Genomic DNA, 60948 nt, shown 5'->3' with positions numbered 1-60948 from the left:
ATTTAAATTTCTGGGAGTTATATTTGATTCACGATTAACATGGGCAGACCATATCAGGAAAGTTGCGGAGAAATGTAAAAAAGTAATAAACGTGATGAGATGTTTGACTGGTAGGGAATGGGGAGCAAGTTGTTCAGCATTAAAGAGAATGTATGTGGCTTTAGTAAGATCTGTGTTGGATTATAGAAGTGTAGCATATGGATCAGCAGCTAGGTCTCTTATAAGGAAACTGGATGTGATTCAGGCTCAGGTGTTGAGAGTGTGCAGTGGGGCTTTTAAAACATCACCAGTATCAGCCCTGCAGGTAGAAATGGGAACAATGCCTTTGGAATTAAGAAGGATGCAATTGATGGCAAACTACTGCGTTAATTTGCAGGGACACAATGATTCCCACCCTGCTAAAGGAGTGTTGCAGGAGTCCTGGGAAAATGGGAGGTTTCAGAGGGAAAACATTAGTCGGGTAGGGAATGATATTGCTAGATCATGTGGAGTGTTTGATCTAAGGATAAGTCCTTCAGTAGTTTATCTGGTTGTAGCTCCATGGAAGCTGGTATGGCCTGACGTAGACCGGCATTTGTTAGAGGTAAAAAGGAAAGGAAAGTATAAAACTGATTTGGTAAGTGCATTTAACTGTTATGTGATGGAAATGTATAGTGATTATACTCAGGTCTATACAGATGGTGCTAAGGAACCTGAGACAGGAGTGACAGGGTTTGGGGTGGCAATACCAGCAAAAGCAATTGCAATCAGCAGAAGAACATCTGATAAGTTAGCGGTGTGTACAGTGGAGATGATGGCAGTGTTGGTTGTGTTGCGTTGGGTGGAGAAAACTAAACTAGTCAAAGCGTTGATATGCTCAGATTCAACTTCAGTACTAGCAAGTTTAAGGTCTTCTCACTCAAACAGCTGGCAAGATGTACTTCATGAAGTCCTTCAGTCAGTCACAAGAGTTGCAAATCAGGGAGGTCAGGTTAAATTTCTATGGGTTCCAGCTCATGTAGGGGTGAAGGGCAATGAAAGGGTGGATGAGTTGGCAAAGAGGGCAATAAAGAAAGAAAATATAGAAATGCACATTAGTATTAGTAAAGCAGAGGTTAAGTGTGTAATCTGGGAAAAAAAATAACCAAATGTGGCAAGAAAGATGGGACAGGAAGGGGAAAGGGAGGCATTTATATCAAATACAAAAAAGTGTTGCAGGTACTAGGGTAGGAAGTAGATACAGAATAGAGGAAATTGTGTGGACTAGGTTAAGGCTGGGGCACTGTGCACTAAACCAAACACTGAAATTGATAGGGAAACGCCAGACAGGACCGTGTGAGGAATGTCAGGAAGAGGAGTCAGTAGAGCATGTAGTTCTGAGTTGCAGGAAGTATGGGATACAGAGAGAGATGATGAGAATTAATCTAAGGGAACTGGGGGTGCAGGAATTCACATTAAAAGGGTTGCTGGGCATGGGTGAGAGAACACAGGTCAGGGTATTTTTAGCTTTCTTAAGGGGTACAGGGGTTTTTTATAGGATATGATGGATAGACAGAAATAGGGTACTAGGATGGGGAGGATAAAGTGTAGGTTAGGTTATGTGTATGTGTCCGATTGGATGAAGGGATTTAGAATGTGAGTCCATCGCATACTCCGGAGCAGAAAGTGACGGTAATGCACCATTAAGCTGGGTGGCAACCGCTGTAAAACAAGAGGGGGAGGGGGAGAGGGGGAGGGGAAGAGGGAGAGGGAGAGGGAGAGGGAGAGGAAGAGGAAGAGGGAGAGGGAGAGGGAGAGGGAGAGGGAGAGGGAGAGGGATACCTCCCTGGCCGCATCGAAAGGCCCGAGAATGCGCATGCGCCGGTACCCATGCTCTGGGGCCGGGTACAGATCATGGGGCTGAGAGAGAGGGGGAGGACCAGGACCGCCGTGGGGTGCAGCACCAGTGTTGCTGGAAATCACAGTAATTGTCCTTCGGTCGCGTTTCAGACGCCGGTGAATTAGAACCCGCCCGGAACCCGCTCTTACCTTTGTCCGGTCGTTTTCGGCCTCCGGGCTACTCAGCGCATGCGCGATACTCGGGATTGGTGGCGCCGACCACGCATGCGCAATGATTTATCGGGCGAGAATCTGCAGATACAGAAACCCAAAGCAACACAGACAAGATGCTGGAGGAACTCAGGGGGGCAGGCGGTGACTATGGAGCGGAGTGAACAGTCGGCGTTTCAGACCGAGACCCTTCTTCAGGACTGGAAAGGAAGGGACGGAGTCAGATTGTGGGGCGACATGAGGTGATAGGTGAAAACGGGAAAGGCGGAGGCGTAAAGTCAAGAGCGGTGAAGTCGGTGAAAGAGATATAGGGCTGGAGAATAATAATAATAATAATAATAATAATAATAATAATAATAATAATAATAATAATAATAATAAATACTTTATTGATCCCAAGTGGGAAATTCTTTCGTTACAGCAGCAATATTTAAAATCGCACTTAGCAGTGTGAAGACTTTACTAAAAATAGAGAATAATAACATACACAATACTACTGTACCAATGTGCAATAATAATGTATGAAACAATATTGCAGAGACTATTGAACTATGATCTGTCGCAGAAAGATGTATTGAATTGACTTTATTTTTTACATCCTTCCCATACATGTGGAGTAAAACTGTTTACGTTATGCCTCCGTCTAAATGTGCAATGTGCAATCGTAGTATTTCATAGTAATTTATAATAAACAGAACAGTCAAGGTAACATAGAAATGCACTCAAATCAGCGTGAGTTAAGCAGTCTGATTCCTGGTGGAAGAAGCTGTCCCGGAGCCTGTTGGTCCTGGCTTTTCTGCTGCGGTAGCGTTGCCCCGATGGTAGCAGCTGGAATATATTGTGATTACCTTGACTCAGGTGCCCCATGATCCTGCGGCCCCTTTTTACACACCTGTCTCTGAAAATTTCCTGAATCATGGGAAGTTCACAACTGCGCTGGGCTGTCCGCACCACTCTCTGCAGAATCCTTCGATTAAGGGAGGTAAAGTTCCCATACCAGGCAGTGATGCAGCCAGTCAGGATGCTCTCAATTATGCTCCTGTAGAAAGATCTTTGGATTTGGGGGCCCATACCAAACTTCCTCAACCGTCTGAGGTGGAAGAGGCGCTGTTGTGCCTTTTTCACCGCACAGCTTGTGTGTACAGACCACGCGAGGTCCTCAGTGATGAAGATCCCGAGGAACTTAAAGCTGTTTACTCTCTCAACCCCAGATCCATTGTTGTCAATAGGGGTTAGCCCGTCTCCATTCCTCCTGTAATCCACAACCAGCTCCCTTGATTTTTCGACATTGAGGGAGAGGTTGTTATCTTGACACCATTGTTTCAGAGAGATGACTTCTTCATTGCAGGCCACCTCATTATTGTTTGAGATTGGGCCAATCAATGTGGTGCTGTCGGCAAATTTAATGAAGAGATTGGAGCTGTGGGTGGCCGGTTAGCAGATGGACTGTTGTATGTGGTTATTACATCTGATAGGAAAGAGCTTCTGTAACGATCCTTGTGACAGCGGTGCTCAGTGAGTCTGTTTGAAAGGGTGCTCCGCTGCCTGTGCAGTCGCTCATGGAGAGGATGTGCCCGATTGTCCGTAATGGGTGTCCGTTTGTTTAGTGACACCACTCCTCTCCACCACTCACTCCAAAGAGCCCCGGTTGTGGCCAAGGATGGTTCCAACCTTTCTGATGAGTTTATTTTGCATCGATGCTGCTCCCCCAACGTAAAGCGGCAAAGAAAACTGCAGTTGCTACAACAGACTGGTAAAACATCTCCAGCATCCTGCCTGACACATTCAAGGATCTCGGCTTCCTTAGAAAATGGAGACCACTCATCCCCTTCTTGTAAACAGCCTTACTTCTGTTACTTGTGTTCTCAGCGCCCGGTTCCAGTGGATTTCACTGAGTGACATCGAAAATATTTCAGTCACGTTTCCGGCTGAGATGAGACACTACTTCATCCCCAAGGATCAACAACTGATATATCGGTGTTTCAATGGAAATATCTGGTCACTCCTTAAATATCCGGACAGAGGTGTGTTGTGTTTGAGAATTCCCGGACACAAATTGCTGTTTCTTTCCTGTAGAAAGATTTACAGAAGACATCAATGGATGAAGGACTGAATTTCGGGGACGGCATGGTCGTGTACTTTGGTAGAAGAAATAAAAGGGCAGACTGTTTTGTAACTGGAAAAAATAGTTAAAAACATTAAAAATTAAAGGGCCTTCTGAATCCTCGTGTAGGCTTCCCTGAAGGATAATTTGCAGGTTGAGTCGATGTTGAGGAAGTTCTCTGTGATGTTGACATTCACTTCGAGAGGAAAAGCAAGGATGCATTGGTGAGGCTTTACAAAGAGGCCTCACTTGGAGCATTGTGAGCAGTTTCCGGCCTCATATCTAAGAAAAGATGTGCTGACCTCGGAAGGGGCTCAAAGGAGCCACAGGAATTTGAACAGGACCCCACTAAGTCTGTTCACGGGACATTCGCCGTCTAGACTTCAACAGTCCTCTCTCCAATTCCAGCCTCACTCCTTCTGAACGTTGGACTCTCCACTCCCACTGCACTGATCCTGACCTCTCCATCAAACCCGCAGATAGGGGAGGTGCTGTAGTTGTCTGTCGGACTGACCCCTACCTTGCTGAGGCCTATCGCCAACTCTCAGACACCTCCTCTTAGTTATCCCTCGAACAGCACCCCAGTAAGGAACACCAGGACATGGTCTCCCACACCATCACCAACCATTTTGACTCTGGGGATCTCCAAGCACCACCACCAACCTCATACAGTAGTTGAGCCTACTGGGCCTGAACACCTCCCTCTACAACTGGATCCTAGCTTTCCTGACTGGGAGACCTCAGTCAGTCCGAATCGGGAGGCAGCACCTCCAACACCATCACACTGAGCCCCCAGTGTGCTGTGTGCTCAGTCCGCTGCTGTTCACTCTGCTGACCCACGACTGTGCTGCAACACACAGCTCGAACCACATCATCAAGTTCGCCGATGAAACGACCGTGGTGGGTCTCATCAGCAAGAACGACGAGTCAGCTTACAGAGAGGAAGTGCAGCGGCTAACGGACTGGTGCAGAGCCAACAACCTGTCTCTTAATGTGAACAAAACAAAAGAGATGGTTGTTGACTTCAGGAGGGCACGGAGTTACCACTCCCTGCTGAACATCGACGGCTCTTCGGTAGAGATCGTTAAGAGCACCAAATTTCTTTGTGTGCACCTGACCGAGAATCTCACCTGGTCTCTCAACACCAGCTCCATAGCAAAGAAAGCCCAGCAGCGTCTCTACGTTCTGCGGATGCTGAGGAAATTCCATCTCCCACCCCCCATCCTCATCACATTCTACAGGGGTTGTATTGAGAGCATCCTGAGCAGCTGCATCACTGCCTGGTTCGGAAATTGCACCATCTCGGATCGCAAGACCCTGCAGCGGATAGTGAGATCAGCTGAGAATATCATCTGTGTCTCTCTTCCCGCCATTACGGACATTTATACTACACACTGCATCCGCAAAGCAAATAGCATTATGAAGGACCCCACGCACCCCTCATACAAAGTCTTCTCCTTCCTGCCGTCTGGGAAAAGGCTCCGAAGCATTCGGGCTCTCACGACCAGACTATGTAACAGTTTCTTCCCCCAAGCTATCAGACTCCTCAATAGCCAGAGCCTGGACTGACACCTTGCCCTACTGTCCTGTTTATGATTTATTGTAATGCCTGCACTGTTTCTGTGCACTTTATACAGTCCTGGGTAGGTCTGTAGTCTAGTGTAGTTGTTTCTTTTTTCTCTCTGTGTTGTTTTTTTACATAGTTCAGTCCAGTTTTTGTGACATGACACAGTAACACCATGGTCCTGAAAAACGTCGTCTCATTTTTACTATGTCCTGTACACAGCGGTTATGGTTGAAATGACAATAAAAGTGACTTGACTTGACTTGACAATACTTCCCGGACCCCGAAGCACCTGTTTCTGCCTCCTCCGCAAAATCCTAAACACCCCGTGTCCAGGTAGATCCATTGTTCCAGCTTGTTCCTCCCCAATGAACACATAGCATACCCCGACTCTGTCTTAACCCCAATCCCCCACGGTTCAGTGTCTCCCTACCTACAGCGGCATGCGAAAGTTTGGGCACCCCGCTCAAAAATTGTTACTATGAATAGCTAAGCGAGTAAAAGATGACCTGATTTCCACTTTCCATTCCCATTCTGATATGTCAATCCATGGTCTCCTCCACTGTCATAATCACGCCACACTTACACTGGAGAAACAACGCCTTATATTCCGTTTGGACAGACTGCAACCTGGTGGCATGAACAACGATTTCTCAAAGTTCCGGTGATGTCCCTCATTTACCATTTCCCATTCCCTTGTTCCTCTCTCATGTTATCTCCTTGCCTCCCTCTGGTGCTCCACTCCCGATTTTTCTTCCAATGCCTTCACCAATCAACTTCACACCTCATCCCCCCTCCCGATTTCACCAATCACGCTGTTTCACTCCCCGCTCCTCCGACCTTTTAGATCTACTCTGAGATTTTTTTAAATCTCCAGTCCTGCCGAAGGGTTTCGACCCGAAAGGTCGACAGTTCTTTTTCTCCATAGATGCTGCCTGGCCTGCTGAGTACCTCCGCCATTTTGTGTGTGTTGCTCACAAAAATGATTCCGGGAATGAAACTCTTGTCACATCAGAGGCATTTGATGACTCTGGGCCTCCACTCACTGGAATTCCGAAGAATGAGGGGGAGCTCATTGAAAACCTATCAGGTGTTGAAATGTCTCGATGGAATCGATGTGGAGAGGATGTTTCCTGTGGTGACCCAGAGGACAGAGGCTCAGAATAGAGCGACGTCCTTTTAGAGAGGAGATGAGAGGAATTTCTTTACCAAGAGCGTCGCGAACTGTAGGATGTATGGCCTCTGGACTGACCGTAAACGTCAGACTAGGACGTAGCACAATTTCATTCTCTCATTGGTTTTACTCCCTGTTGTCGCTGTGCTGCGCGTGTGCGCGGTTGCACAGTATCTGAAACACTCCCACGCAGATCGCAGTCGGTGCGGCGCTGATGGAATTTTCTTTCGTTGGAAGTGCCGTGCAGTGTTCAGGCCATGCAGAAAGATTCCTGCCCAGATCAGTGGCCATGTTCCACAGTGCCACAAAGAGCCCGTGATATCACATGGCTAATCCGGGAGACTCTCCAATTACTCTGACCCACCCACTCCAGCTGACTGACGGTGGTGAACCCATCGATGTCCAAACTCTTGTCTCTCTGCTTCAATCACATGGACGGTACAAGAACCTCAGGACTCGCACCACCAGGTTCAGGGACAGCGGCTGCCTTCCCCAGGGACAGATCCCTTCCCCAGTGATCAGGATCGTGAACAACAGAGGATAATTACACTGCCTTGTCCATCCATTGAGATGCTCCCACAACCAATGATCGCACTTTAGCGAATTTATATCTTGTTATTTCATCTCCCGTTATTTATTGCTATTTATTTATATTTGCATTTGCACAGTTTGCTGTCTTCTGGTTGATATTTCACTGATGCTGTTATAGTCACCATTCTGTGGATTTTCTGAGTATTCTGGGAACACACGGAGACTGATATCTCCAGCTCACGAAAGCGTCATCAGACAAACTCTCAGCCAATCAGTGAACAGAATTGGGAGACGCATGTTCTCATTGGCGGGGGAGTGCAGGTGGGCGGGACGCTGAGTTCTGGGACACGTATGTTCTCATTGGCGGAGGATTGTATGTGGGCGGGACACTGAGCGCTGGGAGCAGCATGTTCTCATTGGCGGAGAAGTGTAGGTGGACGGGACGCTGAGCGCTGGGAGACACAAGTTCTCATTGGTCGGGGAGAGTAGGTGGGCGGGACACTGAGCTCCCGGAGCGGGCCGAACATGGAACCGGGAGCGAGTGGATCCGGGGAGAAGCGGCAGATCGCGAGTTGTATCTCGGGGAAAGGCTGCAACACCGGCCGGGGGTTTGAATCCTTCCGATATCTGAGGTGAAGAGACTGTGAGATGTTTCAGCTACACGGAGGGCACACGCTCTTTCCCCGGCGAGGATCGGGGCCTATTGTCTGGAGTTGTCTCCCAGACCTGTCCCTGACTGCTGGGAGACGGGAGCTGCCCCGCAGCGGCTGCCGATGGATCTCCGGAGCAATCCGAACGGCTGAAGGACAAAGGAGAACAAAGCGCAAAGGTAAACCCGTGCTTTAGAAAATAAGAAACAGGAGTAGTCGTGGCCATTCGGCCTTTGTGCGTGTTCTGTCCTTTCCTGCGATTACGCCCGATCTTTGAGATCAGCTCCACTTTCCTGCGACGTTCCCATAATCGCTGGGCCCCTAAATTTTTCTTTAAATTCATAAACCTAGTGGAGAAAATTCCAAAGATTCACCACACTCTGGGTGAGAAAAATTCCCCTCATCCTGATGAGCTGGCCTCGGATTTTGAGTCTGTGACCCCTGGTTCCACACCCCAGCCAGGGGAAACATCACTCCTGCCCCGTCCCTGTCAGTACCCTGTGAGACTGTGTCTGTCTCAGTCTGACCACCTCTTATTTCTCTCATTTTGAGACGGGCCCAGTCAGTGTAATCTCTCTGAGGACACCAGCACAACCCCAGAATCAATCTGGGAATCCTCTTCATTCCTTTTATCCCACAGACTGACTCTGAGAGTGGAGCAGACCTGTGTACTCTCTCACCAGGACCCCGGATAACTTCAGAGGAGTTCGTCATTCTTGTATTAGACCCCATAGGACCATTTTGCCGATCACGTCTGCTCCGTCATTTCATCATGGCTGATCCATTTTACCTCTCTTTCGCAGTCTCCTGCCTCAACCCCTCCACACCGCCCCATATCCCTTCATGCCCTGACTGATCACAAGTCTTATCAACCTCTGTCTTAAATATACATAATGACTTGGCCTCCGTAGCTGCCTGGGGCAACAATTTCCACAGATTCAGTCCTCTCTGCCACAGAAATTCCTCCTCATTTCGGTTCCAAAAGGACAACCCTCTATTCTGAGGCTACGTTCTCTGGTCTTAGACCCGCCCACCAGAGAAAACATCCTCTCCACATCCACTCTGTCAGGGTCTTTCAACATTCAATTAGGTTACCCGTCAGTCTTCTGAATTCCAGTGAAAACTGGCCCAGAGCCATCAGACGCTCTTCACATTACAAGCCGTTTAATCCTGGAATCATTTTCATGAGCCATTGAACCCTTTCCAGTTTCAGCACATCTTTCCAGGATAAGGGCCCAACACTGCTTCAATACTCCAGGTGAGGCCTCACCAATGCTTTATAAAGACTCAGCATTACATCCTCATCCTCTTCTAATGAATAGTGAGATCACATTTGCTTTCCCCACTCCTGCAAACTCACCCTGCACACGGACTCCCACTTCCCTTTGCATCTCAGTTTCTGCATTTTTCTCCATTTAGAAAATAACCAACCCTTTTATTTCTGAGACCAAAGAGCATGAGCGTACATTTCCCCACAGTGTGTTCCATCTGCCACTTCATTGCTCAGTCTCCGAAGCTGTCTAAGTCCTTATGTAGTCCCTCTGTTCCCTCAAACCCCGAATCCAATCCTTTGTATATGATATAATGTTTGATTTTTTAAATCTGACTTGCTGTGAGAATAACCTGTTTTGAGACCTTTGAAAACCAAATGGGAATCTGAACAAATGACAACTTTACATGGACAGATTCCCTGCACCCACTGTAAGCACGAAATGATGGCGACCAGTTCTGCTGTTGATCATGATAAATGGATGGTAGGTTGATTCTTTATCATTACCTATAATTCACGCATAACACAGCAACACCAACATTCCCAGTTAAATTATATTTTCATGCTTCTGTAAAAATGGTTAAACTATCTCAGTAACTTCCTTAATATATAGTGAACCAACCCATATTCCCAGGGTGATAAAAACCCAGGCACCCAAAACTAAAAACACTCTTCTTGTGAAGTTCCCCACAGTCCTCCAACACACCTTGAACAGATTAATCATTTCTTTCCCCTTATATTAATCCAGTATGTTAACATTAAATTGAAACTCCGCAATTTTAACCAGTAAAGCCGAAACAGACCTGACTGCACCACAACACAATCTCAAAGCCTGTGCTTGTATCACAACCAAACAAAATAAATTTGAAGATGAAGCTGATCTATAAACCACAACCATAATCAAGAACAATGAAATTGTTTAACAAATATTTTCATGTAACACCCCAGAATACACACAGGGATAACTGAGAATATTTAATGTTTCTTGATATTCATCAACTATTTTCTGCTAATCGAAATGGAAAGAACCTACTCGCATTTACTGTCTATATCCCCCATAATTTTGTAAACCTCTATCAAATCCCCCCTCATTCTTCTACGCTTCAAGGAATAAAGTCCTAACCTGTTCAATCTTTCCCTGTAACTCAACTCCTGAAGACCTGGCAACATCCTAGTAAATCTTCTCTGCACTCTTTCAATCTCTCCAACCTCTCCATGGATACCTCATGTCTGAACCTTCTGAACTGACCTCCAATGTGGGACCTTGTCAAAGACCTTACTAAGGTTCATGTAGACAACATCCAGAGCCTTTCCTTCATCTACTTTCTTGGTCACCTCCTCGAAAAACTCTACAACATTCATTAAACACGATCTACCACGCACAAAGTCATACTGACTATCCTTAATCAACCCTTGGCTGTCCAAATTCTTGTAAATCCGATCTCTCTTAACATCTTACAATAATTTACATACTACTGATGTCAGGCTCACTGGCCTGTAATTACCTAGTTTACTATTGGAGCCTTTTTTAAACAATGGAATAACAAGAGCTACCCTCCAATCCTCTGGCACTGCACCCGTGGCTGAGGACATTTTAAATATTTCTGTCAGGGCCCCTGCAATTTCTACTCTAGTCTCTCTCAAGGTCCGAGCAAGCACCTCCTCCTCTTTAATCTACAAATGTTCCATGACACTACTGCTTGTTTCCCTTTCTTCCATATACACTATGCCAGTTTCCTGAGTAAATACTGATGCAAAAAAGCTGTTTTAAGATCTCCCCCATCTCGTAAGGCTCCACACATAGACGACCACTTTGATCTTCTAGGAGACCAATTTTGTCCCTTACTATCCTTTTACTCTTAATATACTTGTAGAAACCCTTCAGGTTTTCCTTCACATTATCTGCCAAAGCCACCACATGTCTTCTTTTTTCCTTCCTGATTTCCTTCTTTAGTATTTTCTTACGTTTTCTATACACTTTAAGTAACTCATTTCCTCTTTGTTGCCTCTACCTGCTATACACTTCTCTCTTTTTCTTAACCAGATCGCCAATGTCCCTTGAAAACCAAGGTTCCCTATGCCTGTTAACTTTGTCTTTAATCCTGGCAGGAAAATGCAAACTCTGCACCCTCAAAATTTCACATTTGGAGGCCTTCCACTTACTGAACACTTCGTTGTCAGGAAAAAAAAACTTATCCCAATCCACTCTTCCTAGATCCTTTTTCATTTCCACAGAATTGGTCCTCAACTCGAGGACCTGACCCATCCTTATCCATAATTAACTTGAAACTGATGACATTATGGTCACTTGATCCAAAATGTTCACCTACACATACTTCTGTCACCTGACCTGTCTGGTTTCCTAATAAGAGATCAAGTATTGCATCCTCTCTCGTAGGTACCTCTATATGTTGATTTAGAAAACTTTCCTGAAAACATTTCACAAACTCCAAGCCATCCCCCCTGTAGTCCCAGTCAATATGTGGAAAGTTAAAATCCCCTACTATTACAACTTCCTGTTTCTTACATCGGTCTACTATCTTTATACAGATTTGCTCCTCCAATTCTCTCTGACTATTGGGCGGTCTATAATACACCTCTATTAGTGTGGTCACCTTTCCCGTTCCTCAGCTCCACCCATATGACCTCTGTAGACAAGCCCTCCGGTCTGTCCTGTCTACGCACAGCTGTGATATTTTCCCTGACTAGTAATGCCACTCCTCCCCCTTTCATCCCTCCCCCTCTATCACGTCTGAAACAACGAATATTTCTATCATGTATAAACCTCAGGTGGGAGGTTATCTTTTTGTATTAATGTATTAAAAATAAATTATAAATTCTACCAATGAGAATTACAAATTCTCTTACTAAAGGATTCATATTCAAAATAGTATCCAACAAATCAGATTCCTGCATATATGGAAACTTCGATAACTATTTTTGTAAAAAATGTCTAACCTGAAGATATTGCAGTAAGTGTGTATGAGAGAGAAAATATTTGCTAATTAACTCTTCAAAAGTCATCAATCGACCATCACAAAATAAATGATAATAAAAATAAATAAATCTGCAAAAAATACAGATCCCCTTAATCACTAAAGATTAAAACAGTTTGGGAGAGAGAACTTCATATGACCTTTGTTAATGAAGATGGTCAATTCTTCTTTAATATGTGCCAATCAGTGTTTAATTCAATTTAAAATTGTTCACTGTTACTATTTAACAAAGGAGAGACTATCCAAAATATTTCCTAACAGACAATTATTGCGATAGGTGTAAAACTGAAGTAGCCACTTTTTCACATATGTTCTGGTCATGTTCTTCATCAAAATCTTTGTGGAAATCTTTAGTTTCTACAATTTCTAAAGCTCTGAAAATTAATTTACAACCTAATGTACAAACCTTTGATTTCTGTCTATACATGCAGTCCTCGCATGAACTTTATCCTCCTCCACCTCACTATCTGCTCTAACACTCTGGTTCCCCTCCCTGTGCAAATCTTTTTTACCCCCCCCCCCCCCCCCCAGCAGCACTGGCAAATCTACCAGCAAGGAATGTTAGTCCCCCTCCAGTTCAGGGGCAAACCATCCCGTCGGAACAGGCCCCACCTTCCCGGGAACAAAGCCCAATTGTCCAGAAACATGAAGCCCTCCCTCCTGCACCATCTCCTTCGCCACGTATTTAGCTGCACTCTCCGCACATTTATATTTACAGGGACTTTACTCCTGACGCCGGTCCCGGGACCCGACCCGTTTACAGACCCGGAGCGGAACCGGAGCAGATTCTCAGCCACTGGTTGACATTCCCAGTCCGGAAGAAAGGATAAAGTTTCTCCGTGAACTTATTCCCAGTGAAGGTGTGTAGATGGGACTTGGTCTCCGCGTTGTAAAATGAAACTGTCCCGGACTCGTAACTGAGATAAACTCCCACCTTCGCGGGGATGGGACCGGCAGGGAGACGGGACTCGGGGGAGGGGAGATCATGGTACACGTCATAATCCCGATATAACACGTCATCAACCCGCCTGATGACCCAGAATCCGGTCTCCGGACTCAGACTGACCCGCCCCTTCCTCTCCCCAGACTCTGCGGCGACTCCCAGACACCAGCTCCGATTCCCTGTCACCTCCACCTCCCAGTAATGTCTCCCCGATGTGAATCCCTCCGATCCCAGCACACAAGACCAGTTTGTGAATATCTTCCGGGTGTAAAGGACATTCCTCTGGGTCCAAGTCCATCTCACACTCTTCCGATCCTCAGACACCTCGAGCCGCGGATTCGCCGTTTCCACATCCAGGGAGACAGAGACTGGGGGGAGAAGCAGAGAATTAGAGAGACTCGGACAGCGCGGCCCCGGGGATCGGGGGGAAACTCGCGCAGGGCGGCCCCAGGGATCGGGGGGGGGGGGGGGAGACTCAGGCGGCCGGGGCCCCAGGGATCGGGGGGGCAGACTCGGGCGGCGCGGCCCCGAGGATCAGGGTGGGGGGTAGACTCGGGCAGCGCGGCCTCGGGGTGGGGGGAGACTCGGGCACCGCGGCCCCGGGGATCGGGGGGGGGGAAGACGGGCAGCGCGGCCCCCGGGGATCGGGGGGAGACTCGGGCAGCGCGCCCCCCGGGGATCGGGGGGAGACTCGGGCAGCGCGGCCCCAGGGATCGGGGGGAGACTCGGGCAGGGCGGCCCCGGCGATCGGGGGGGCAGACTCGGGCAGCGCGTCCCCGGGGATCGGGGTGGGGGGAGACTCTGGCAGCGCGGCCCCGGGGATCGGGGGGAGGGGAAGACTCGGGCAGCGCGGCCCCGGGGATCGGGGGGGGGGGGAGACTCTGGCAGCGCGGCCCCGGGGATCGGGGGGGCAGACTCGGGCAGCGCGTCCCCGGGGATCGGGGTGGGGGGAGACTCTGGCAGCGCGGCCCCGGGGATCGGGGGGAGGGGAAGACTCGGGCAGCGCGGCCCCGGGGATCGGGGTCGGGGGAGACTCGGAGAGCGCGGCCCCGGGGATCGGGGGGAGCAAGCGCGGCCCCGGGGATCGGGGGGAGACTCGGGCAGCGCGGCCCCGGTGATCGGGTGGAGACTTGGGCAGCGCGGACCCGGGGATCGGGGCGGGGGGAGACTCGGGCAGCGCGGTCCCGGGGATCGGGGTGGGGGAAGACTCGGGCAGCGCGGCCCCGGGGATCGTGGGGGGGGGGGGTGGGGAAGACTCGGGCAGCGCGGCCGCGGGGATCGGGGGGAGACTCGGGCAGCGCGGCCCCGGGGATCGGGGGGAGACTCGGGCAGGGCGGCCCCGGGGATCGGTGGGGCAGACTCGGGCAGCGCGGCCCCGGGGATCGGGGGGAGACTCGGGCAGCGCGGCCCCGGGGATCGGGGGGAGACTCGGGCAGCGCGGCCCCGGGGATCGGGGGGAGACTCGGACAGCGCGGCCACGGGGATCGGGGGGGGGGGGGGAGACTCGGGCGGCTGGGGCCCCGGGGATCGGGGGGGGGGAGACTTGGGCAGCGCGGCCCCGGGGATCGGGGGGGGGGGAGACTCGGGCGGCCGGGGGCCCCGGGGATCGGGGGGGGGGGGGAGACTCGGGCAGGGCGGCCACGGGGATCGGGGGGGGGGGGGAGACTCGGACAGCGCGGACCCGGGGATCCGGGTGGGGGAAGACTCGGGCAGCGCGTCCCCGGGGATCGGGGTGGGGGGAGACTCGGGCAGCGCGTCCCCGGGGATCGGGGTGGGGGGAGACTCGTGGAGCGCGACCCCGGGGATCGGGGGGTTTTCCGCTGGACGGAGAGCAGAGAGACCCCTGACCCTTGACTCCTCAGACAGGAAAAACATCCTCCCTCACTCCTGCCTGTTGACCCCTGAAAGAATTTTGTGTTTCCATGAGATCTCCTCTCCTTCTCAGAAACTGGGAACAGAGAATATATAACAGTACAGCACAGGAACAGGCCTGTCATACAATGTTCACATTCATTTGTGAGTGTGAAGTGGGGCAGTGTGATGGTTTGAGACAGTAAAAGAGGTGATAATGGGAACCAGTAGGAGAGAGATGCATGGCAGATTGAACCAGGAGGGGGAGGGGTGAACTGTGTGTGTAGACGTAATGAGAAGCTGGAGGGGGCAAAGATGGCAGATGAGGATTACTTTGTCCCCTTTCCCACAACCCCATCCCCCGCAGCCCCTCATTAGGACAGGGGATGAATTTGCAGGAACCCTTAAGCAACACAGGTCCTGATGAAGTGTTTCAGTCTGAACCGTGGACTGTTTACTCTTTTGCATTGAAGCTTCCCGGCCTGCTGTTCCCCCAACAATTTGTGTGTGTTACTTTAATTTTCAAATAGGTTACAGAAAGAAAAAAATCCTTCCCCCTCCCCCGGACATCGCGATAGAAAAAAAAGAAAAAATAAATAAAGAAAGAAAGAATGCCTGGATATCGGAAGATCCCCACATGCTCCATGGAGTTCATAATAGCTTTAAAATGTATATTTATTTCTTTCCCCAGATAACCAATAATTTTATCTTCGGAGCACCTATTTAATCCTTTTTTTGTAAATAAGGGCGCCAAATTTTCAGAAATATTTCATATTTATCTCTTAAATTATAAGTAATTTTTTCAAGTGGAATGCAGCAAAAAATTCCATTCTTCCGACGATCTATAGTTAAGTATGAATCCGATTTCCAAGTAACTGCAATAGCCTTTTTGGCTACTGCAAATGCAATTTTTATGAATTTTTATCCCTTCAATATCGCCTAGTAAAAAAAATATTGGATTGTGTGGAAGTTGTATTCCAATAATTTGTTCCAGTAAAACTCTTAAATTTGTCCAAAAATGTTGAATTTTAGAACAAGACCAAGCAGAGTGTAAAAAATTACCAATTTCTTGATTACATCGAAAACATTGATCAGATAAATTTGAGTTTAATCTATTTATTTTTTGTGGTGTAATATATATTTGATGTAAAAAGTTATATTGTACTAATCTTAGTCGAACATTTATTGTATTTGTCATACTGTCAAGACATAATCTTGACCAACTTGTTTCATCAATTTTAATATTCAAATCAGTTTCCCATTTTTGTCTTGACTTATGAATTCCTTGTTTAATTGCCTGTTTTTGAATCAAATTATACATACCAGAAGTATGTTTTTAAATTTTTCCTTTATGAAATAAAGTTACTATTTCATTAGGTTTCAGCAATAACATTGTTTGACCCAGTTTACCTCTTAAATAAGTCCTTAATTGGAAATAACAGAAAAGAGTGTTATTTGATATTTTATATTTATTCTTTAATTGGTCAAATGACATTAATATACCTCCTTCAAAACAGTCTCCTATATATCTAATCCCTTTGTGAAACCAGTTATATAAAAGTTGATTATCCATTGTAAAAGGGATAAGTTTATTTTGAATTAAAGGTCTCTTTGCTAATAAAGATTTCTTTATCTCATCATCAACATTTATCTTATTCCATAAATCAATCAAATGTTTTAGTATAGGAGATTCTTTCTTTTCCCGTATCCATTTAGATTCCCATTTATATATAAAATCTTCTGGTATATTTTCTCCTATTTTGTCTAATTCTATTCTAATCCATGCTGGTTTATCTTCATCAAGAAAAGATGCAATAAATCTAAGTTGATTTGCTTTGTAATAATTCTTAAAATTTGGTAATTGTAACCCTCCTAGGTCAAATTTCCATGTCAATTTTTCCAACAATATTCTTGGCATCTTACCTTTCCAAAGGAATTTCCTCACACATTTATTTAACTCTTGAAAAAATTTCTGTGATAATTGTATTGGTAATGTTTGGAATAAATATTGTAATCTAGGGAATATATTCATTTTTGCAGCATTGGCTCTACCTACTAATGTTATTGGTAACATCATCCATTTATCAAGATCCTCTTGAATTTTTTTCAATAATGGCAAATAATTTAATTTATATAAATTATTTATATCATTATCAACTCTTATACCTAAATACTTTATACCATTTATTGGCCATCTAAATAGAGTTATTAATCAACATTGACTATAATCTCCTTTCGTAAGTGGTAGAATTTCACTTTTATCCCAATTTATTTTGTACCCTGATATTTTCCCATATTCTTCCAATCTAGAAGATAATTTATGCAACGAATGTAATGGGTTAGTTAGATAAATCAGAACATCATCAGCAAATAAGCTAATCTTATATTCCTCCAGATTAACTCTGAAACCCGCAATATCTGAGTCAGTTCTAATTAATTCATCTAATGGTTCTATCGCCAACACAAGTAAAGCAGGTGATAATGGACAACCTTGTCTAGTTGACCTTGTTAACTGAAATTATGTTGAAATTTGGCCATTTGTCACCACTTTAGCTTTGGGGTTAGTATTTAAGGTTTTAATCCATTTTATAAAAGATACTCCTAATCCATATTTTTCCAATACCTTAGATAAAAAATCCCATTCCAATCTATCAAATGCTTTTTCTGCATCTAAAGAAACTGCTACACTCATTTCTTCCCTCTCCTGTGCCAAATGAATTCTGCTAAGTAACCGAGTTACATTATCTGCCGATTGTCTATTTTTAATAAATCCTGTTTGGTCCATGTGTATTAATTTTGGTAAGTATTTAGATAATCTGTTAGATAAAATCTTTGCTATTATTTTATAATCCGTGTTCAACAAAGAAATAGGTCTATATGATGTTGGTTTTAAAAGATCTCTGTCTTTTTTTGGCACTACTATTAAAATAGCTGTCGAAAAAGATTCTGGAAGTTTATGTGTTCTTTCTGCTTGGTGTATTAGCTCCATAAAAGGAGGAATTAATAAATCTTTAAACTTTTTGTAAAATTCAGGCGGAAAACCATCTTCTCCTGGAGATTTATTACTCTGAAGTGATCCTAGAGCTTCTTCGACCTCTTTTAATGTAAAAGGCGCATCTAATCCCTTCTGTTCTTCCAAATTCAATTTTGGGAGAGTTATTTGTGATAAAAACCTTTCTATCTCAACAATATCATTTTGTGATTCTGATTGATACAATTCAGAATAAAAAAATTTAAAAGTTTATAAAGGTTTATAACTAATTTTATTTACACTCGTTCTAATTGCATTTATCGTTTTGGAAGCCTGGTCTGTTTTTAACTGACAAGCAAGAATCTTGTGTGATCTTTCACCTAGTTCATAATATCCCTGTTTAGTTCTCATAATTGCTTTTTTCTGTTCGGTATGTCTGAAGTGTATTATATTGTAGTTTCTTATTAACAAGTTGTCTTTGTTTTTCTTCTGTCATATATCTTTGAGATTCTTTTTCTAATTTTGTAATCTCTTTTTCCAATTGATCTATTTCTACCATATATTCCTTCTTAATTTTAGAAGTATAACTTATTATCTGGCCTCTCAAATATGCCTTCATTGCTTCCCATAATATAAATTTATCATCAACTGAATGTGAGTTTGTATCTAAAAAAAACTTGAATCTGTTTTTTCATAAAATCACAAAAATCTTGACGTTTTAATAATATTGAATTAAATCTCCATCTGTAAATCGATTCCTCCTTATCCATCATTATCATTGTCATTATCAAGAGGGAATGATCTGACAATATTCTTGCTTTATATTCCATATTTTTCACTCTGTCTTGAATATTCGCTGATATTAAGAAAAAATCTATCCTTGAATAAGTTTTATGTCTATTTGAATGAAATGAATAATCTCTTTCTTTCGGGTTAATTCTTCTCCATTTATCAATCAAATTTAAATCTTTCATCAATAATAACGTTAATTTTGCTACTTTTGGTTTTGTAACAACCTTTGTTGACCTATCTAAAACTGGGTCTGGACAAAAGTTAAATTCTCCACCTATTAATATTTTATCATGTGTGTCAGCCAAATTCAAAAAAGCCTCCTGTATAAATTTTACATCGTTTTCATTTGTTGCATAAATATTCATAAGTCCATAGTTCTGAAAAGATTTGACAATGTATAATTACATATCTTCCCGCAGAATCAATTAATACATTTTGTATTTTAATTGGTAAAGTTTTGTTGACCAAAATTGCAACTCCCCTCGCTTTTGAAGTAAATGAAGCTGCTATAACATTTCCAACCCAATCTCTCTTTAATTTCTGATGTTCTATCTCTGTTAAATGTGCTTCTTGTATAAAAGCTATATCTATTTTCATTTTCTTAATGTATGTTAAAATTCTTTTTCTTTTCACTAGTCCATTAAGCCCATTAACATTAAGACTTTAAAAAATCAGGAAATTAGTCATTATTTTTAACGTGGTTACTCCAGTCTATAATAATACATAATATTTCAACTCTCATAGTACCTTAGGGAATTATTTTAAAATTCTCCATGTTGCTATGTGTCTCCCCTCCGATCATCCAGGCACAGAAAGAATGATAAAAGAAAAATAAAACCCCTGCTAATTTTGTGAATAAAAAAAAACACAACATTACCCCCCTCTGTTGTGCGGGTCATGGCAAACGCCATGATTACACACGTGAATCCCATAGCGGTCGATCCGAAGTTCCCCCAGCTCCCCCGTAACATGAAAAAAGTATATATAAGAAAAAATAATATCACTACTCTCGATTGATATTTCTCAAATTTTAACCTGTATCATATAATTAAAAGTATATTTAAATATTCTTCTGTCCTTAATGTCCATCAACTCACTTCAGTGTCCCTTTCTTCATCTTTAATCTGTTTCACTTTTAAATCTTTACTGTGACTAGCGAATATTTGGCAGTTCTTGTGCAAACTCCTCTGCATCCCGATGATCAGTAAAAATCTTCTTTTTCCGTCATCCAAAAAAATTATCAGTGTTGCTGGGTGGCGCAATATAAATTTATAACCCTTTTCCCATAAAACATTTTTCGCTGGCTTAAATTTCTTCTTTCTCTTCAAAAGGTCATATCTTATATCAGGATAGAAAAGAACTTCTTTCCCTTCTATCATCAATGGCTCATTTTTCTTTCTGGCATATTGGGCAGCCGCCTTCAGGATCTTTTCTTTATCTTGATATCTTACGCATTTTATCAAGATTGGTCGTGGGTTTTGATCTTAAAGCTCTGTGGACCCTTTCGATTTCAATCAACTGGGTTCCCTCTTCCCCATTTTTCAAAAATTTTTATTGGATCCTCTCCCTGTATCCCTTCTTTTAAGACCAACAATTTTAATATTATTTCCTCGACTAAAATTTTCAAGCACGTCTATTTTTTCCAACAGTCGTTTTCTTTCTGATGTCCAGGCAAGAGTATTATCCTCCATTTTCTTCACTTTCTCAATAGTGTCTCCCGTTATTTCTTCCAGGTTTTTAACTTTCTTGTCCATTTTCTCCTGTTTTTTCACCATTTTATCAAACATAGCCTTCATATTTTTAATATCTTCTTGCATTATTTTTAACTTTTTAATTTCTTTTAATTCATGCATTATTTGCACCAAAGAAGGAACTCTTATGTGTCCAGAATATCTTCCACCTCCAATCTCTTCCTGTTGTTCTTCTTTTACCTGTTCATCTTCATCTGTATATTCCAGAGAATCCGAATCCTCCGCGGCTTTATTGTCACTTCCGCTTCCAATGGTAGCTGGGATTTGTAGTTCAATGTGCTCATGTTTGCGCATGCCCTTTCCGGCGCGCACGCGTAGTTCCTGTTGTTCCTTCTTGGAGACGATTGATGCTGCGGGCGATTTCTGTTCTGTATCGCCAGATTGAGATGCACTTGAGTCCGAGGCTTCTTCATGGTGGCCGGCTCAACTTGTACTATCTGCAAAGTATTAGTTTTCTTCTTTGTCTGTTTAGGAGGCGTATCTAAGGAAAATCCTGAGTAGTTTAGTTGTAGTTTTTAGGAAATATTTACTAACTTTTCTTCACTTAAACATTAATTTATTAGTTTTTTTACGGGAGAGCTGGATATCCGCGTCTCGATCCCACGTCATCACGTGACGTCCGTCCCCCCCCCCCCCCCCAAACAATTTGTGTGTGTTACTCCGCTTTAAATATACTCAATTATTTGGCCTCCACAGCTGCCTGTGGCAAATTCACTATCCTGTGGATAAAGGAATTCCTCCTCATCTCTGGCCTAAATGGACATCCCTACAGTCAGAGGCTGTGCTTACCGTTCTCGACCCACCCACATCCTCCCAACATCAACTCTGTCCAGACAGGTGTCAGCGAGATCTGGCGAGACCCTTCATCAGGACCTGTGTAGCAGATTTTCTCCTGTTTGATTTTTAAAGCAGAAGTTAATAAGTAAACATCTTGATTACTCAGATTCTCAAAAGTTATGGGGAGGAAGCGGGAGAATAGGGTTCAAAGGGATAATAAATCAGCCATTCTTCTACACTCCGGTGAGTACAGGTCCAGAACCATCAAACACTCCTCATATGTTAACTCTTTCATTCCCGGAATTATTCTTGTGAATCTTCTGGACCCCCTCCAATGCCAGTACATGTTTTCCGATAGAAGGGACCCAAAACTGCTCACAATACTCCAAGTATGTTCTGACCAATGCCTTATAAAACTTCAGCATTACATCCTTGCTCTTGTACTCTAATCCTCTCGAAATTCAAGTTTCTGGATCATTCGGACCTCTTCTGGGGCAGGCGTGACCTGTTCAAGAAGGACGGGTTACACTTGAATCCTGGGGGGACCAATATCCTAGTGGGGAGGTTTGCTAGGGCTACAGGGCAGACTTTAAACTAGTAAGATGGGGGGGGGGGAAATCAATTTGAGGAAACTATGGGAGAGGAGGTTAGTTCACCGGTAGAGCAAGTAAGTAGACAGTGTGTGAGGGAGGAAAGGCAGGTGATGGAGAAGGGATGCGCTCAGCCCGAAGATGTAGGGGAGAAGAAAGAAAAGGATAATAAATTTGAATGCATTGTTAGGGATGAAAAGAGAGGAGGAGGTGGAGAGTATCTTAAATGTATCTATTTTAATGCTAGGAGCATTGTAAGAAAGGTGGATGAGCTTAAAGTGTGGATTGATACCTGGAATTATGATGTTGTAGCTATTAGTGAAACATGGTTGCAGGAAGGGTGTGATTGGCAACTAAATATTCCTGGATTTAGTTGTTTCAGGTGTGATAGAGTAGGAGGGGCCAGAGGAGGAGGTGTTGCATTGCTTGTCCGAGAAAATCTTATGGCGGTGCTTTGGAAGGATAGATTAGAGAGCTCCTCCAGGGAGGCTATTTGGGTGGAATTGAGGAATGGGAAAGGTGTAGTAACACTGTTAGGAGTGTATTATAGGCCACCTAATGGGGAGCGTGAGTTGGAAGAGCAAGTGTGTAAGGAGATAGCAGATATTTGTAGTAAACACAAGGTGGTGATTGTGGGAGATTTTAATTTTCCACACATAGATTGGGAAGCTCATTCTGTAAAAGGGCTGGATGGTTTAGAGTTTGTGAAATGTGTGCAGGATAGTTTTTTGCAACAATATATAGAAGTACCGACTAGAGATGGGACAGTGTTGGATTTCCTGTTAGGGAATGCGATAGGTCAGCTGAGTTGGGGAGCACTTCGGGTCCAGTGATCACAATAGCTTTAGCTTCAATATAATTATGGAGAAGGACAGGACTGGACCTAGAGTTGAGATTTTTGATTGGAGAAAGGCTAACTTTGAAGAGATGCGCAGGGGTTTAGAGAGAGTGGATTGGGTCAAGTTGTTTTTTGGGAAGGATGTAATAGAGAAATGGAGGTCATTTAAGGGTGAAATTATGATGGTACAGAATCTTTATGTTCCTGTTAGGTTGAAAGGAAAGGTTAAAGGTTTGAAAGCGCCATGGTTTTCAAGGGATATTAGAAACTTGGTTAAGAAAAAGAGGGATGTCTACAATAGATATAGGCAGCATGGAGTAAAGGAATTGCTCGAGGAATATAAAGAATGTAAAAGGAATCTTAAGAAAGAGATTAGAAAAGCTAAAAGAAGATACGAGTTTGGTTTGGCAAAGAAGGTGGAAGTAAATCCTAAAGGTTTCTACAGTTATATTAAAAGCAAGAGGATAGTGAGGGATAAAATTGGTCCCTTAGAGAATCAGCGTGGTCAGCTATGTGTGGAGCCGAGGGAGATGGGAGAGATTTTGAACGATTTCTTCTCTTCGGTATTCACTAAGGAGAAGGATATTGAATTGGGTAAGGTGTGGGAAACAAGTAAGGAAGTTATGGAACCTATGACAATTAAAGAGGTGGAAGTACTGGCGCTTTTAAGAAATTTAAAAGTGGATAAATCTCCGGGTCCTGACAGGATATTCCCCAGGACCTTGAGGGAAGTTTGTGTAGAGATAGCAGGAGCTCTGACGGAGATCTTTCAGATGTCATTAGAAACGGGGATTGTGCCGGAGGATTGGCGTATTGCTCATGTGGTTCCATTGTTTAAAAAGGGTTCTAGAAGTAAGCCTGGCAATTATAGACCTGTCAGTTTGACATCAGTGGTTGGTAAATTAATGGAAAGTATTCTTAGAAATAGTATTTATAATTATCTGGATAGACAGGATCTGATTAGAAGTAGCCAGCATGGATTTGTGCATGGAAGGTCATGTTTGACAAACCTTATTGAATTTTTTGAAGAAGTTACGAGGAATGTTGACGGGGGTAAGACAGTGGATGTAGTCTATATGGACTTCAGCAAGGCTTTTGACAAAGTTCCACTTGGAAGGTTAGTTAAGAAGGTTCAGTCGTTAGGTGTTAATGCTGGAGTAATAAAATGGATTCAACAGTGGCTAGATGGGAGATGCCAGAGAGTAGTGGTGGATAATTGTTTATCGGGATGGAGGCCGGTGACTAGCTGGGTGCCTCAGGGATCTGTTTTGGGCCTAATGTTGTTTGTAATATACAGAAATGATCTGGATGATGGGGTGGTAAATTGGATTTGTAAGTATGCTGATGATACTAAGGTAGGAGGTGTTGTGGATAATGAGGTGGGTTTTCAAAGCTTGCAGGGAGATTTATGCCGGTTAGAAGAATGGGCTGAACGTTGGCAGATGGAGTTTAATGCTGAGAAGTGTGAGGTTCTACATTTTGGCAGGAATAATCCAAATAGAACATACAGGGTAAATGGTAGGGCATTGAGGAATGCAGTGGAACAGAGAGATCTAGGAATAACAGTGCATAGTTCCCTGAAGGTGGAGTCTCATGTAGATAGGGTGGTGAAGAAGGCTTTTGGAATGCTGGCCTTTATAAATCAGAGCATTGAGTACAGAAGTTGGGATGTAATGTTAAAATTGTACAAGGCATTGGTAAGACCAAATTTGGAATATTGTGTACAGTTCTGGTCACCGAATTATAGGAAAGATATCAATAAATTAGAGAGAGTGCAGAGACGATTTACGAGGATGTTACCTGGGTTTCAGCACTTAAGTTACAGAGAAAGGTTGAACAAGTTAGGTCTCTATTCATTGGAGCGTAGAAGGTTGAGGGGGGATTTGATCGAGGTATTTAAAATTTTGAGAGGGATAGATAGAGTTGACGTGAATAGGCTGTTTCCATTGAGAGTAGGGGAGATTCAAACGAGAGGACATGATTTGAGAGTTAGGGGGCAAAAGTTTAAGGGAAACACGAGGGGGTATTTCTTTACTCAGAGAGTGATAGCTGTGTGGAATGAGCTTCCTGTAGAAGTAGTAGAGGCCAGTTCAGTTGTGTCATTTAAGGTAAAATTGGATAGGTATATGGACAGGAAAGGAGTGGAGGGTTATAGGCTGAGTGCGGTTAGGTGGGACTAGGTGAGATTAAGAGTTCGGCACGGACTAGGAGGGCCGGAATGGCCTGTTTCCGTGCTGTGATTGTTATATGGTTATAAATGAAAGCAAACATTGAGTTTGCCAATCTTACCACTGACACAAACTGCAAGTTAACCTTCAGGGAATCCTGCACAAGGACACCCATGTCCCTTTGCACCTCTGATTTTTGAATTTCGCCCTGTTTACAGAATTGTCTATGTCTTTATTCCTTCGACCAAAGTCGTACCTGCCTAAATTTGTACCTGCCAAACTCTACCTGTGCTACAAGATCCTTATTACGTATACTGGTGCATTCAAATGAGATCATAAGACAAAGCAGCAGAAGCCGGCCATTCGTCCCTTCGAATCTGCTCCGCCATTTGATCATGAGCTGATCCATTCTCCCATTTATTCCCACTATCCCACCGTCTCACCATGACCATTGATGCCCTGGCTACTCACATACCTATCAATCTCTGTCTTAAATACACCCAATGACTTGACATCCACTGCCGCAAGAAATTCACAGATTCACCACCCCCTGGCTAAAAAAATTTCTTTGCATCTCCGTTCTGAATGGGCGGCCTTCAATCCTTAAGTCATGTCCTCTCGTACTAGACTCCCCCACCATGGGAAACAACTTTGCCACATCCACTCTGTCCATGCCTTTTAACATTCAAAATGTTTCTGTGAGGTTCCCCCTCATTCTTCTAAACTCCAAGGAGTACAGTCCAAGAGCGGTCAAATGTTTCTCATATGTTAACCCTCTCATTCCCGGAATCATTCTAGTCAATCTTCTCTGAACCCTCTCCAATGTCAGAACATCCTTTCTTAAATAAGGAGCCCAAAACTGCACACAGTATTCCAAGTGAGGTCTTACCAGTTCCTTATAGAGCCTCAACATCACATCCCTGTTCCTATACTCTATTCCTCTAGAAATGAATGCCAACATTGCATTTGCCTTCTTCACCACCGACTCAACCTGGAGGTTAACCTTAAGGGTATCCTGCACGAGCACTCCCAAGTCCCATTGCACCTTAGAACTTTGAATTCTCTCTCCATCTAAATAATAGTCTGCCCGTTTGTTTCTTCTACCAACGTGCATGACCATACACTTTTCAACATTGTATTTCATCTGCCACTTCTTTGACCATTCTCCTAATCTATCTAAGTCTCTCTGCAGACTCTCTGTTTCCTCAGCACTACCGTCCCCTCCACCTATCTTTGTATAATCAGCAAACTTAGCCACAAAGCCATCTATTCCATAATCCAAATCGTTGATGTACAATGTAAAAAGAAGCAGCCCCAACACGGACCCCTGTGGAACACCACTGGTAACCGGCAGACAACCAGAATGGGATCCCTTTATTCCCATTCTCTGTTTCCTGTCAATCAGCCAACGCTCTATCCACATATGTAAATTTCCAGTAATTCCATGGCCTCTTAACCTGGTTACCACCTTCATGTGTGGCACCTTGTCAAAGACCTTCCGAGATTCCAAATATACAACATCCCTGCATCCCCTTTATCTATCCTACTTGTAATCTCCTCAAACAATCCCAACAGGTTTGTCAAGCAGGATATTCCCTTAACGAAGCCATGCTGACTTGCCCTGTCTTGTCTAGTATCACCTATAACCTCATACTTAACAACTGACTCCAATTTCTTCCCAACTACAGGGGTGATTGTTAACTGGTCAATAATTTCCTTTCTGCTGTCTTCCTCCTTACTGAAAGGGCTAAGTGACATTTGCCATTTTCCAGTCCTCTGGCACCATTCCAGGGTCCAGTGATTTTTGAAAGATCATTTCAAATGCCTCTATAATTTCTACTGCGACCACTTTCAGAACACTAGGGTGCAGTTCATCTGGTCCTGGTGACTTATGTACCTTTAGGTCTTTCAGCATTTTGAGCACATTCTCCCTTGTAACACCAACTCCACTCACTTCTATTCCCTCGCACTCTTCATCACCGGGCACAGTGCTAGTGTATTCCATGGTGAAGACTGGTGCAAAATATTTGGTTTATCTGCCATCTCTTTATTCCGCGTTATTATATATCCAGCCTCATTTTCTAGCGGTCCTATATCCAGTCTCATCTCTGTTTTTTTATTACAATACTTGAAAAACAATTTGATATTGTTTGCTAACTTGTTTTATAAAGACCGCTGTGTAAAAAGGGCCTGAAGGATCATTGGAGACCAGAGTCACCCCAACTGCAAACTGTACCAGTTGCTACCATCCGGGATACAGTACCGCAGCAGAAAAGCCAGGAGCAACAGGCTCCGGGACAGCTTCTTCAACCAGGCCATCAGATTGCTTAACTCGTGCTGAGACAACCGTATTTCTATGTTATATTGACCTGCATGTTATACATGTAATTCATCATAAATTACTATAAATTGCACATTGCACATTTAGATGGAGATGTAATGTAAAGATTTTTAATCCTCATGTATATGAAGGATGTACGTAATAAAGTCAATTCAATTCAAATCAATTTCTTGTTTATTTTTTTCCACCCAATCATCCTTTTAGTTCCGCTCTGTAGATATTTAAAAGCTTCCCAATCCTCTGTCTTCCTACTAATTTTTGTTTTGTTGTATGCCCTCTCTGTTGCCTTTACATTAACTTGTCTTCCCTTGTCAGCCACGGTTTTACTATTTTGCCATTTGAGTATTTATTTATTTTTGGAATACATCTATCCTTCACCTTTCTCACTTTCCCAGAAACTGACATCATTTCTACTCTGCTCTCATCCCTGCCAGCATCTCCTTCCAATTTGCTTTGGCCAACTCCTCTCTCAGACCACTGTAATTTCTTTCACTTCTCTGAAATAATACAATATCAGAATTTACTTTCTCCTTATCAGATTTCAAGTTGAACTCAGTCATGTTGTGAGCACTGCCTCCTAAGGTTTCTTTTAACTACTCACCTCCAATCCAGTTGAGCTGTTCCCTGAGTAGGTTCAACAACAAACTGCTCTAGAAAGCCATCACATTGCATTCAACAAACTCACTCTCTTGAGATCCTTTACCAACCTGATTTTCCCAATTAACTTGCATGTTGAAATCTCCCATGATTATCATAACATTATCCTTTTCATCAGCCTTTTCTATTTCCAGTTGTAATCTGTGGGCCTCAATCCACTGACTGTTGGGAGGCCTGTATATGACTGGTGTCAGTGTCATTTTTACTTTTGCAGTTCCTTACCTCAACCCACAAGGATTCAACATCTTCTAATCCTATGTTAACATCTTGCTGCTGATTTACCAGCAGAGCCACACCACCCCATCGGCCTTCCTTCCTTCCTCCGATACATTGTGTAACCTTGAACATTCAGATCCCAACTACAACCATCCTTCAGCCACGTTTCCGTGATGGCCACAACATCACACCTGACAATCGATAATAGTGTAACAAGATCATCCACCTTATTTCTCATACTCCCTGCATTGAGATATAACACTGTGTGTACTGTATCTGCTACCCTTTTTAATTATGCATCCCTAATGCACTGATACTCACCCTGCTGGCTGCAATTTTCTCCTCGCATCTGTCCGCTCTATCTGACAGTCTGACTGCACGCTATCTTTGCATTTTACCATCAGTCCTAACCCTTCATTCCAGTTCCCAACCCCACCCCCCACCAAATTAGTTCAGACCCTCCCCAACAGCTCTATCAAACCTCTCTGTGTGAATATTGTTCTCCCTCGGGTCGAGGTGCGACCCATCCCTTTTGAGCAGGTCATTCCTCCACCAGAACAGATCCCAATGATCCAAGAATCTGAATCCCTGTCCCCAGCACCATCTTCTCAGCCATGTTTATCTGTCAAATTATCCTGTTTCTACCCTCACCAGCACGTGGCACAGGCAGCAATCCAGAAATTACAACCCTGGGGGTGCTGCTTCTGAGCTTTCGACCAATCTCTCCAAATTCTATTTTCAGGACCTCTTTGCTTTTACTTCCTATGTAATAGGTCCCAAAATTTACCAAAATATCTGGCTCTTTTCCCTCCCTCTCTAAAATGCTGTGGACACAATTTGAGGCATCCCTGACCCTGGCACCCAGGAGGCAACATACCATTCGGGTGTCCCGTTCACATCAATAGATTCTCCTGTCTGTTCCCCTGATGATTCAGTCCCCGATCATGACCATTCCCCTCTTCTGCCTCTAACAACAGTGAGAGTTGCTGATCCGGAAGGGGGAAGACCTGCGTCAGTCAGAGTCTGCACTCACAGGGCACATGAAGGACTTGTGTATTTTCCTGACAATCCCTGTCACCACACTGATACCTGCATTTATTCCCTACAATATTATCATCAGTATTAAATTCCCAGTTCCTCTGGTAGATCCTAACTCATGTCCTGGTGTGTTAGTGCATTTGCCTGGGATTGCAACACAGTGGTTCATCTGCCAGTCCCGTGTATTGGTTGTATTGTGACCCTGTGCTGGTGTGTTCAGGGGTCTGACATCTCCAGCTGATCATGTGACAGTGATGCCTCCCAGTCGGTGAGGTTGATGTGGAATAAACTTCAGTTCCCCTTCAGCCCAGTATTACAGACAATCTTTGCCTCAAATTGGAACTAAATTGAGCTTCATAAACAAGGATAAATGAATCTTTGTAAGTTTTACCTCGATTAATAGCATCAAGCGTTTCTCTCAGCACTGTGTTCAACAAATAGAAGTGATCGAATTTTTCAACTGGTAGGGTCTCATCTGTCACTGCCAATTCCTGGACATCGTCATTAATCCTGTAAATATTAAACTGCTGGTTATAAATTGATATTCTGAACTATTTTACAGGGTTTTAGTAAAGAGCCTGTCCTACCTTCTGTTCCGACGAGCTTCCTCCTGAAATAAATAAAACACAAATCTGATTACACTTGGACTTACCGTCCACATCCTGAATTTGATCCAAATCATTACAAAGTGTTGAAAATTCCCACTCCCGGAATCACTCACACACACGGACAATACAAAACCACGGGGTAACATACAAAGAAAGTTTCTGAATGTCAGACCATTACTAAGAGGATGAAACTTACAGAGAAGACAGGACAGGCTGTGCATTATCATCTGGATATGACGTCAGGCTGAGAGGATGGAGGAATTTAAGATCAGTGATGTATGTGATTGTGTGCGGGTGGAGGAAGTACCTCTATTTATGGGGAGACTTGTGGGGAGATTTAATTCCAGATGGATTTTTAACAAATTCCACAAGAAATTTAGTGAGGAGGATGTGGAACTCAGTGCCACAGGACTGGTTGAAATAGAACGGCAGAGACTGAATGTAATGGGGAGGCTGGATAAACACGTGAGGGACCAGAGATTTCGGGGCACTGTTGCTGGTTGTGGTGAGTAGGTGGCAGGAGGATTGTGAAGCAGGGAAACTGATAGAAGATTGACCTAATGGCCTGTTTATGATAGAGAATGGGATATAATCCCATGCGAAATATATCCAAAAAGTAAAGAGACAGTGAAAGTTTCCGTAATCTGATGGAAACCGGATATGGAAGATAAGTCTGATGTGTGGGTCACATTCTTAGTTCTCACTGATTGACAGAGAGACCGTCACACCAAACGCACCAGACACACTCACAGCCTGTGACTGCAACTGGCTGTTAATGGGAGGTTTAGAGGATATTTAACACCGTAATTAAGGAAACAGCAGCTCTGTGTTATGATCGGAGTAAATAATTTCAGAGAGATTTGCATTCTGTCCTGGGATGTACAGAAGTTGTGGAAGTCCAGTTTTGGGACAATAGACAATAGGTGCAGGAGTAGGCCATTTGGCCCTTCTAGCCAGCACTGCCATTCACTGTGATCATGGCTGATCATACACAATCAGTACCCCATACCTGCCCTCTCCCCATATCCTTTGACCCCGCTATCTATAAGAGCTCTATCTAACTCTCTCTTGATAGCATCCAGAGACTTGGCCTCCACTGACTTCTGGGGCAGAGCATTCCACATATGCACCACTCTCTGGGTGAAAAAGTCTTTCCGCATCACTGTTCTAAATGGCCTACCCCTTATTCTTAAACTGTGGCCTCTAGTTCTGGACTCACCCATTAGCGGGAACATGCTTCCTGCCTCCAGCGTGTCCAATCCCTTAATAATCATATTATTATGGGACAACAACAACCCTGAATAGATGCATCAATTGTCTGGTGAGAAACAGTTTACTGCCATTTGTAAATGCTGTGTGTAGGAGCAACACATCTGTTTTCTGTCTGCATTGTATTCTGTGTTACGTGTTTATTATGGTAACTCGTCACGTGATTGGGGACGTGGTAAAAACGAAGGGAATAAGTTATGTATCCGTACTTTGTTCTGGGCAGTTTTGAGCTGGGGACGGGCGGATGTCATTCTGTTCTTGACCGCTGTGTTGCAGCTTACTTTACAATGAATTACCCTGAAGTTTCATCCCTTCAAGATTGTATTTTGCTAATGAAGGACTGAAAGCGTATCTTGGACATTTTGAAATGTCATTATTGGAGTGATGGGAGGGCGCATCATGCAAGTATAACAACTTGTGTGAGGTCACCAGCAGCGACAATTGATTTGATAGAATTGGCAGCTGAGCTGTGTTTATTTTGAATATACCACTGTTCATTTAGTGCCCTTTGACAGAAACAATTTGAAATATAATCCCTCACCTTGAGAAACATCACACTGTCTTTTTGATCCATCTGTTCCTTTAACTTAGTGATTTCCTCCTGAATAATCCTTATATTCTCTTGAAAAGCTAGAAGATTTTTCTCCATTGGGCTGAGAATCCTCTTCTCTTCTTCCCTGAGATCCCTGAGTAAGCTCTGCTCTTTCTCAGTGATAATCTGGCGCAGTTCAGCAAACTGGGATGTGATGTGGGACTGAAGGCTGTGTGACTGTTTCTGTCGAATGAAAGGTGAAGATTAATATACTGCATTGCTGTGCTCTGTTTCCTTTTGTCGTTAAGTTCGGTCTATTAGAGTCCATGCTACTTCTGAGTGCATTCCCGACAACACCATTCACTCACGTTTTCCTGAAACCTATTCTCACTTACTGACCCATGAACTCCCACCTGATTCACGCACACCCTCCCCACCTTTACAGGGTTAACGGTAATTAGCCATTCATCTGGCATGTCCTTGAGATGTGTCGGAATCTCTCGTGGTCACAGGGAGAACATGCAAACTCCACACAGACAGCAGCAGAGGTCAGGATTGGATCCAGGTCACTGGAGCTGCGATACTCGGCTATTCTGCATTAAATGGAGCAAAATTCACAGTAATATCAGAAATTCCGCTCAGGAAGCCTGACCTGAACTCCGGAAATCTTCTCTTTCAGTTGTTGCTCCTTTTCCTGGAAGTCTGATTTCTTTTTTGTGAGAGAGTCTAAGGAAGATTTTAGCTGATCCTGGAAGTCAGAGAGTGAAGGAAATAGAAACAAAGATGCATGAAAAGTAACAGGTGATCCAACCCAATTATCACTCAAAATGCCAGAGGAACTCAGTGAGTCAGGCAGCATCTATTCAGGGGAAATAAACAGTCTGTGTTTCGGGATGAGACCCTTCATTAGGACTGGGAAGGAATGGGACAGAAGCCAGAATAAAAAGGTTGGGGATGAGAACCAGCTGACAGGTGACGGATGAGACAACGTGAGGGGGAGCATGGGGGAGGGTGATGAAGTGTGAAGCTGAGAGGGGACAGGTGGAAGAGGTAAAGAGCTGGAGAAGAAGGAATCTAATTCGAGAGGACAATCGACCATGGAAGAAACGGGAGGAACTGGGCTGTTTGCGGCCCTGAATGGTGACGAGGGAGGAGGTTAGGAGTCAGGTGTAGCACTTGTCCCGCTTGCCGTCAGTGCCAGGAGGGAGATCAGTGGGGAAGAGCGAGTGGATCAGGGCGATACAGTACGTAGAGCGCGATCCGAATAGAGAGCGGAGAGTTGCGGGGTAAGGAGGTGGGCTGTGGGACGGAGAGATGCTAGAATCCCGTTGGAGAAGGCGGAAGTTGCAGAGAATCATGTGTTAGTTATAGAGGCTCGTGTGATGATATGTAGGACAAAGGAAATGTGTTAAGTATTTAATTAACATTAGTTTTTACCATGTAGTTTTTAACAGCTTCTTTAATCGGCCTGAAGCGGTGCTCTCTGTGTTCCTCCGCCACTGCACAGAACACACAGATCAGTGTCTTGTCCGTTTCACAAAACAGCTTCAGTTCTTCCTCATGTTCCTCGCAGTGACGTTTACTTTCCTTCCCTTTCGGATTCAGATTTATATTTCGAGCTTCTTCAGCCAGATTTGCTAAGGCCCGACTGGCCCTGAGGGTGCGGTCAGCAAATTCCTCTCTACATTCCGGGCAGGAGTTTCTCTCCTCCCTTTCCCAACACCGTGTGATACAAGAGCGACAGAAGTTGTGTCCGCACTCCAGTATAACCGGATCGGTGAAGAAATCCAGGCAGACGGGACAAATTACCTCCTCGCTCAAACTCTCGGCATGTCCTTTCGAAGCCATGTTAACTCCCGGCACTTCCTGATTCAGAATGCTTTCACTTTCCGGGAGCTGCTGATCCCCTGCAGTACCGCGATTGTCCACTACGCGCGCTGCAGACTCGGGGAATCAAACAACACACATACAATGCTGGTAGATAGATAGATAGATAGATACTTTATTCATCCCCATGGGGAAATTCAACTTTTTTCCAATGTCCCATACACTTGTTGTAGCAAAACTAATTACATACAATACTTAACTCAGTAAAAAAATATGATATGCATCTAAATCACTATCTCAAAAAGCATTAATAATAGCTTTTAAAAAGTTCTTAAGTCCTGGCGGTAGAATTGTAAAGCCTAATGGCATTGGGGAGTATTGACCTCTTCATCCTGTCTGAGGAGCATTGCATCGATAGTAACCTGTCGCTGAAACTGCTTCTCTGTCTCTGGATGGTGCTATGTAGAGGATGTTCAGAGTTATCCATAATTGACCGTAGCCTACTCAGCGCCCTTCGCTCAGCTACCGATGTTAAACTCTCCACTACTTTGCCCACGACAGAGCCCGCCTTCCTTACCAGCTTATTAAAACGTGAGGCGTCCCTCTTCTTAATGCTTACTCCCCAACACGCCACCACAAAGAAGAGGGCGCTCTCCACAACTGACCTATAGAACATCTTCAGCATCTCACTACAGACATTGAATGATGCCAACCTTCTTAGGAAGTACAGTCGACTCTGTGCCTTCCTGCACAAGGCATCTGTGTTGGCAGTCCAGTCTAGCTTCTCGTCTAACTGTACTCCCAGATACTTGTAGGTCTTAACCTGCTCCACACATTCTCCATTAATGATCACTGGCTCCATATGAGGCCTAGATCTCCTAAAGTCCACCACCATCTCCTTGGTCTTGGTGATATTGAGACGCAGGTAGTTTGAGTTGCACCATATCACAAAGTCCTGTATCAGTTTCCTATACTCCTCCTCCTGTGGAACACAGCAGGCCAGGCAGCATCTGTAGGGAGAAGCACTGTCGACGTTTCGGGCCGAGCCCCTTCATCAGGACAGCTGGTGTGGTATACTGCATCCGGTGCTCCCGTTGTGGCCTTTTATATATTGGTGAGACCCGACGCAGACTGGTAGACCGTTTCGCTGAACACCTACACTCTGTCCGCCAGAGAAAGCAGGATCTCCCAGTGGCCACACATTTTAATTCCACGTCCCATTCCCATTCTGATATGTCTATCCATGGACTCCTCTACTGTCAAGATGAAGCTGTCAGGTTGGAGGAACAACACCTGGGTAGCCTCCAACCTGATGGCATGAACATTGACTTCTCTCACTTCTTTTAATGCCCCGCCTCCCCTTCTTACCCCATCCCTGACATATTTAATTGTTTTTTTATATCTCTCTATCCCCATCACTGCCTATTCTCCATCTCCCTCTGGTGATCCCCTCCCCCTTTCTTTCTCCCTGGGCCTCCTGTCCCATGATCCTTTCCCTTCTCCAGCTCTGTATCCCTTTTGCCAATCACCTTTCCAGCTCTTAGCTTCATCCCACCCCCTCCGGTCTTCTCCTATCATTTCGCATTTCCCCCTCCCCCCACTACTTTCAAATCTCTTACTATCTCTCCTTTCAGTTAGTCCTGATGAAGGGGCTCGGCCCGAAACATCGACAGTGCTTCTCCCTATAGATGCTGCCTGGCCTGCTGTGTTCCACCAGCATTTTGTGTATGTTGTTTGAATTTCCAGCATCAGCAGATTTCCTCGTGTTTGCTCAGGGAATCAACATGGTTTTGCTGGATGGGTTCAGTGGAAATTCTGACCGTTTCTATGTTTAGTGTGGGATCAACAACACATTAAACAGACAGCAGATAAGAAAACGCGGCCATGGACTGTCTAAGCCCGGCTACGAGAGGAGGAGGGTTGGCCATATGGCCAGCAACCCCATCTCTTAAAAACCTAGAGCGACAAAAACGTCAGCTGAATCTCCAAAGGCCTCATCCCTGCGGTCGGAAGGACCATCCCCTGGAAGATGATTGAAGTCCTGCGCTGAAAGGAGAAGCCATGTGTCCCCCCTGGGGTGGTTCACTACTACAATAACTGTGAGGCTTCCTCAGCCAACCCGGCCTCTCCCTGTCCAGTGTAGAGGATCCCTGTAGTACCAATGGTGTCCCTGTAGTCTGGAATGTGTCTGTCGGCAGCATTCCTGTACGACAGGGGTTCCCAACATTTTTTTAATGCCAAAGACCAATACCAGTAACCGTGGTCCCCAGGTTGGGAACCGCTGCTCTCGGGACATCTCGGTGTGATGGCAGGCCAACAAGTTTCGAGCCTCTTTCTCCGAGTTGATGATCTTCCAGCAGCACTCGCTGTCCGTTTTCCTGCGCGTCCTGGGAATAGCCCGAGGATCAGTGAGCCTTCTGTCACGCAGCTGCTGTGGCACAGGCTCTTGCATCTTTCTCCACAGATCTTCGCCAGCCCACAGTCCGCAAAGAGGTGAGTGACCGTCTCGTCTCCACTGCAGTAATCTCGGGGCAGCGCGCTGTGGGAGTGATCTCCGGGCATGCAGCAAGGATCAGACTGGGAGGGGCCCTCTCGTCTCCACTGCAGTAATCTCGGGGCAGCGCGCTGTGGGAGTGATCTCCGGGCATGCAGCAAGGATCAGACTGGGAGGGGCCCTCTCGTCTCCACTGCAGTAATCTCGGGACAGCGCGCTGTGGGAGTGATCTCCGGGCATGCAGCAAGGATCAGACTGGGAGGGGCCCTCTCGTCTCCACTGCAGTAATCTCGGGGCAGCGCGCTGTGGGAGTGATCTCTGGGCATGCAGCAAGGATCAGACTGGGAGGGACCCTCTCGCCGCCAGACAGGTGAGGTCTTGGTGCCTGTTGGTGAGATCTGGTGATGAGGCATTCTGCCAGATGGTCTGGGCTGTCTGCTCAGGGAACCACTCCACTGTGTCCATCCAGTCCTTCTCTTGCAGTAACTGCAGGACATTCCGTGCTGACCACTGTCTGGTGTTCTTGTGGTCAAAGCTGCTGGTCTGAAAGAACTGTCACCAATTTCATGGTTCACATGGAGAAGCTTCCTGATTGAGACAGACACAGTCTCACAGGGTATTTACAGGGTAGGGGCAGGAATGATGTTTCTCCTGGCTGGGCAGTGGAACCGGGGATCACAGACTCAAAATCCGAGGTCACCTCAGCAGGACAGAGATGAGGAGAAATTTCCCCACCCACAGTGCAGTGAATATTTGGAGTTTTCTCCACAGATTTTCTAAATTAAATGGACATATTTAGGGGCTCGGCGATGTTGGGAACGTTGCAGGAAAGTGGTGCTGAGGGCAAAGATCAGCCATGTTCTGAGTGAGGGACAGAACAGCGCAACGGGCCGAATGGCAACGTCTGTTCCTGTTTCTTATTTTCTAAATCACGAGGTTACCTTTGCGCCTTGTTCTCCCTTGGCCTTCATCCTGTCGGACTGCACAGGGGAGCGGTGAGAGCTCCAGAGATCCATCAGCAGCCGCTGCGGTTATTTCATGCTCTTGTTATTTATCCTGTTTCTCCATATTTGCATTTGCACAGTTTGTTACCTTCAGCACTCTGGCTGATCTTTCTCTGCCTGCTTCTGTTATGGTTACTATTCTATACTTTTTCTAAGTATGTCCGCAAGAAAATGCTTCTCGGGGTTGTATGTGGTGACTTATCTGGACTCTGAAAATAAAATTTATTTTGAAATTTGAGTTTCGGGAAACTTGCTTTAATTCTGAGAACAAACTGTGACTGACATCTCCAGCTCCCAGCAGCAGCCCGTCCTCAGACACACTCACAGCCAATCAGCGATTACCGTTGGGAGAAGGATGCTCTCATTGGCTGAGGGGTGCCAGTGGGCGGGACGCTGAGCGCCCGGCCCAGCCGGTGTTTGGAACCGGGACCGAGTGAGGCCGGAGACCGGGAGCTGCTCCTCGGGTTTCGGCTGCACCACCGGCGGGTCGTGAATCCTTTCGAAGGCAGAACTGAAGAGACCGGCGGAGATTCCGTGAGATGTTTCAGCTACACGGAGGGCGCCCGGCCTTTCCCCGCCGGGGATCGGGGCCTGTTGTCTGGAGTTGTCTCCCAGACCCGTCCCTTCCTGCTGGGAGACGGGAGCTGCCCCGCAGCGGCTGCCGGTGGATCTCCGGAGCTCTCACCGCTCCCCTGTGCAATCCGAACGGCTGAAAACCAAGCGAGAACAAGGCGCAAAGGTAAACTCGTGCTTTAGAAAATAAGTAACATGAGCATGCCTGGCCACTCGGCCCGTTGCGCCTATTCCACCCTTTCCTCAGAATAGTCCTTTCTTTTTAAATCATTTTATTGATTTTAAAAAACATAAATGAAACATGAATACAAAGAGCTTGAGAGTACAGAATTAATAGGTTAAGGTATAAATACAAATAGATGATGATAACCTCCCAAACTCATAGTGGTTACAAAAAATGGAGAGAATAAGAACTCCCCCCCAAAAAATGAAAAAATACCTAATCGACATGGGCCATTGCATTATATCAATTATACACAGTAGCGTCAATAACTCCGCACCTCCATCCAAACAATTAAGGACAATAAAAGTAAGGTTTAGGAAAAGTCAGTTTAGCTTATATGAAAATGTTGAATAAATGGTCTCCAAGTTTCTTCAAATTTAACTGAAGGGTCAAAGACAACACTTGTAATTTTTTCTAAACTCGAACAAGAAATACTTTGAGAAAACCACTGAAATATAGTTGGAGGATTAATTTATTTCCAATTCAATAGGATAGATCTTCTAGCCATTAATGTAACAAATGCAATCATCCGCCGGGCTGAGGGGGGATAAACGACTATTATCCACCATTGGTAAACCGAAAATTGCAGTAATAGGATGCGGTTGCAATTTGATATTCAGAACTGTTGAAATAATACCAAAAAGATCTTTCCAATAATTTTGCAAACAGGGGCAAGTCCAGAACATGTGGGTCAATGAAGCGACTTCAGAATGACATCTGTCACTGGTTGGATTAACATAAGAATAAAATCGAGCGAGTTTATCCTTGGACATGTGAGCCCTATGAACAACCTTAAATTGTATTAGGCATGTTTAGCACAAATAGAAGAAGAATTGACTAATCGTAAAATTTTCTCCCACTGCTCTGTGGGTATAAGACAGTGAAGTTCTTTTTTCCATTCCTTCTTAATTATTTCTGATACTCCTGGCTGTATTTTCATGATCATATGATAAATGATGGCTACTTAACCCTTCTGGCAAGGATTCAGAGCTAGAATTTTTTTTTAATGTCCATTGGACATAATTTCAGAAAATATAACATTCAAGAAATTTCTAACTTACAAATATCTAAAAGAAATGAGTTTTAGGCTGGATAGCTGTTCAAAGGACATAAAACTGTTATCTAAAAATAGATCACGAAAACATGTTATGCCTTTTGTTTTCCATAACACAAAGGCTTGGTTCATAAAAGAGGGCTGGAAAAAGAAGTTAGATATAATAGGGCTTGATTATTCAAGCCAAAGAATTTACGAAATTTAAACCATCTTCTTAATGTATGTTTAACTATAGGATTAGTTATTTGTTTATTCGGTTTAGATAAAGCAAAAGGAAGCGAAGATCCTAAAATAGAAAACAATGAGAAGTCTCGTACAGGTTTACACTCCAAATTTACCCATTGTGGGCAAGGTACTATGACCGATTCTTGTGTCCAAAATATTAAATATTGAATATTAACTGCCCAATAGTAAAATCTCAGGTTTGGCAAAGCAAAACCACTTTCCTTCTTAGGCTACTATAAATATTTTTTACTTAATCTAGAATTTTTCTTCTGCCACACATACGATGATATTTTGGAGTCAATAATATCAAAAATAGATTTAGGAATAAAAATTGGCAATGCTTGGAATAAATATAAAAATTTGGGTAATACTATCATCTTGATAGTATTAATTCGACCAACCAATGACAGAGATAATGGGGTCCACCTGGTAACAAGTTGCTTCATTTGTTCAATTAAAGGTAAAAAATTAACTTTAAATAAACCCTTATGTTTCTTGGTAATTTTAATACCCAAATAAGTAAAATGATCTGTGACAGCTTTAAATGGTAAGTGTTTATAAATTGGAACTTGCATATTTGATGTAAATAACTCACTCTTATTAAAATTCAGTTTGTAGCCAGAAAAGCTACTAAACTGAGCAAGCAAGGATGAAATAGCAGGAATAGATCTCTCAGGGTCAGATATGTATAGTAACAAATCATCAGCATATAATGATAACTTATAAGTCCCTTACCCACGAGTAATACCAAAAATATTAGGTGATTCACGAATGGCAACGGCTAAAGGTTCCAAAGCAATGTCAAATAATAGAGGACTTAAAGGGCAGCCTTGCCTTGTACCACGGGACAACTGAAAAAAAGGAGATCTTTGATTATTGGTAAGAACCGAAGCCAAAGGTTTATAATACATTAATTTAATCCATGATATAAATTTCAAGCTAAAATTAAAATTCTGCAACGTATTAAATAAATATGGCCATTCAACTCTATCGAACGCTTTTTCAGCATCTAAGGAAATTACATTCTGGTATTTTAGATGAAGAAGTATAAATTATATTAATTAATTTTCTAATGTTAAAAGATGAATAACAGTTTTTAATAAATCCGGTCTGATCTTCAGAGATAATTTGAAGTAATACATTTTCTAATCTAGTGGCCAGAATTTTAGTAAAAATCTTAGAATCTGTATTCAGCAAGGATATTGGCCGATAGGATGCACATTCAGTGGGGTCTTTATCTTTTTTAAGAATTGGAGAAATGGAGGCATCATAAAAAGATTGTGGTTATTTACCTACAGTTAACACATCTTTAAAATGTTTACAAAGCCAAGGAGCGTGTATAGAAGAAAAGGATTTAAAAAATTCAACAGTATAACCATCCAGACCAGGGGATTTACCTGAATTCATTGAAAAAGGGAGTGGGTTCCCCTTTCCAGACCCTGCCCAGGGACTTGTGCCACTCCTCAGGGTTATGTACGGAACCTCTCGGACAGGGACAGGGAGTGGGTTCCCCTTTCCAGACCCTGCCCGGGGACTTGTGCCACTCCTCAGGGTTATATATGGAACCTCTCGGACAGGGACAGGGAGTGGGTTCCCCTTTCCAGACCCTGCCCGGGGACTTGTGCCACTCCTCAGGGTTATATATGGAACCTCTCGGACAGGGACAGGGAGTGGGGTCCCCTTTCCATACCCTGCCCGGGGACGTGCCACTCCTCAGGGTTATATATGGAACCTCTCGGACAGGGACAGGGAGTGGGTTCCCCTTTCCAGACCCTGCCCGGGGACTTGTGCCATTCCTCAGGGTTATATATGGAACCTCTCGGACAGGGACAGGGAGTGGGTTCCCCTTTCCAGACCCTGACGGGGACTTGTGCCACTCCTCAGGGTTATATATGGAACCTCTCGGACAGGGACAGGGAGTGGGTTCCCCTTTCCAGACCCTGCCCGGGGACTTGTGCCACTCCTCATGGTTATATATGGAACCTCTCGGACAGGGACAGGGAGTGGGGTCCCCTTTCCAGACCCTGCCCGGGGACGTGCCACTCTTCAGGGTTATATATGGAACCTCTCGGACAGGGACAGGGAGTGGGTTCCCCTTTCCAGACCCTGCCCGGGGACTTGTGCCACTCCTCAGGGTTATATATGGAACCTCTCGGACAGGGACAGGGAGTGGGGTCCCCTTTCCAGACCCTGCCCGGGGACGTGCCACTCCTCAGGGTTATATATGGAACCTCTCGGACAGGGACAGGGAGTGGGTTCCCCTTTCCAGACCCTGCCGGGGGACTTGTGTCACTCCTCAGGGTTATATATGGAACCTCTCTGGCAGGGACAGGGAGTGGGTTCTCCTTTCCCAGGCAGACGCACGAAGGTGACCGGGAGCCACCAGAGGGGCTGATGTAATACAAGCCATGACACGGTGGATCACTGAGGTAAGGGAACCCATTTGAATGACAGCCCGACTGCACGCGGATTTTGGTGAATTTACCCGATAACTACAGAAAAAAAGGAGAATCCCTTGCGTACTTTATAGCTCGTTTTAAGGATACGTGAGAGTCCAATGCCGGCAAACCCCTGGACAGATCAGTATGTCCAGCTGGCAGTACAGACTTTTCTAAACTGTCTCAGACCCAAGCCTGCCCACTCCTTTAAGTTAACTAATCTCAATTCGCTGTGTCAGACCTGGCCCCAGGTGACATAAATTCTGATGAATAGGGAGCGCAATTGACTCTTTAAAGGGACTGGGGGAAAGCGAGAGTGTGCACAGAGAACCGGTAGTGAGGAGATGGAGTTCGGATCCCGACTAAGAACCCAGAACGGGTGGCAGGATCGTGCGGACGGTGCAGATGAAGAGGACACTTGGATAAGGACTGAAACGGGGTTTATAGAAAGAGGGGACATTGGGCCAGAGATTGTCGCACTGCAATCACAGACAAGAATAATAAGGGGCAGGAAGAGAGCCTCGACTGAGTAACACATTTACTCTCCACAATCACTTTGGTCCCGGATAGGGCAGGCCAGAGGGGACGGATCACAGTGATACTCGACAGATTACCACATTTACTCTCCACAATCCCTTTGGTCCCAGATAGGGCAGGCCAGAGGGGACGGATCACAGTGATACTCGACAGAGTACCACATTTACTCTCCACAATCCCTTTGGTCCCGGATAGGGCAGGCCAGAGGGGACTGATCACAGTGATACTCGACAGAGTACCACATTTACTCTCCACAATCCCTTTGGTCCCAGATAGGGCAGGCCAGAGGGGACGGATCACAGTGATACTCGACAGAGTACCACATTTCCTCTCCACAATCCGTTTGGTCGCTGATAGGGCAGGCCAGAGGGGCCGGTGATACAGGCGACTCTGATCAGGCTCACCACACAGGCAGGCTCTTTTCTCACTGCTCTAATCAGGTAGAAGGTACAAGAGCCTCAGGACTCGCCCCACCAGGGTCAGGGACAGTTACTACCCCTCAACCATCAGGCTGTGGAACAACACAGGATAACTGCACTCACTTGCTGTCTATTGCTGTCACTTTCATGTTTTCGTTGTTTATTTGCATTTATTGTCTTATTGTCTTCTGCACTCTGGTTGATCTTTCAGTGATCCAAATATAGTTACCGTTCTGTAGCTTTGCTCTGTATGTTTGTAGGAGTTGTATGTGGCGACTTATATGTACTCTGTTAGTTTTTGGAATAGTCGCTTGGGGAATCTGAGGTGGAGGAGTATCTGGGGCTTATTTAAAGTTATACATAGATATTATCCAACCAATGTTTATTTGACAAGGGTTAATTCAGATATTGAAACTAACTGTTCTTATTGCGGTTTTTTTCCAGAGGATTTATTTAGTCTATTTTGGGATTGTGAATGTGTTAAAACATTTTGGGTTGATGTTTGCCAATTTATAGATCAATATATTAATGTGGATTTTACTTTTTGTTTTCAAAACGTCTTATTTGGGTTTACTAATAACACCAAATCTCATAGGGATCATTTCTTTATCATAAATCTTTTGTTAATTTACAGCCAATTTTATATCCATAAATGCAATCACAGCAATAAGAAACCTTCATTTAGATTTTTACGTCAGACTTGAAACTATACGTTTATACTCTGAAAACTTCCAATAACAGAAAGCTGTAAAGACTGTACAAATCTGTGAACGTTTTGGGTTATCTCTGTAAATGTTCCTGTTTTGTGACTCCTCTTAGATACAGTTCCTTCTGTCCAACAATATTTAGAGCGGATTTCCTTGTTTATTTGTATATTTAAAGTTAATAGTTATATATTTGTTGCTGCTTTTGTGTGATTCCCTGGCTTTATTAGCAGATGTTTAGTGTTTCTGTTTTTGTTTGTGTTCAATAAAAAAAAATTAAAAATTAAAAAATAATAATACAATTTACTTTGAACTTTGAGCCTCGGGGAACTTGCTTTGATTCTGAGAACAAACTGTGACTGACATCTCCGGCCCCCTGTAGCAGCCCGCCGTCGTACACACACACAGCCAATCAGAGAACACCACTGGGAGACTCTTGCCACCATTGGCTGAGGGGTGTCAGTGGGCGGGACGCTGGGCCGACCGAAGTTTGGAATCGGGAACGAGTGGACCCGGTGAGAGACCCGAGATTGGGAGCAGCTCCCCGGTTAAAGGCTGCAATAGCGGCCGAAGTTTTGAATCCTTCCGATGGCGGATGTGAAGATTCGGGCGGAGATTCCGTGAGATGTTTCAGCCTCACAGGGGGTGCCCGGTCTTTCCCCGCCGTGGATCGGGGCCTGTTGTCCGGAGTTTCCTCCCAGTCCTGTCTCCTGCTGCTGGGACACGGGAGCTGCCCGCAGCGGCTGCCGATGGAACTCCGGTGCTGTGAGCTCTCCCCTGTGCAAAAGGACAGGCTGAAGGTCAAGGGAGAACCAGGCGCAAAAGTAAACTCGGAATTTAGAAAAAGGAAACAGGAGCAGGCCATTCGGCCCTTTGCGCCTGTTCTGCCTTTCACTCAGAACTTCCCTGATCTTTGACCTCAGCGCCACTTTCGCGCAACGTTCCCAGCATCGCAGAGCCCCAAAATTTGTCCTTCGAATTTAGAAAACTTGTGGAGAAAATTCCAAAGTTTCGCTGCCCTCTGGGTGAGGAAATTTCTCCTCATCTCAGTCGTGCTGAGGTGAACTCGGATTCTGTGACCCCCATTCCTCACCACAGCCAAAGCAAACATCATTCCTGCCTCTACCCTGTCAATACCCTGTGAGACTGTTTCTGTCTCAGTCAGAAGGCCTTTTATTTCTCTAATTTTGAGACAGGCCCGGTCAGTATAATCTCTCCGAGGACACTACCTCAACTCCTAAATCAATCTGGGAAATCTCTTCATTCCCTTCATTCCACAGGCTGACTCCGGGAGGGAGACCAGACCTGTACACAGTGTTCCATGTACGCTCTCACCAGGACCCCATATACCTTCAGAGGAGATCTTTATTCTTGTATTCAAACCTTCCTTCCCATTCAATGCTCTTCATTTAATATCAAACTCAAACAGTGAACAGACACAACACAGCCTCAGACATGAATTTAAAGGGCAGGTGTTGCAACAGTTTGAGCTTCATACCGGGGGCCACGGAGCAAGCAGGGTGTCACAAAGGGAGGAATGCGGGAGTGTTGTATGTCTGAGCCCAGCTGTGTGTGTTTGTGTATCAGAATCAGGTTTAATATCACCGGCAAATGTGGTGAAATTTGTTCCTTTGTGTCTGCAGTACACTGCAATATTTAGTAATAAAAGCTACTGATTACAATTAGAATGTGTAAAATTATATTTAAAATGTAGTGCAAAACGAGAGGGAAAATACTGAGGAAGTGTTCATGGGTTCTTTGTCCATTCGGAAATCTGATGGTGGGGAAGAAGCTGTTCCTGAACCGGTGAGTGTGTCTCCAGGCCCCTGTACATCCTCCTTGATGGTAGCAATGAGAAGAGGTCATGTCCTGGGTGATGGGGGTCCTTAATGATGGATACCACCTTTTTGTGGCATCATCTTTTGAATGTGTCCTGGATGTTGTGGAGTCCAGTGCCCATGAAGGAGCTGGCTGAGTTTACAACATTCTGCAGCATTTTCCGTTCCTGTGCAGTGGCCTCTTCACACCAGGCAGTGATGCAACCAGTTAGAATGCTCTCCACAGTACATCAGCAGAAATTTGCAAGTGTCTTTAGTGACAGACCGATTCCCCTCAATCTCCGAATGAAGTATAGCCGATGTTGTGCCTTCATTGTAACTGCATCAATATGTTGGGCCCAGGATAGTTCCTCAGAGATGTTGACAGGCAGGAAATGGAAACTGTTCACCCTTTTCACTTCTGATCCCACGATGAGGACTGGTGTCTGTTCCCTCGACTTCCCCTTCCTGAATCCACAATCAATTCCTTTGTCTTCATGATGTTGAGTGCAAGGTTGTTGCAGTGACACCACTCAACTTGCTGATCTATCTCACTCCTGTACTCCTCCTCGTCACCATCTGAAATTCCAGCAACAATAGTTGTGTCATCGGCAAGTTTATAGATGAGCCTAACCCAGGGGTGGGCAAACTTTTTGACTTGTGGGCCACAAAGGGTTCTAAAATTTGACAGGGGGGCCAGACCAGGAGCAGATGGACGAAGTGTTTTGGTAATACACCTCATAAGAGAAAATAAAATATCATTGGATATGTAGAAAACATGTGCTTTAATTTCAATTGAAAATGAACAAATGCATTACAACAAAATATCTGTCTTTGAAGTCCCATGGTATTTAGCTATTTATTGAAATGACTTTTAAAAGACTGAAAATTAAATGAATAAAATACAGCTTTTTTTAATAGTAACAGTTATTATTTTAAAGCACTGAAAATTCTGTTATCCTTCAAGATATTATCATCATCACTCTCCTCCTGACTGTCTTTATTTCAAAAACGGTAGGAGATGCAGGTCTACTTGTCCTGCTCCTTCTTATTCAATTGTCCCCTGTGCCAGAACTCAACAACGACCAGTGTCACTGACAGAACAGTGACAGCGCGCCAGTATGCGGAGCGCGTTATTTGATCTGGAGCGCATTTTTTATTTTGAGAACGTACGTGCACCTGTGCACTACTCATGTCCATCACTTAACAGAAATGACATGTAACATGTAAGGGTTATTGAAAAAAATATTTTCAAATGCATTTTTTACATAACACAACGAAGAAACCTATTTTTAATTTCAGTGGGAACAGTGTTGTTGGTCTCCCTTTTTAGCCAGTGCATCAAAGTCTGGATTTAGTTTTGTTGTGGCGATTCTCAGGATGGATCTGAGGTGTTGGTCAGTTAACTTGGATCTGTGGCTGGCTTTGTTGATGTTCATGACGCTGAACGCCTCTTCACACAAATAGGTCGAACCGAACAACGCCAGAATCTTCTGTGCCGTCCTCCGGAGGTTTGGAAACACCTCTTTACCAAGTGAAGCATAAAAGTCTTTCAGTTTAAGAGAGTTGAACTTCTCTTTTAAGACGGGGTCAGACTGAAGGTCAATCAGTTCCAGCTGTAGCTCCTCTGGTGCTGTTTCAGGATCTTGTGACAGGGGACAGGCCACCAACTGAAGTGACTTGTCAATTTTTTCAAAATCAGAAAAGCGACGGCAGAATTTTCTGTGCAGCGCATCCAGTGACTCGCTGTATTTTTTCACATTTGCGCCGGCCTCTTCCAGCGTGGCTAGTGTGGGAAAATGAGTGAATAACTTATTCAAAATTTGCCTGGAGAAAAAAGCCAGCTTGGATTTAAAGGCTTTCACGTTTGTGTACATGTCATGCACAAACTGATCCTTCCCCTGTAGATTCACGTTCAGTTCATTCATGTGTGAAAATATATCCACAGCAAACGCAAAGTCACAAAGCCAGCTCTTGTTGCTCAGCTCAGGAAATTCGCCAGCCTTCTTCAGTAACTCCAAAAATGCACCGATCTCCTCTTTGAGCTCCCATACTCGTTGAAACACTTTGCCCAAACTTAACCAGCGGACACGGGAGTGATAAAGTAGGTCCTGGTGATCCGCATCAGTTTCCTCCAGGAACGTGATGAACTGACGGTGCTGAAGTCCCCTTGCACGTATAAAGTTGACAAGTTTTACGACAGGATTCACAACATGATTCAGCTGTAATACCGATTTACATAGAGATTCCTGGTGGATGATGCAGTGAAGGAAAATAACATCCTGGTCAGGATTTTCATCTTTCACTTTCTTCTGTATTCTCCTCAGCAGGCCGACATTTTTCCCTGTCAAATTAGGAGATCCATCTGTGGTGACGTTGATAAGTTTACTCCAAGGGAGCTTCATATTTTCGAAGACAGCAGACACCCGGTCATACAAGTCCTCTCCCCGTGTTTTTCCTTTCTGAGACTCCATTGTCAAAAACTTCTCCGTTATTTCAAAAGTATTGTTAATTCCTCGGATAAAAATGAGGAGCTGAGCAGTGTCTTTTACATCGTTGCTTTCATCCAGTGCTAATGAATATAACGCGAACGACTCTGCCTTTTTATTTAAGTCACTGGTTATATCTTCATCTATCAGTTCCACACGGCGAGTCACTGTCCTGCGTGACAAACTGAATTTTTCAAATTTGTCTTTGCTCTCCGGACACAATACACCTGTTGTCTCCACCATACATTCTTTTAAAAACTCGCCTTCAGACAGAGGCTTGCTGGTCTTTGCTAATTTGAATGACAGCATAAAACTCGCCTTGGTACTTGACTCATGAATGGCAGTTTGACGGTGAAAAAAATTTTGTTGAGCCTGTAAATTAGCTGCCAACCTCTGAGCATTAGCTTCCCGTTCTTTCGTTGACTGGTTGCTAGCATAGTTGGCATGTTTTTTGGCAAAGTGACGACTGATATTATATTCTTTAAAAACCGCCACAGTCTCTTGGCATATCAGGCATACAGCAGTTGATCGATGTTCGGTAAAAAGATATTTAGTTGTCCAGTCCTTATTAAACACCCGACATTCTCTATCCACTTTTCTTTTCTTAGCTCCACTCATCTTTACAGAAGGGGTGAGAGGTCAAAGAGTAAAGCGCAAATGTGGAATGATACGCTGCACCTCAACAAAGGTCAATGTATATAGAGTGCGTCATCTATTGGGAAAACGCCAGAATTGCGGGGAAAAAACGTTAACAAGGTTTATTAATATAATTTCATCAAGTTCTGCGGGCCGGATTAAAAAGCTTAACGGGCCGCATATGGCCCCCGGGCCGTAGTTTGCCCATGCCTGGCCTAACCACACAGACGTGAGTGTAGAGAGCGTAGAGCAGTGGGCTGAGCACGCATCATTGAGGTGTGCCAGTGTTGATTGTCAGCAAGGAGGAGATGTTATTTCTGATCCACACATACTGGGGTCTCCTGGTGAGGATTCAGTTGCAGAAGGAGGTACAGAGGCCCAGGTTTTGGAGCTTGTTGATTACATTTGAGGGTCTGATTGTGTTGAACGCTGAGCTGTAATCAGCAGTCTGACTTGTGTATTGCTATTGTCCTGGTGATCTAAGGCTAAGTGGAGAGCCAGTGAGATTGCATCTGCTGTAGACAGATTGTGGCGATCGACAAATTGCAGTGGGTCCAGGTCCATGGACAGACAGGAGTTGATTCTAGTCATGACCAACCCCCTCAAAGCACTTCATCACAGCTGTGTGTCTGTGTGTGTGCGTGCATGCTTGAAACAGTGATCCCAGTTTGATTCAGGAATCTTTCCTGTAGCTGGGGTGTCTCGAAAGAATGGTCATTGTGATGGGACAACCATTCTGATCGGAGCCAAATCATTTAGCCAGTCGATGCTGAACCTTTAGAAATTACAAAGCACATGTGTGTTTGAGAGAGTAATTTAAATGTAGAATTCAAAATTGACAAAGTAAATTTATTATCGAAGTGTACGCATGTCACCATGTTCAATCCTGAGATTCTTTTTTTTTCGGACAAACTCAGTAAATCCAAGAATCATGATTGAATCAATGAAAGCCCGAACCCAACATCGTAGACAAAATACAATGTGCAAAAGACAACAAACTGTGCAAATACAAAAGAAAAAAATAGTAATAAATAATTACCATGAACAGGAGATGAAGAATCCGTGAATGTGTCCATGGGTTATAGGAACAGTTCAGTGATGGAGCAATTGTATTTGAGTAAGATTATCACCTCTGGTTGAAGAACTTGATGTTTGAAGGGTGATAACAGTTCCTGAACCTGGTGGTGTGGGTCCTGAGACGCCTGCTCTTTCTTCCTGATGGCATCAGTGAGAAGAGATCATGTGCCACTTGGTGGGCTCCTTGATGATAGATGTAGCTTTCCTATGACAGCGCACCAGAGAAATGTGCGCAGTGGTGGGGAGGGTTTTACCCGTGATGTACTGGGCCGTATCCACTACTTTCTGTATGATTTTCCTTTCAAGGGCTTTGGTGTTTCCATACCAGGCCATGATGTAACCACTGAACATATTCTCCACACACATCTGTAGAAGTTTGTCAAGTTTGTAGATGTCATGCTGAATCTTAATAAGCCTCACGTCTTAATAAGCTGGTAAGGAAGGCGGGCTCTGTCGTGGGCAAAGTACTGGAGAGTTTAACATTGGTAGCTGAGCGAAGGGCGCTGAGTAGGCTACGGTCAATTATGGATAACTCTGAACATCCTCTACATAGCACCATCCAGAGACAGAGAAGCAGTTTCAGCGACAGGTTACTATCGATGCAATGCTCCTCAGACAGGATGAAGAGGTCAATACTCCCCAATGCCATTAGGCTTTACAATTCTACCGCCAGGACTTAAGAACTTTTTAAAAGCTATTATTAATGCTTTTTGAGATAATGATTTAGATGTGTATCATATTTCATACTGAGTTAAGTATTGTATGTAATTAGTTTTGCTACAACAAGTGTATGGGACATTGGAAAAAAGTTGAATTTCCCCATGGGGATGAATAAACTATCTATCTATCTATCTTTGCAGGCTTCTAAGGAAATGGAGATGTTGCTGTACTTTCTTCGTAATTGCACTTCCATGCTGGGCTCAAGACACATCCTCGAAAGTGATGACATTGAGGAATTTAAGGTTGCTGACCCTCTCTGCCTTTGATCTCTGATGAGGACTGGCTCACGGATCTCCTGTTTCCGCCTCCTGAAGTCAATAATCAGCTCTTGGCTCTTGCCGATGTTAAATGAGAGGTTGCCATAAGACCATAAGATATAGGAGCAGAATTAGGTCATTTGGCCCATCGAGTCTGCTCCGCCATTTCATTTTAGCTGATCCAATTTTCCTCGGCCCCAATCTCCTGCATTCTCCTGGTAGCCCATCATGCCCTGACCAATCAAGAAACTATCAACCTTTGCCTTAAATGTACATGAAGATTTGGCTTCCACAGCTGCCAATGATTCACTGTCCATGGAGTCCATAGATTCATTACTCCCTGGCTAAAAAAATTCCTCCTCATCTCCATTCTAAAGACACCTCTCTATTCTGAGGCTGTGTCCTTTGGTCTTAGACTCTCCCAAAATATGAAGCATCCTCTCCATATCCACTCTATTAATCCTTTTACTATTTGATATATTTCAATTAGGTCTCCTCTCATTCTTTTGAATTCCACTCAATACAGGCCCAGAGCCATCAAATACTATTCATATGACAACACGTTCATTTTGGGAATCTTTGACGTGAATGTCTTTTGGACACTCTTCAGTTTAAGCACAACTTTTCTAAGATAAGGTGTCCAAAACTACTCACAGTACTCCCAGTGAGGCCTCACCAGTGCTTACAAAATTTTCAACATTACATCCCTGCGTTTATATTCTATTCCTCTTGAAATTAATGCTGACATTACATTTGCCTTCTTCACCACAGACTCAATCTGCAAATTGACCTTTAGGGACAATTTGGAAAATAGCCCTTTCATTTCTTCGACCAAAGTGCATGCTGATACACTTTGCTGACACTATATTTGATCTCCCACTTCTTTGCCAATTCCCCTCATCTGTTGAAGATCTTCCATAGCCTCTCTATTTCCTCAAAATGACCTGACCCTCAACAATCTTCATATCATCTGAAAACTTTGCAGCAAGGTCATCAATTTCATCCTACACATCACTGACATTTAACATAAAGAGTTTCAGTCACAACACAGACTACTGTGGAGCCCACTCTTCAAGAGGCTCCCTTTATACCCACTCTTTGCTTCCACTCAGTCAGCCACGGCTTTGTCCATGCTAGAATCTTTCCTGTAATACCATGGGCTTGTGGGTTATTAAAGCAGCTTCATGTGTGGCATCATGTCAAAAGCCGTCTGAAAATCCAGGTAAACATCATCAATCGATTCTACTTTGTCCTGCTTGTTATTTCTTAAAATACTTTCAACAGGTGTGATTGGCAAGATTTTCCCTTCAGGAAACCATGCTGACTGCGGTCTATTTTATCTTGTGACACGGTACTCTCAGACCTCATCATTAATAATCGACTCCAGTATATTCCCAATCACTGCGGACAGACTAACTGGCCTATAGTTTCCCTTCTTCTGCCTCTCTCCCTTCTTGAAGAGTGGAGTGACATTGGCAATTTTCCATTCTTGCTGAACCATTCCAGAACCTTGTGATTCTTGAATGTTCATTACTAATGGGTCCACAATCTTTTTAGCCACCTCTTTCAGAACCCTGGGGTGTACACCATCTGGGTCACGTGATTTATCTAACTTGGCCTCTCAGTTTCCCAAGAACCTTCACTCTGGTTCTGGTAACTTTGCACACTTCTGACTCCTGACACCTGGAAGTTCCACCATTATGCTGGTGTCTTCCTCAGTGAAGACAGACACAATAAATACTTATTCAGTTTGTCTGCCATTTATTTGTCTCCCGTCACTGCCTCTCCAGCATCGTTTTCCAGCCACCCTAGACTTTATATTAGATAAAAAGTGGGGTGTGTGTGCTTTAATTGGGCAAGAATTTGCACCGACACACCAGACAAATCTGAAAATGTAACTCACCTGATGGATTATATTTGAGAGACAGTAGATAGAATGAGAGAAGTGGGAGAGCAGTTCCACACTGATAACCCCTCAGGAAGCCGGTGGCCATTTGGGACTCTGGAAGGATGGTGGGATACTGTTTTACATTGTACATTTCCACAATGATAACCCCCCAGGAAGCCGGTGGCCATTTTGGACTCTGGGAGGATGGTGGGATACTGGTTTATATGGTACAGTTCCACAATGATAACCCCTCAGGAAGCCGGTGGCCATTTGGGACTCTGGGAGGATGGTGGGATACTGGTTTATATTGTACAGTTCCACAATGATAACCCGTCAGGAAGCCGGTGGCCATTTGGGACTCTGGGAGGACGGTGGGATACTGTTTTACATTGTACATTTCCACAATGATAACCCCCCAGGAAGCCAGTGGCCATTTTGGACTCTGGGAGGATGGTGGGATACTGGTTTACATTGTACAGTTCCACAATGATAACCCGTCAGGAATCTGGTAGCCATTTGGGACTCTGGGAGGATGGTGGGATATTGGTTTGCATTGTCCATTTCTACAATGATAACCCCTCAGGAAGCCGGTGGTCATTTGGGACTCTGGGAGGATGGTGGGATACTGGTTTATATTGTACAGTTCCACAATGGTAACCCGTCAGGAAGCCGGTGGCCATTTGGGTCTCTGGGAGGACGGTGGGATACTGTTTTAAATTGTACATTTCCACAATGAGAACCCCTCAGGAAGCCAGTGGCCATTTTGGACTCTGGGAGGATGGTGGGATACTGGTTTACATTGTACAGTTCCACAATGATAACCCCTCAGGAAGCCGGTGGACATTTGGGACTCTGGGAGGATGATGGGATACTGGTTTACATTGTACAGTTCCACAATGATAACCCGTCAGGAATCTGGTAGCCATTTGGGACTCTGGGAGGATGGTGGGATATTGTTTTGCATTGTACATTTCTACAATGATAACCCCTCAGGAATCCGGTGGTCAGTTGGGACTCTGGGAGGATGGTGGGATACTGGTTTACATTGTACAGTTCCACAATGTTAACCCCTCAGGAAGCCGATGGCCATTTGGGACTCTGGGAGGATGGTGGGATACTGGTTTACATTGTACATTTCCACAATGATAACCCCTCAGGAAGCCAGTGGCCATTTGGGACTCTGGGAGGATGGTGGGATACTGTTTTACATTGTACAGTTCCACAATGATAACCCCTCAGGAAGCCGGTGGCCATTTGGGACTCTGGGAGGATGGTCGGATACTTGTTTACATTGTACAGTTCCACAGTGATAACCCGTCAGGAAGCCGGTGGCCATTTGGGACTCTGGGAGGATGGTGGGATACTGGTTTACATTGTACATTTACACAATGATAACCCCTCAGGAAGCCGGTGGCCATTTGTGACTCTGGGAGGATGGTCGGATACTGGTTTACATTGTACAGTTCCACAATGATAACCCCTCAGGAAGCCGGTGGCCATTTTGGACTCTGGGAGGATGGTGGGATACTGGTTTACATAGTGCAGTTCCATCACTACAAACCCTCAGGAAGGCATTTTGGGAATCTGGATGAGAGAATACCGTTTTACATTATGGAATAACCATTAGAGTAATAATAATCAGATTATGATTCTTTTACTCTTCCATGTGACCGAAACGAGGGGACATCAGGGTTCCGGGTACTCATAGGTAACTGGTAGGATATAAGTGAAAGGAAAGCCCTGAGATCTGAAGTATTTTCGCCTTAAAGACATCATTCACTTCGTAAGTTCTGATAATATTGGATGTCTGTTGCCATGGGACAACAAAGTGGAGGGAATGGGGAAATATGTACTGAACTTTGCATTTTATTGTGAGTATCTGATGAGACAAAATGGAGCTGTACAAACCCCGGAGTGCTGAGCTAGTAAATGCAATATATGTAGGTGACTAAAGTAGCCGGAGGAAACGACAAGAAATGTGCTTACTAAAGGAACTCGTGACTGCAAACACTGAACGCTGTGCAGAAATGAGGATGTAGCAGAGACGACTCAACCGGAGATGGCAGCAACAACAAATGTATCGGGAACACGGAGCTCGCTGGGAACACGGAGTAACCTCGTCTCGTTTTTGGAATATTTTGTAAACGCTGTGTTTGAAGTCCCCTCCCATCCCTGGTGAGAATGGAGGTGAACTTACCCCCTGCAGGTAATAAAGAATAAAGCTGCTTGATGAAGAAACACTCAGTGTTGGGATTGTGTTCTGTGAGTCTCAGCAGAGAGATACTTGACAAGGGGTTAAGGGTGAAAGGTGGGGAGTTTATGGGGCACATGAGGGGATACCTCTTCACTCAGACTGTCACAGGAGTGTGAAATGAACTTCACCCACCCACAAAACGTCTGCCCCCGAATGAGGTGGAGCCCAAATGGTGGGTCCCTCAAATGAGCTGCTGCCAACCGGAGACCGGGGTCTTCGGGCTGGTTTGTTGCCGCCAGAGAACATGATGTGTGCCCCTGGTGATGGACACACTGACGGTAGGTGTCGGCGCTTGGGGGGGGGGGCAGTGTTGTACTTGTATGGGTGGGTAGAGATATCTCAGAGCCAGTAGATGCCAGACAAGGGTTCGTCCTTTATTCTAGGAGGTCATGGTACCAGTTGTAACGGGGTTTACCCGATGGTGCAGTCTGGGAGGTCAGGGACTGGGCCGTTTCCAGTGCCAGTACAGTCACTCTCAGCTGAGCCTGGAGTGGGAGCAGGGACGGTTCCTGTTGAGATACGGACATGAAGGTCCAAACCCGGGGAGACGCCATTGTCAAATTTCACCAAGAAACAATCAGGCCAAACAGCTTCAGGCAGAACTGGTCAGGATGACAAACTGACATCAGTACACAGAAATGACAATTTTTAAAATCAGAAATAAACCAATGTAAAAGCAAATTTAAAACCAGCTCCTTTGCCTGAGGATGGGTGGAATGGAAATGGTCCTGAGGCAAAGGAAGTGGTTTCACACCGTCTGCACGACTCAGTCGCCCCATTGAAGGAATGGCAGTGGCGATTGAGTTCGCACTGAGAGGGGGATTGGACACGGAGGGACAGACCTGATGAGGGTCGGTTTGATTGCCGAGGGGATCTGCTGTCTTGTCTTGTGGACTGGCCACTCACGGCTTCCTCACCGGCTCAGACACTAAAAGCCCGTGTTTACCTGCCCCCCCCCCCCCGGGTCCAGGCAGTCTCGTCCCCGGGGAGATGAAAGAGGAAGTAAATTCACCCGCTTACAACTGGACAACGATGTGTGTTAATTATTTGATGGAGAATAATTTGTCAGGTCGAACGATTTGTCAGCTTGTGGATAACACCAAAACCGGTGTCTGGAGAAAGTGAGGGTTGTCAAACGTTTCAATGGACTGGAGACCAGTTGGGAAAGTGGGCCGAGGAATTCAGACGAAGTGACAACTTTCCTTGGGCTCTCGTTTCAAACAGACAAGACTGGTGCACCATGGTTCAGCTCATCAGGTTGGCGGGTACCGGGACAGAATATAAGGTGCTGCTCCTCCATCCTGAATGTGGACTCAACTATTAGAGGCACAATTCGTCGAGCACCTTCGCACCATCCAACACCAGTGCGGCTTCCCAGTCGGCAAGCATTTTAATTCCCGTTCGCATTCCTGTTCCGCCGTGTCGATCCATGGACTCCTCTTGTGCCAAAACGAGCACACCCCCCCCCCCCCCCCACAGGGTGGAGGAGCAACACATTATATTCCGTCTGGGTTCCCTCCAACCTGATGGCATGAACATCGATTTCCCTCCAGTGAACAAATTACCGTCACCCTCCTCTATGCCCCACTCTGACCTTGTACTTCTTCTCACCTGCCTACACTCCTCCCGGGACCCTCCTCCTGCCCTCTCTCTGGTCCACTCTCCTCTCCTATCAGATTCTTTATTCTCCAGCCCACCCTTTCCTGACCTTCCCCACCCACCCGGCATCAGCTTCCAGCTCGCCTCTTCCCCTCCCCCACCACATTTTTATTCTGGCATCTTCCCCCGTGCTTCTCTGCCTTGCAGAAGGCTTTCGGCCAAAAAACGCCGACTGTTTATAATTTTCTATAGATGCTGCCTGAGGTGCTGAGTTCCTGCAGCGTTTTGTGTGAGTCGCTTTGGATTTCCAGCATTTGCAGACTTTCTCCTGTCAGTTCCAGAAATCGCCGCCCGTGACCAGACGATCACATGCGCATGCGTAAGGGTTGCGGGGAGTTTCGCGCGTGCGCACGGTGGACAAAAGTCTCGGAGATTCGGCTGCAGGTAGGAGCGGGGATCTGGGCGGTTTATTATCGGTACCGGCCTCCGAACCGCGACTGAAATCCAATTACTGTCAGCTCCGGCCACACCTTTCCTCCGTACCCCGGGACAGTCCAAGTCCTTTCCCTCTCTCTCTACGAGGGCTTCGGGGAACTTCCTGCTGAGGAGCGAAGGTGCTGGAGCCGTGGCGGATAGATGGGGCTCTTCTTCGTGGGGGGTTCTGGGTAAAGCAGCAGCCATAGATGACAGGGCCAGCGTTTCCCCCGTTAGTCCGTAGGCTTTATTTGGAATCGCAGAGGGAGGGAAGGGGAGTAGATGGATCACTCGGGCACCACCGAGCATTGAGAAGCTTACCTTCCAGTCAATGAAAATGTCAATTTGTACTGCATGAAAAGAAGGAAACAAAATCCTTACATCAGCTTTAGTCCTTGAGGAAATCACCTTTGTTCCATCTAAATCTGGAAAACATGTGAAAACATGTTTAGTACCATTCGCTTTGGGTACATAATGATACCAATTACCTTTGGTCTGGGTAACAAGTGACCTGTATCTTTCACAACGCAAATATGCCACACTCCAATGAGAACGAGGACCGCCCTCCCCATCATGTTCATTGGCATTGCCTCTGATGGGCTCTCCACCGTCAATCACCTGTGCGGAGGGGCAGAGTAATTTGAAACTCTCCAGGGTTTGTCAATAATACTAATGGAAGGAATCAGACTGGGCCAAGTCACAGATTGAATGTGCCATTCTCACACAGACAGGAAAACTGTTGGGGAATTAGATAGACAAACCAGTTGCCGGCACCATTAACAGTTAGAAGGTGAGTTTTTCCCCCAACTTGGGTTGAACCTCGCTGTAACAGTGAGATGTCAGAGCTCAGAAAGGAGACTAAAATTATCTCATAATATATCGGCTGTGAAAATTAATCAAATACAGGAGCAGAATGAGGTCGTTTGGCCCATCGAGTCTGCTCCACCATTTCATTACAGCTGATCCATTCTCCCTCTCAGCCCCACTCTCCTGCCTTCTCCCCATATCCCTTCATCCCTGACTAATCAAGAATCCATCACCCTCTTCCCTAAAATATACCCAATCACTTGGCCTCCAGAGCAACTCATAGCAACAAATCCCACAGATTCACAACACTCCAGTTAAAGAAATTCCTTCTCATCTCCATTCTGAAAGAACAAAGCTTGATTTTGAGGCTGTGTCCTCTGATCTTAGACTCCCCCACTCTGGTAAACATACTCTCCACATCCACTCTATCGAGACTTTTCAATGTTTGATAGATTTCAATGAGGGCCCCTTCATTATTCTGAACTCCAGTGAGTTGAGGCCCCAAACCATCAAATGTTCTTCATCTGACAAACCTTATAATTCCAGAAATTTTTTTGTAAACTTCCTTTAAACGTTCTCCAATATAAGTATGCTTGTTCTAGATAAGGGGCCTGAATCTGCTCTCAACAGTCCAAGTGAGGCCACACTTTATAAATACTCAACAACACATCCTTGCTTTTATATTCTCGTACTCTTCAACATAACTTCCTCTTCATTGAGAAAATAGTCTGCACTCTCATTGCTTCTAACAAAGTGGATGACCATACACCTCTCTGAATGATGACTTTCACTCATTGATGTCTTTTGTAAATCTTTTTTACAGGTTAGAAATGGCAGCAAAATTGTGTACGGGAATTTTAAACACAACATGTCAGTTTAAAATTTAAACCAGATATTTAAGGAAGAATGATGTCAAATTTTCCAGACACAAGCTGGAAAAGTGCTTAGTGTCTGAGATGAAGTTTTCTGTTGTAACTCAGTGAAATCCACTGGAACCGGGGAGCTGAGAACACACCAGCATTTGTTCACTGGAGATCAGTTCTTCAACTCATTGATTGTGCGAGGGGTATACTGATCTGACATTTGACTTATGAATTAACAAAGAACTGTGGGAAGGGATTCACTCTTCAGTCACTCATCTGACCTGCATGCACACCAGCGAGTTCACACTGATGAGATGTCGTTCACCTGCTCAGACTGTGGGAAGGGATTCACTTGGTCATCTGAACTGAAGATACATCAGCGAACTCATACGGCGGAGAAACCGTTCACCTGTTCAGACTGTGGGAAAGGGTTTATTCGGTCATCTCAACTGAAGGTGCATCAGCGAGTTCACACTGGGGAGAAGCCGTTCACCTGCTCAGTCTGTGGGAAAGGATTCACTCAGTCCTCTGTACTGAAGGTACATCAGAGAAATCACACTGGGGAGAGACCATTCACCTGCTCAGACTGTGGGAAGAAATTCACTGACTCATCCAGGCTACAGGCCCACCTGCGAGTTCATACTGGAGAGAGGCCGTTCACCTTTTCAGACCGGTCATCTCAAGTGATGGTACATCAGCGAATTCACACTGGAGAGAGGCCATTTTCCTGCTCTGAATGTGGGAAGAGATTCACTCGTTTATCTGACCTACAGCAGCACCAGCGATTCCACACTGGAGAAAGGCCGTGCAACTGCTCAGACTGTGGGAAGGCATTTACTCGGTCAGTTGAACTGAAGACACATCGGCAAATTCACACTGGGGAGAGGGCGTTCACCTGCTCGGACTGTGGGAAAGGGTTTATTCAGTCATATCAACTGAAGGTGCATCAGCGAGTTCACACTGGGGACAGACCGTTCCCCTGCTCTGAATGTGGAAAGAGATTCAGTCAGTCATCCGACTTACAGACACACCGACGAGTCCACACTGGGGAGAGGCCATTCTCCTGTCCCAATGTGGGAAGAGATTCTCTCAGTCATCCCACCTTGTGACGCACTACCGAGTTCACACTGGGGAAACTGTTTAAACAGGCGACAGGCTACAGGCTGGATATTTCACCATCACAGTTACTGAATCAAGTTCAAAAGTGACTGTTGGTGCCAAACTCGGTAATTATTGCTGCTGTTTATCAAACCCAGTTCTGCACTCTGGTCACTGGGCGTGGGAGGTATTCCTCAGCTAATGTTCCCGTTTAATGGGACTGGAGTTTAATGGTTTGGACCTGTGACACAGAAATCAGTTCTCATTTAAATTCTGACCACATTGACAGAATCTCCTTTCTCTCCCGTGACTATCATCTCCTATAACTACCGCAAGGCCTGAATTTACACTTCCCGGTTGTGCATCAGAGCCGACAGTGCTACCGGCCTTTCTGTTGCTGCCGTGCCCCAATGGGTCATCCACCACCCACCCAGCAGTATCCAACAAGGTGTTCTGCTGAGGAGAATGCCCACAGGACAGCACTGCACTGTCTTCCTAATGACCCTTACCTCTGCTGGTGGTCACGCTTCTCCTATCCGAAGCTTGTACTCTGGGTGTGGCCACCTCTTCAGATGTTTCTTTTCAAATATTATTATTATTATTATTATTATTATTATTATTATTAAAAATAACACAGGTACATTGAAGTAACAACACTCACAATGCCTCAAAACAAATTATCTTAAAGATTGAACATTTTTGTGAATTAAAAAACCCTACTAAGCAAGAAAAGTGACAGAGAAAAGAAACCCATTGGGGGTACAACCCCGGAGCCATGCGTCATACAGAAAGCTTCTAAAAATAAACATCAAACCGCCAACAAGAAAGAAAGATATATCAAAAAACAATTAGATAGTAGAGGAAATCTATCAGTCAACTGAAATGATAATAACGAGCAAATGAGCCCCATCTCTTCTCAAAATCAAATAAAGGTTCAAAGGTTCGACTTCTAATTTTCTCCAAACTAAGACACAGCATCATTTGAGAGAACCATTGTGACAAAGTAGGAGCTGATATATCCTTCCATTTCAACAAGATGGCCCTCCTAGCTATCAATGGGACAGATGCAATAACATGTTGGTCAGACACAGAAATACCATGGATATTTTGAGGAATTATTCCAAAAACCACAGTCAATTTATTAGGTTGTAAGTTGATTCTGAGTGCTTTAGAAATTGTCGAAAAGACAGACTTCCAAAACTGTTTTAATATAGAACATGACCAGAACATATGTGTCAGTGTAGCTATTTCGGTTTTACATCTATTACAATGCTTATCAACATTGGGAAATATTTTAGAAAGTCTCTCCTTCGACAAATGGTAACGATGTACAATTTTAATTTGAATCAGTGAATGACTAGCAGAGATCGAAGAAGAGTTAACCAGCTTCAGAATCCGTGTCCAATCCTCCCATATCAACGTCAAACTGAGTTCCTTCTCACAATCTTGTTTAATCTTAAGTAAAGGACGCTTATCCCATTGTAATAATAAATTATAAATTCTTCCAATAGAACCTTTCATCGGAAGGTTCTTATTCATAATAGTCTCTAATAAGTCAGCCTCCAATATGTAAGGAAAATTACTTAAATATTTTTGAATTTTTGAAACATTATCTAACTTGAAGGTATAGTAAAAAGTATGAATATGAGAGAGAATATTTATCGACTAATTGTTCAAAATACATCATTCTGCCTTCTTTAAATAAATCTAAAAATGAAGTAATACTTTTATCTTTCCAAAAGTAAAAAAAAAAATTGGATCGCTCCAGGAAGGTTTAAAAAAGTGATTACAATAAATTATACTACAAAGTTT

General features: G+C 44.6%; 1 protein-coding gene and 2 long non-coding RNA genes across 5 annotated transcripts; 2 read left to right on the top strand and 1 right to left on the bottom strand.

Annotated features, from left to right (window-relative positions):
• Window positions 1–7891: 7891 nt before the first annotated feature.
• LOC140720546 (uncharacterized) lies at window positions 7892–18138 on the top strand. The gene is made up of 3 exons (XR_012097215.1): window positions 7892–8230; window positions 13036–13177; window positions 15642–18138. It is a non-coding gene; the product is annotated as an uncharacterized lncRNA (long non-coding RNA).
• Window positions 13075–31756, bottom strand: LOC140720545 (E3 ubiquitin-protein ligase TRIM39-like). 3 transcript variants are annotated; one of them, XM_073035383.1, is made up of 4 exons: window positions 31669–31756; window positions 29838–29860; window positions 29642–29760; window positions 13075–13628 (listed from the first exon to the last, which is right to left on the bottom strand). In XM_073035383.1, exons 1-4 carry the CDS (start codon window positions 31699–31701, stop codon window positions 13075–13077), a joined length of 729 nt encoding a protein of 242 aa, XP_072891484.1. In that variant the 5' UTR covers window positions 31702–31756. The 3 variants fall into 3 exon arrangements, 1 of the variants encoding a protein (XP_072891484.1); XR_012097214.1 differs by lacking the exons at window positions 13075–13628; window positions 31669–31756 and adding an exon at window positions 21449–21517 and having other exon boundaries at window positions 29838–30008; XR_012097213.1 differs by lacking the exons at window positions 13075–13628; window positions 31669–31756 and adding an exon at window positions 21449–21517 and having other exon boundaries at window positions 29642–30008.
• A 12139-nt stretch (window positions 31757–43895) lies between these two features.
• On the top strand, window positions 43896–51912 carry LOC140720547 (uncharacterized). The gene is made up of 2 exons (XR_012097216.1): window positions 43896–43981; window positions 50037–51912. It is a non-coding gene; the product is annotated as an uncharacterized lncRNA (long non-coding RNA).
• Window positions 51913–60948: the final 9036 nt, after the last annotated feature.

This window comes from Hemitrygon akajei, unplaced genomic scaffold (genome assembly GCF_048418815.1).
Source record: "Hemitrygon akajei unplaced genomic scaffold, sHemAka1.3 Scf000044, whole genome shotgun sequence".
Lineage (NCBI taxonomy): Eukaryota > Metazoa > Chordata > Chondrichthyes > Myliobatiformes > Dasyatidae > Hemitrygon > Hemitrygon akajei.
This window is presented reverse-complemented; position numbering and strand designations above follow the sequence as displayed.

Excerpts from the sequence above, each read along its gene's own strand:
- LOC140720545 (XM_073035383.1), bottom strand. The coding sequence starts at position 31,701 with ATGGATCAAAAAGACAGTGTGATGTTTCTCAAG. Across the intron at positions 29,861-31,668 it reads ACAGTGTGATGTTTCTCAAG|GAGGAAGCTCGTCGGAACAG; the intron begins GTGAGGGATTAT and ends TATTTATTTCAG. Across the intron at positions 29,761-29,837 it reads GAAGCTCGTCGGAACAGAAG|GATTAATGACGATGTCCAGG; the intron begins GTAGGACAGGCT and ends TAATATTTACAG.